Below are 72,089 nucleotides of genomic sequence, written 5' to 3'. Positions count from 1 at the left end.
CCCCCCCTTTTTTGGCGTTCTCCCTGTTCTTGTGTGCATTAGCATCATCAGGCGGAGGTACAGTGGCACCGAAGCACGAGGAAGCTGCATCCCACATGGGCATGGAGGCCCACACTACGGACTCTGAATACACCAGTGGGACAGAGGGCGAGGGGAGCACCACAGCGGTCACAGGATCTGCAACCAGCGACACGGACTCGTCCTCCGATGGGAGTTCCCTTGTGGTGGCGGCAACATCTGTGCCCCCCACTTCAACAGGAACAGCCGCCACCCCCCTACCAGCACCGCCCTCCCAGCAGCTCCTCAGCCTTCGCCCCGTGCCCGCTCACCCAGGAGGGTGGGCATCACCTTCGCCCCAGACACCTCAGCCCCTGTCCGGTCACCTCTGCTGCCCTCAGTGAGGAGGCCATTGACCTCTTCAGGTCACTCACTGTTGGGCAGTCTACCATTTTGAATGCCATCCAGGGTGTAGAAAGGGAGTTGCAACACACACATGCACTTCTGGAGGGCATTCATTCTGGTCAGGCTGCCCTTCATCGAACCCTTCAAACTCTGGCCTCAGCACTGATGGCAGCCATTGTCCCTGTGTCTAGTCTCCCACCTCCAACTTCCTCCACCCAGACCCAATCCCCTGTACCTCTGCCTATCCCAAGCACACCATCAGACCAGCCTGCACACACCTCACCACACAAGGGAAGCTCAGGCAAACATAAGCACCACACATCGCACAGGCACTCACGCAAGCATCACACACATGCAGACACACCAACATCCACTGCCTCCACTGTGTCCCCCTCCTCCTCGTCTCCCTCCTCCCTCCCAGTCTCATCTACACTCACACCTGCATGCTCTACCACTACAGCTACTACGTCCCGCACCAGCACACCCACCAACACACCCCGCTCATGTGCACTCACCACCCCCACTACCATTTGCACTTCCCCTGTGTCCTCTCCCAGTGTGTCTGTGACGCCCCCTCCGAAGATACACAAATGCAGGCACACACCCACCAAACAGCCATCCTCCTCACGACAGCCTCCAGCGCATGCACCTGCAACCAAATCCACAAAAGTTACACCTCCTACAACAACCACCTCTTCCTCCACTCCCAACCCCCTCCAGCTACCCGTCCCATTGTCTCCCAACAACTTTTCCTGTCCAACCTTAACCTATTTCCCACCACCCCCCCCCCCTCCAAATCATAGGTCCCGTACTAGCACCTCAGACAAAAAATCTTCGGGACCAGTGGTGCCTGTTGTTACAGGTATGTGGAGTACACCGGCCACCAGGCCAGCCAGTCTATCACAGAGCCACAGCACAGCCAGTCCCCCCCCTGTGAAGCACCAGAAGTTGGACAGTGCCCGGCGGGAGAGGGGGAAGACTCCAGCCAGCCAAGCCGCTCACAGGGGTCCCGGGGGGAGTGTGGACTCAGCTGTGACTCCTCCCAAGGTGGTGAAGGGGCAGAAGAAACCTGCAAAGTCTTTAAGGAGCAGCACGGCGGAGAAGACCGCCATCATCCCCGCTGGCCAGGAGGCCACCACCAGCCCCATCGTTGCTTCCCAGGAGGCCACCGCCAGCCCCACTGTCGCTGCCCAGGAGGGCCCCGCAAGCCACAGCCCAGCTGCTCAGGAGGGCCCCACAAGCCACAGCCCAGCTGCCCAGGAGGGCCCCGCAAGCCACCGCCCAGCTGCCCAGGAGGGCCCCGCAATCCACAGCCCAGCTGACCCATGAAGGACCACCAGCCACAGCCCAGCTGAGCAGTGACGGACTGCCCGGGCAAGGACCGCTGAACAGGGCAAAGACCGCCATGGCAAGCACCGCTGAACAGGGCAAAGACCGCTGAACAGGGCAAAGACCGCCATGGCAAGCACCGCTGAACAGGTCAGAGACTGCCAACTCAAGCACCGCTGAAAAGGACAAGCACCGCTGAACAGGGCAAGCACCGCTGAACAGGGCAAGACCGCCATGGCAAGCACTGCTGTACAGGGCAAGGACCGCTGAACAGGGCAAGCACCGATGAACAGGGCAAGCACCGCTGAACAGGGCAAAGACCGCCATGGCAAGCACCGCTGAACAGGGCAAGGACCGCTGAACAGGGCAAAGACTGCCATGGCAAGCACCGCTGAACAGGTCAGAGACTGCCAACTCAAGCACCGCTGAACAGGGCAAGCACCGCTGAACAGGGCAAAGACCGCCATGGCAAGCACCGCTTTTTGATATATTACAATAGTTACACTCATTTCCTTTTGTCTTTACATTCTTCCAGGGGGGTTGGTGGTGTTACTGTAATGTATAGATATGCATTGGTGTGTGTGTTGTAGTGGGTGAGGGTCGGGGTGGGGGTTGGGGTGTTGAGTGTGTGTGTCCCGGTTTTTTGCCTCCCCTACGTCGTAGGTGCAGTACTCACTGGTCTTCGCCACCGGCGTTGGTGCTCATTGTAGAAGAGCAGGAAGACTAGCGCTGGGAGAATATGAAGTTCTGGCTCCATGCTGTCCTCCTACCTCGTGGAGTGTGTAGAGGTGAGTGTTTTTCATTCGAAATGCCTGTTTCCGCCGTGTTTTTATCCGCGGTGAATCCGCCCCGGAAAAGGTGGCAGATTGGCCTGTCATAATAGTGTGGGCGGTACATTGTCTCCCACCTGTCTGTTGGCGGTGACCGCCGCGCTGTTTGTCTGTACCGCCGTGGCAGTCGAAGTATTAAAGTGGCTGTCTTTGTTGGTGGTTTCTGCCACGGTCGTAATTGCAAACTTTTTACCGCTGGCCTGTTGGCGGTCTTACCGCCACTTTAACACTGTCCGCCAGGGTTGTAATTACCCCCATAATCTGTAATCTTCTGGAGATACGCGGTCAGAATTTGATTTAAAAAGCGTTTTCCAGTTTTATCCTGTCCACTGATATACAAAAGATTTTGCTTAAAATTTGAACATTTGCATATTAATGTTTATCGTGAAGGAATCCATGCTCTATTTTTTCTTTGACTTACATGTATATTTCTTTCTGCTCATTATTGAGTTGCTTTACTAACTCTTCCAAATTAACATTTTCTTCTCTTGCTTGTTGCAATGCTGTCTCTACTTCATTCATCGCAATGGCAGCTTCATTTTCTCTGGCTGTCCAGGAGGATCTTGACTGAGAAGTGCAGAACTCTGTCTGCTTTGTGAACTTTGCTTTGCTATCTCAGTAGCAATTTGTTTATGGTAGTTAGGTAATATTGGACACTGAAAACTGTCTTTTACAGCATTGAAAAAGTCTTCATAGCAGTCATATCGTCCAAGTAACTCTTTTTCACAACGCCAAGGTTGAATAGCTGGAGAAGTGGTGAGTAGATTTTTTTTTTTTTCTCAGTAGTTTTTTATGGTGGATTAAGTTACCTTTTGCATGCCAAACTAAACGTCATAACTAGCTCCACCATATTTGTCTTGATCAATGTTTTCCAACAGATTATTTCTGTACCTATAGTATTAGAGAATTTCTTAAGGACACGTTTTTGATGTGTGGAGTTCTTCTTGAACAGTAAATACTCAGCATATTTGTTTTTACAATATACGCACTCTCTGGATCAAACTGCTGGGCCCTGTTTTTTTGGGTAAGATTTACATCACTGTTTCACATGTTGGCAAAGCCTAGACTAACCCAAACAATCCCTCTAGCCTTTGAGAACAGGTGAGCTGAACTCAACCTATCACAGCACTCAAATGAGCTTATCTCTCTATATGAGACGTTTTCAAGCTGAAACTGTATAATTTCTTTAATTGAGATTTTTCTGAAGAAATCTCCTCCCATGTTTCCTCCATCTCTGACTTGATGTATGAAGTGACATAGCGAGTGGCAGCAATGGAATTGTCAGCAACAACCTGTATGTCTATATTTGCATCCCATATTTTCAGAATGTCAGGATTATAACCATTTATATATTTGGCGACTTTTGTTTTTTCACATAATGTGTATTTTTTGGTGATTTTCTTGACAATGTGTGCCTCACTGCATATAACTAGCTGTTCACTCTTCCCTTAGAAATGATAGACCTTGGAAACCAAAACAATATATTGTATAAAACTTTCCTTTCCATCTGTATCTTCAGCAGCAATGCTGTTGTAGGGTTTTGTTATTATTCTCATCTAGGATGATGCATGTAACATACTGTTCTATGAAAGACAGTACATACTCATCAGTGCCACTACCAAATTTTGGTGCATCCTTTATACACAGGAGCATGTGTATCTAAGGAGCACCTCTTGCCTTGTATTCTTTTCTCTCGAAAAAATGTGTAACTTCTCCAAGAGGATGATCTGTTTTATTGCATATAAAACCCAGCATCACTTGAAACTTGTGATTGGAAAACCTACATACATTAGCAGAATCCAAAGAGCAAAGTTCACCCGCTGCCTATAAATGGATATCCTTAATTTTAGTTTGCCTATCTTAGAAATTCTAGTAAAGCACTAGTCACTCTCAAATAATAGATATAATATATAGGGAATACACTGTTGAAACCTAGGATCCTCTGACTATAGTATTGTTGACCTACATTCAGCTGCTGGTATTTACATATCTCTCAACGTAGCACCCACCTACTCCTGTGGGAGATAGCTGTGGACTACAACAAGCCTATAAACTTTTTTCCTACACACTCATTGGAGCTCCTCTAGCCTGTTTCATTTGAAACAGATCAATAGCATCCCCAACACCATCTTTTGAATGAAGTGGATGAATAACACAGTGTTCATATATTTCTTCTGAATTTTGCTTATCCGCTAGTTCTATTTGTCCACTAGATTGTAGCACTTTGTGATCAATAAACGTACATCTCCAATAATATCAACATTTTTGTAAAACACATTCATTTCTTTCATAGAAATTGCAGCTTCTTTTACTTTAGTCATATCCACTAATTCTTTTCAGATTTTTTTACTTTTGGTGGGAACTCCATTTGCTAGAATAATGAGTGGTTCATCTACATCTTTTTCAACACCCACAGTATCAACATTGTTTTTCAAATCTAGAGGTAAATACACAACTCTTTCTTTAAGTCCTTTCTGTAGTTCTGTTGGTGGCTGTTTTCCTGTTTTTGGCTCCATTCAAATGATTGCTTGAAATGGGTGCATAGTTAGTACTGGGACTGATCTGACACATTTAATTTATTCAGTTCTTCTGGAACTGGCACTAATTCTATTCTTTTCTGAATTGCTCTAGCTGGCATTCTAAAAATAGATATGCACCAAATTCCTTGCATTCATCATTGCTGTCTTGCTCACTGTTAGAAAATACAACTACACTACGAGTTTGGTTTTTGGAGTGAGTGTGGCGACAACAAATACAAACATACTCAGGTTTTTCGCAACACAGTACATTAAACCTTTCTACCTCCTATGCAAATTTTTCATTACTTATCTATGAATCCACTTCTTCTACAGCTCTCAACAGTTTCTATTATCCTTTTTAGGGCCAAGGAAACAGAACTGAATATCTTCAGAAAGTTTATCAACCTCTACCTTATTACCATGTAGTAGAGCTCTTTTTACATCTCCTAAACATAAAACTGGAGTTTCTACATAATGAAGACTCCTAACTAAATTGCCCATTTTTGAACGATGTACAGCTAACATTCCAAAGTGGTAAAATCGCTTTTGCACACTGTCTTTGAAAGACATGCCAATGAATGACCTTTAAATTAGTATATTTTCGAACTTTGAAAGGATCTAATTCTTGAAGCATCTTAATTTTCTGTTTGAGACTCCTCCATGAAAATTCTCTTAGGAAAATGTTCACTTTATCAGCTGATTTATGATATACAGTATAAATGCTGCTTCACTTCCACTTTTACATAGGACCTTATTTGTTCTATATTGTCCTTAGATACTGTTCCTAGGTTACCCTGGGACTCACCATTGTTTTGTTTGTCACCTGTAACACAAAAGACTGATTCCACTCTCTGTGTTCGCTTGGCCAACCTTTCTTCCATATTGTCACTTGTAATTGCACCTTAGATGACTATAAAACTATTAAAGCAATAATACAGTTTATTCACAAATTCATCCACTTTGTTGGGTATCACTTGTTGCATCCATGCCTCTTTATAGCAACTAATCCTGGGTAGATACTGAGGCCCTCTATTCCTCTTGCCTCTTAACCACCACTGGGAAGCAATCTTAATTCCAATTTGTTAATTTGCCCGAATTAATTTTGCATAAATTAGGTATGAATGCAGTGAAATTCTTTTTACAACAAAGGAGTATTCATTTTTTAAAACATTCTGAGATGTTACTAGAAATGACAGAATTATGTTAAAGGAATAACTATATTCAACCATCCGATCTACAAGCAGATCTGTTGGACAGCCATGGGAGTTTCATTTTCTCCAAGTTATGCGAACCTGATGATGGGTTGGTGGGAAACGTGCATAGCTTAGGGATATGAAAATAAGAAATACATGGAGAAAATAGTGATGTGGTTAGGGCATGTAGATGACTTATTTTTTATCTGGAATGGTACTGAAGAATTGTTTAAGGAACATTTCACTGGACTGAATACAAATAATGTTGGACTTCAGTTCACATGTAAAACAAGTAAGACCTCTATAGATTTTTTAGATGTGATGGTCTATATAGAAGACAATGTATTACAAACAACATTACATAGAAAACCCACTGCAACTAACAGTATCCTACATGGATCAAGCTTTCACCCCAAATCACTTATAAAAAATATTCCATATGGGGAATTTATATGGATTAAAAGAAACTGCTCAAATGAACAAGATATGGATACTAAATTTAGTGAAACTGAGCAGAGATTCTTGAGCAGAGGATATGGACTCAGAGAAGTGAGACAAGGTGAGGCCAAAGCAAGATCAAAAACACGAGCACCGGTACTGGCTAAAAGAAAGCAAGGTGAGAAAGAGATCAAATCTGACAAGAAAAGACTTATAATGGATTATAGCAAAGAGAACCAACTAATAATGAATATCTTAAATAGACATTGGCATGTGATTAAAAAGGATGGTGATATTGGATCACAAATTGGCACTCGTCCATCATACAGGAAAGTGCCATTGTTGAAAGATATGTTAGTGAAGAGTCATTTTGAGATCCCAGCAGCTTCCAATTGGTTAGCAGATGTAAACAAGGGTTTCTATTGTTGCAATAAGTGCAAAGCTTGTAAAATCGGTTGCAATAAGAAGGTGGTGACAGATTTTCGGGGTAAGGAGATCCTAATTAAAGATAGAATTACCTTTGAAACAACATTTGTAATATATGTCATAGAATGTCTGTGTGGTTTAAGATATGTGGGCAGTACTATTTGTCCCTTGAAGAAGCGTATTTTGGAGCATATTAGGGCGGTACAAAATGTTGATAATAATTATGCTATGAAGAAACACCTAAAAAGTCATCAAAAATCTTATTGTTAACATATGAGATATTATGGTATCGCAACAGTAAAGAAATGAGAGAAAGGAGGGGACAGAGTTCAGAAACTGAGACGTTTAGAGTCGAGATATATTATCAGACTAAAAACAAAGATCCCGTTTGGGATAAATGGCAATGAGGAATTGTACTGTCACCTGTAAATATGTATAGAAAAGAGTGTAATGACAAACTAAATACTTATAATAAGGATTAATTGCACTAACATTGTATAATAGGGTTAGGATACTACAACACAGGATACATTGATTTGTTATATTAGGTACCAGACCAAAATCTAAATTACTTAAATACAATATTGGAACAATGGGTTTGAAATAGATGTGTGATGCAACCAATGGAATAATTGCAGTATGGATAGATTTGTGTTGTAAGTATAAGTACCATTATATAAGTTGATGTGATGACTAGAAGAAGCAATAAGAAGTTATTCTCCTTTTTCTTTTAAATGTATATAATAGGTTGTCATTTATACTTAAGTTTAATTCCTTGAACTACATATCCCATAATGCCACATAAAGGCATGTAGGGATAAAGAGTAGGTATAGTTGTAAATGGATAAGTTAATCACTGTGTCTGTCAAAGATTCTCTCCACTTCACCTCAATGGATGAATGCAGTTTTTTTACAAAGGAATCAGACGGCATGAGGATGGCCGCCAACAGGAAGAGGAGGAAGCAACAAAGGAGACCAAGGGTACTCAGGTGCAACTGGAGGAATCAAGGAAACAACCACCCAAGGGAGGCCCATAAGACAAGCAAAAGAGAAATGAGTGGGGAGGACTCCCTCACAGTCATTAATCTATCTGAGCATCGATTAACTTCAGCAGAACGTTCACTCTTGGAACTTGGTTTATATTTTTGCCATACTGCTGATTTAGATTTTTGTAAAACCAGGATTGATTTGTTTCTCTTTGTACATAAACTGAAATTAAGTAAGTTATTTTTGCAGCAAGAGAGCAGAAAGGAAATTGGTGATGTGACCCCTTCTGTTGTCACTCCTGTTCCCATGGAACTATGTATATGTGATATTGATGGCTTATTTACTCTGGCCGACTTGGAGGAAATTGTAATTGTAATTGTAATAGTATTTATATAGCGCTTACTACCCCTGGCGAGGCGTCGAAGCACTTTTCGGCGAGTAGCACGCTACTCCGGAACCCAACAAGAATTAGTGATTGATTAGTGTCGGGAAATATGAGTACAGTTTTAGTATTATTATCAGTTTATTTTAGCCGCGGATATGAGAGTTTGTTAGTTAGATTGACTGGAGTAATGGAGGGGTGGTGGAGGAAAGAAATCCAGAAGTGTTAGTTGGGAGTATATCCCTCATTTACTCATCCCAAAGGCTTGGGATGAGTAAAGGGGGATGGAGGAGGGAAGAGTCGGTGGAAGGGTTAGGGAGATCATAGTAGCAGGGTGAAATAAATGAGGACAAATTTAGAAGGGTTGTTTGGGAGGTCATGGTAGTAGAGTGAGGTTTGGTGAGTTAGATGTGGAAGCGGAGGGAAGAGCTTAGGCAAAGTTATTTAGGATATGAAAGTAGTATAATGGATTTGGGATGAGTCAGAGTGGGAATGGAGGATAGATTGATAGAGAGTGAGGTTTGGTGAGTTAGATGTGGAAGCAGAGGGAAGAGCTTAGGCAAAGTTATTTAGGATATGAAAGTAGTATAATGGATTTGGGATGAGTCAGAGTGGGAATGGAGGATAGATTGATAGAGACATTACATATGAAGATGGGTAGATAAGTTTGATAAGATGAGAGCAGGGATTCATAGATATCTAGTATAAAAACCCACCCAGGAGCCATGCAATGACCCACGAACATGTCAAGCACAAACCAACATACACACATACATACATATATATATATATATACTCACACACACACACACACATGAATACACACACACATGCGCACATATATGTACATACAATACATAATTAGAACCATGAGTAAATATACTTAGTCAAACAGGTTGAAAGAGTGTGTGTGTATTTTATTGTTATGACATAGTAGCAATACCAAATGTTTAGATCCCAAAGAATGCATATGTTGGAGTATAGTGTAATAATGTTTGAGCATGTATCTAGAAAAGCATCTGGGAATGTGGAGTTGCTAGGTGGAGGTCTGTAAAGGAGGAGAAAGTTACAGGAGGAAGTTGGAGTAGGGCGGCATCTGGTGAGAAGGGCTTCACAACCTTGTATGGAAATGTTGTCTGTTTTACTGAGGTGTATTGCCTATTTGAATATAATAGCTAGTCCACCTCTCTTGCCTATACGGTTTTGTGTGATGGTTTGATAGCGTAGAGGAAGGGCTTCGTGCAACACTGAGGCCATGTCATCTCCCAACCAGGACTCAGTTATGAATAGTAAGTCAGGTTGTGTGTCTGTGAGCAGGTCGTAGATGTGGTGCTTGTTTTTTGAGAGTGATCGAGCATTTGTGAGCTGGCAGTTTAGAAAAGTTGTGTTAGTGTTAGTGTTGTTTTGTTTAGGAAAAGGGTAAGTAGTATAATATGAGCTTGAAGCAGGAGTGTTGTTAATTGTGATAAATATGTGAGGCTCACCATAGTCTTGCTTTTTAAAATAGTGTTCCTCTTCCAGCAGGTTTAAGGAGGCATTTTGTTGGGTCTGTGTGTGTGGGTGGTGGACTTGATGGCAGAAAGAGACATGAAGAGTGTACTGTTTTTTGTAGGGTAGTCCTAATATGTAATAGAGGTGATGAAAGGTTGTTCAGAGAGGCATGTTGTTTATTTTGTTTGCGTCTGTTTAGTGTGGATGGAGTATGGGTGAGGGGTGGTGGAGGAGCATGTGGATCATGATGTAAGGCTCTAAATTGTGCAATGGAGGAGAGGCAAGTGAATGAAAGTTGCTGGGTTGAGGTGCTTGTGGTACAGAGAAGCGAGTGTCATATACAACAAGAGTAGCAAAATCTTACGTTCGCAAAGAATCCAGGTGAGCCATGGTAAGTTCTATCAGTAGAGTAGCGGGGTGTGTCCCTTTAGTCAAGTCTTGACTCTCATTGTATTTGACACTCGCTTCTCGGGACACCGGAACCCCGTACCTGCTATACTGTTTATTAGGATTCACTCACAGCCCGTGAACTTACTTTGTCTCATCTGGTTGACTCTTGGTTTTCCAGTGAAAGTATTGCTTTGAAAAAGTCACTGTGTGACGAAACACGTGTTGGCTGTGCTTGTTTGGCTATACATATTGGTACACAACTCTTGATCCAATTAAACATCTCTCTGGAACACTAAGAAGAGGACTATACTACTCATTAACATATGTGTATTACCTAATTCTACTTTTTGTACTTCACTAACTCTATATGCTCCGTGTGCTGAAGTCATATGTATATAATTGTCCACTGTGTATACCAATATACACTCTATTTGTGTCTACAGGTAGTAGGGCACTAGACCACTAACACCATTGTTCGACCAATTCATTTACTTAACGTGGACACCTTGTGGAGGTGCATTAATGATTACCATTACTACCTGAATCAATCAGTACTTGGTCCACGGCCAGGAATGGAAATGATATGCCAGCCATGACCAACTGCAAGGCTGTAAGGAATAGTGCCACGGAATCTAACAAATGATAAGCAACAGGTGGGCTCAAAGCCTTTTTCTAAACACAGCAGTGCCTTGCAAGCAATTTGCATGTTCTAGCACATGCCATCGCAGGCTCTACCCTAAGAGCATGTTAGGCATCAACGTGGTGTTGTAGCAAGAGCAAGACTGAGCAGAAAGTGCACTGGGAAGGTGACGTTTATAAACAGGATGGACCTCTTCACAGCAGTGACAACACTAAAAACAAGTAAACAACATAACCAGTCTATCATGCAATGCTCTTGTGTCACTATAAGAAAAAGTTCATAAAAGATTATCAAATTGTGCTCAGTTTACTGATCGCCGAGGGAGAAAAGACTTTGGAGCGTGGCGGCCACAATTCATAGGGTCAAGCAGCGGGTGCATGGGTCCACTGAGCTGCCATACCAGCTTTGTGGTTATATTATGCTATGTGGTTCGGTGAAATGTAGGATGATGCCAGTCATATGTCTATTTTATATTGCCTTAGAAACATGCACGATGCACCAAATATTTAAAAAAATGATTTCTGGAAGTAATCTGGCACAGGAGAAACATGTTAAATTAGGCGTGAGAAGGGATACATAAACACTCGATAGGAAGGGTTGTTAAGGAAGAATGAGAGCGGAGACAGGTCACCACAGGCCTTTTCTCCAGTCCTGCAGTGATCGCGCTGAGGGCATGACAAAGCACTCAATCTGCAGATGGCATTTTCTAGTAATATGACAGCCTAGAATACAAAAACAATAATGGGCATTGGGGTCAAGCGGGGAAAGGGGGTGCTTGAAAAAAAGTATATGTTTGGTCCAGGGCTAGTTTGGTGACCTTGCTGCAGAGCCAGAAAAAAGAGATATTTCTCGAATGAATAAACATGATATTCTTGAATTTATGGATTTAGGATTGAATAGACCAGAAGTCACTCCCTTTAAATTGAAGCCAAGGTTTAATCCACCTGCCATGCATGATTCTATTGATGTTTTTCATGAAGTTGTTGTTCGAGAATTGTTGGAAGTATGGCGTAAATCTAAAAGAGGTGATTATATGTCGAATCTGAATCAGGAACAGAAATTAGCTTTAAAAAGCTTGATTGAGGATCGCAGCATTGTAATAAAACCCTCTGATAAGGGTGGGAATGTGGTTCTGTAGGATGTCAACAAATATTATATAGAAGCAAAAAGACAGCTTAATGATACTGGGAATTATGAAGTAACCATGATGCAGCACTATATTAGATTGATAGATCAATATCATAGTAAATTGTTTGACTGGAGAGACAGTGCGTTACTTAGTATGGATGAATATAAATTCTTGTTGGTTAAAAAGCCCACTGTACCATGCTTTTATATGTTACCAAATTAAAATTATGATAATCCACCTGGTAGGCCGATCATCTCAGCGAACAATAGTCTTATTGTAGGGATACCATGGATTTTATATCCAAGATTGAAGGAATTCCTTGGGAGCCACATTATTTGTTGGTTACATTAGATGTGGAATCCTTATATACTTGTATTCAACATGATCCGGGGATTCAGGCATGTAAGTATTTTTTCTGTGATATTCCGTTGAGCAGATATGATCATTCAATGACGTTACTGGACATGTTGGATTTCTGTTTGAATATTAACTTTTTCCTTTTCAAGGATACTTGGTATCATCAACTGGTCGGGACAGCAATGGGGAGTTGCTTTGCCCCAAGTTACGCTGGAGTCTTTATGGGTTGGTGGGAGGACACTCAGATATGGATAGAAGAGAATGAGAGATGGACCTGACATAGCTCAATGTGGACTAGGTAGATTGATGATCTTTTTATGATCTGGGAGGGAAGGCAACAAGACTTGGAGGAATTTTTAGATCATATTTCTGATAACAATTTGAATTTGAGATTTACCAGGAAGATACATCCATCAAAAATGGAATTTTTGGATGTATTGTTGGAAGTGCAGGATAATACACTACAGACGAGGTTATACCGCAAGGATTCAGCTGGCAATAGTATCCTGCATGGGAGCAGCCATCACACTACCAATCTGAAATGGAATACCCCATATTGTGAGTTACTTAGGGCAAGAAGGAATGGTAGTACCTTAGAATCCTATAAGGATGAGGAGAGTAGGATGATAAAAAGATTGCGAGCTAGGGGTTACCCAGATCGGGTGTTACGTATAGCTAGTGAGTAGGTAACAAAAATTAAGAGGGAAACCTTGTTGATAAAAATGTATAAACAGGAGAAGATCATCCCAGAGACGAGAATGATAACCACTTATAATAATGCGAGTCCGGCAATCAGGAAAGCAGTAATGAAGCATTGGTATCTAGTCAAAAATGATCCTGTAATGGGGAAGGTGTTGGCTTCTCACCCACAGTTTACATATTGCAAGACGAAATCCTTGTGTGATATTCTGATCCACAGTTATTTGAATACACAGACTCATCCATCAATTGGCTGGTTTGGTCAACAGAAGGGCTTGTATAAACGTGGCAGATGCAAAGCATGCAATAATAGCAAGAATATTACGTTGTACAAAATGGCCTTGGACAAAACTAGGAAGATTAATAAAGCTATCTCCTGTGGGTCAGATTATTGTATATATGTTTTACAATGCCCCAGTGGGTTGCAATTTGTTGGCAGTACAATTTGTCCTGTGAAAAAGAGGATTTTGGAACATTACAGAGCTATTAAAAATTATGATGTTTCATATCCAGTTGCTAGACACTGGTCAAAAATGCATAACCGTGATCCTAATAGTTAAAAATGTTATGGTCTTGATAAAATTGTGAGAAACATTTGTGGAGGGGATAGAGAAAGACATTTGAGGATAAGGGAGTCAAAATACATTATACTCCTTGGGACCAAGACACCAGGGGGATTGAACGAGGATGAGGAGCTTCATGTTCATGTAGGATTAATGTAGTAATGCAATGGGACACATTAGGTAAAATGGTGATTCTCTAATGTTTTTCCTTATTAGGTGCTACCACAGATTTTGATGTATAGGAATTTATAGATGGATGTAAAAAAAAATATATGTTTATGGTTTCATGGATTATTATTTATTATTATAGACATGATTTGATTGGGAAGGTTTTTTACCATCTGGTTATTTTGAAATTATGCAATGTGGATTGAATACTTGTCAGAGTTTATATATATTAATTGTTTTTCTTCCTTCCTTCCTTTTTTCTTTTTTTGCGTTTCTGTTTAAGAGTAGTCAATATGTTTAAATATAACAGTGAATGAAATAATGTGAAATGTGAGAGTAGGGTACTAAAAAGTATATTGTGGAACCATGAATTGTTATTTAGTGAGTAGAGTATTTTTTCTATGGTTATGCAATTTTTCAATCTGGCTGTGATGAAGACAAGTTAGTGTTGAAACACGTTGACATTAAGAAATGCTTGCTGAAATTATGATGCAATAAAGCCTTTATGTTTAAGAAGCTGACATGGTGGGTGCAACACCTTTTTCTGCTCTTAAATGCAGTAGCAGAAATAAATTCATTTAAATAAACAGTTGCACCAACCTTGTTCGGAGGAAGTAGCTGTTTTTTTCGTGGGACTATTATTTTAAAAAGTAAAAAAAAAATATATATATGTATATATATATATATGTATATATATATATATACACATATATAATGAAAACTAAATTTGTATGTTTAGGGACGTGATCCTTTGCAATGCCTACACACAGATTTATGAGCCTTCGCACCAGTGATGTGATTGACGGACCGTAACTGTGAAGAAAGTTGCAGCCACCATTTTCAAAACCGGAACTGTATCCAAGGGGATGAAAATCAATATTAGAAACTATAGAAGGGATCAGGGTAGGTGTACCCTGAGCCCATGAGTGTATTGTAGGAGTCTCTGAGGGACCCCTTATAACTTTTTTAAAAGGCCCAGAACTGATTTTGTTTTACATGTGTTGAGTTGCAACTCCGTCTCGACGCTCAGTGTGCCCCCATGTCGCAAACTGTGCAGAATGTTTTTTTTAAATACAGTCACACACTCACATACTAATGCACACAATCATACACCCCCTCATACACTTGCACACCCACTCACAGACCAACTCAGTGACTTATGCACCCACTCAGAGACCCGACTCAGACACTCATGCACCAACTCTCAGGCCCACTCAGACTCTCAGACACCCACTAACAGACCTACAGACACTCATACACCCACTCACAGACCCACTCAGTGACCGATGCACCCATTCACAGATCCAGACACTCACAGACCCACCCAGTGACTCCCACTCCCACTTAGAGACCCACTTAGACACTCATGCACCCTCTCACAGACCCACTCAGACTCTCACAACCTATTCACAGACCCACTTGCACTCTCACACACCAGTTCACAGACCGACACAGACAATCACACACCCACTCACAGAGACCCACTCTCACATCCTGAGACCCACTCTCACACCCAACAGATACTCTCACACCCACATAGACCCTCTCACTCCCACTTTCACACCCAGACAGACACTCTCACACACTCTCTAACCCATATAAACCCTCTCACACCCTGAGACACCCTATCACACCTATTATCACAACCAGAGAGACAGGACCTGTGGCCAACCCCCACTGTGCACAGATGCATGGCACAGGGTAGGATGGTTATAGCGAGGTTGGCCACATGGCCTGCCCACAGGGCAGGCTCTGCAGCCACCCCCCTTTGCATGAGGTTCAGTGGCTATAGGGAGGTTGGTTGCAGGGGCCCTGAGGACAAGCCCGCTGCACATGGCTGAGTGGTTAGATTAACGCATAATTAATTGAAATTACTTTACATAAAAAAGCATAGAAGTTCACCGAAAAAAACAAAGGTTACAGTTAGGTTCTGAATTTACTTACACAAAACCATAGAAATTCAGCAGTTATAGTTACAATTCTTTAAAACAACTATAACTCACGGCCTTAGGTAACTATAAAGCCCATCCTTGCCATCACTGCAAATTAGCCCACAAATAACAGCACTCGATATTTATATGATAACTTCATTGATAATATCAATGTAATATCTGCAGTAATTTTTTTCAAACAAAAACTGTACAAGGTGGATACAGGACTCTATGTCCAATTGAAATGCTTTGTAGTGAATGGCAGGTTTTGAGGATGACAAAGGAGAACATTAAAAGGATAATAACAGATTTTAGTTACAATTTAAATCATTTGTTGATTAGGCTCAGGCATGAACTCTGCTCCGGTGGTGGAGTTTGAAGAGTTTGGGCACGTTGCAGAATAGTGTGGAATTCTTGAATTCCGCACTCTAGCGCTGAACAGAGTTTGTTTGCGCTCTGGAGATTGGGTTTTGGTGCTCTCTCATGAGCGCCGCAACACTCCTGGTCTGCTAGCGAGTGCGTGCAAAACTTTGCATTCTCTTGCACTGCCTAAGACACGCCAGTGGCTAAAACTGACACTCATGATTGCAAACTCATTTCTGGAGTAGATTTTCTACTACAGATGCCACTACATCTAGTCAAAAGGGATTGTTGACTAGATTTTCTTCTACAATAGACCCTCCAATTTGTTTTTCAGATTGAGAAGTCCTTTTTTTTCAAACAGCAATGAAGTGCGTCAGAGTCTCAAATTTCCTGTTCCTGTCCAGCAGGCTCTTCCCAGTGCTTTGATCATCTTTGGTCACTTTTCACTTCAATTTCAAGTTGGAAGGATCACTCTCTTTGTCTCCTGGGTATACCTTTTAATTTAAGGACTTTTTTTGTTGAATCACACAAGTAAGTTAAACAACTTTTGCATTAGGGTGGTTGTTTATTTGCTTGGGCATGCACCAGTATTTCTTTGTACTTTGTTTAGTATAGGTCTAGTTATTACTTACGTTGCATTTCATAGATTTTTTACCTTTTGTAAATGAAAACTGTTGCACAGCACAATACTTTTTCTACATGTTTGTAACATTTACAATTGTATTTTAGTTTGTGGCCTAGATTTCTGAAGGGCCATCTAGCCAGTAGGAGCCAGCACTAGTAGTAATCAGTTTATAAAATAAATGTTTCAGTGGTATACGTTTTTAAAAACTTTATTTAGTGCAGGGATCACATTGGATTAATTAAAAATGTTGGCTATTGTTTGCATTTCATTTTTATTTTTGCAAAAAGTGTATACGTTCTCGGGTAATATTTGATGGTATAGGAAGATGTGTGTTGTTATGAAATTTTTATAGCTCAGTTAATTTTCATTTTTTGCATTGCTGAATTAATTTTGGTCACTTTTCTTCAGTGTTACCACCACCATGCCTCCTTATGGACAGTTTGTATGTGTGTGTGTTTGTCATCTTCCACCATTTCTCTTTGTTCTTCATGCAGTGTGGCCAGGGGATATTTTCTGCCCATAGGCTTGCATGTGTTCTTTGTTTTCCATGCCTCCTTGTTCACAGATGTTGTTTGACCATGTGGCTGGTGGCCATTTTGTCCATCCAGATCGTGTCTCTTTGTCATAGGCTTGCATGTGTTCTTCTTTGTTTTACTTGCTCCTTGTTGTTGTTATTGTTTGACCATGTGGCTGGCAGCCATTTTGTCTATCCAATCAGTGTCCCTTTGCCATAGGATTTCATGTGTTCTTTGTTCCCAATGCCTCCTTGTTTTCAGTTGCTGTTTGACCATGTGTCTGGTTGCCATTTTGTCCACCCAGCCCTTGTCTCTTTGCCATAGGCTCCTTCATGTGTTCTTCTGTGTTCTCCTTGCTCCTTGTTGTTGTTGTTTGACCATGTGGCTGGCAGCCATTTTGTGCATGCAGCCAGTGTCCCTTTGCCATAGGATTGCCTGTCTTTTTTATTCCCTATGCCTCCCTGCTTCTTCTTGTTGTTTGACTATGTGGCTGGTGGCTATTTTGTCCATCCAGCCAGTGTCCCTTGCCATAGGCTTGCAAGTGTACTTTGTCATAACTCCTTCCTCCTTGTTGCTGTTGTTTGACCAGGTGGCAGGTAGTCATTTTCTACATGCAGTTAGTGCCCCTTTGCCATAGGCTTGCATGTGTTCTTTGTTCTCCATGACTCCTTGCTCCTTGTTGTTTGACCATGTGGCTGGCCAGCAGCCATTGTGTGCATTCAGGCAGTGTGTCTTTACCACAGGCTTGCATATGCCCTCTGTTTGCTATGCCTCCTTGATCCTTGTTTTTTGACCATGTGACTAGCCGCCATTTTCTTCATCCAGCCAGTGTCCCTTTACCATAGCCTTGCATGTGTTCTTTGTTTGCCATGCCTCCTTGCTCCTTGTTGTTGTTTAAACATGTGGCTGGCTGGAAACCATTATGTGCATGCAGCCAGTGTGTCTTTGCCACAGGTGTACAGAGAAACATTGTTAAATATTGATCATTTGTATCTTTCATTTTATTTCTATTTTATGTTAGTAAATGTTCTATTTTAATTTTTTATATTTGATTTTCTTATTTTATTTTCCTTGTTTATTTTTTAATTTTGCCTTGATCAATCAATGGACATCCATTAATTCCTTAATCAATCCATCCATCCACCAAGGACACACAGCTGCACTACATCTTTGGGTGTGGTTCCATTTCCTCAGGACGCCTTGGCTGTGGAGCATGCAGACAAATTAAGAGCACAATTTGTTTTGTTAATGATTATTTCCATTTCCCCTTGCCCACCTTGCCGCAATAGGTTTTGTAAAGGATTACTCAATCTACCTATGCACCTCTCCCTGACTACCACACGTGTATCCTTTAAAAAAGATCAAAGTAAAGCAAAGAGCTTATTCTGCATGTTGTGCTGTCTAATAGGAAATGTAATTTTTTATGGTGTGGTTTGATTTTACACTGTTTGATTACATTGGTATTATTTACATAGGAGACCAACCACACTTAGATTATGTTTGTCTGTACTATTTCAACATGCAAAAATGCCACATTTCACTAACTACACGTTTTACTTGCTTGGTTGTTTTTAGGTGCACAAGAGATGAGACCCAACATCACCCACAGTACTGCCAAAGAGAAGGCCTTACAGTTACTTCAGTCTTCCAAACTCTTTCGCTTGCACATCTTTGTGCCACTGCCAACCTAGCGCTTAAGATGGCCCCAAGAAAAGTTTTTCTCATGAAAGTGGCCAGTGAGAAGAAGATGCAGCTTTCCACAAGTGGTGTGCCAACCGCAACCTTTTTTGGGAGACCTGTGCTTGGCACACCAGCCTTGGGGTGGAACGTGGGAGCAGCACTGCCGCATCAACAGCACCACCCCAAATTAAGCCCAAGACCATGTCTGTCAGTGAGGCAGACATTGCAATCATGGTGATGCCCACAAGCAGTGATGTTGAATTGGATTTGTCCCTTTCACAAACGTAGTACCCAATTGTTTCAGGAAAGAGAGAAAGGGACATCAGCTGCAGACAGCAATTTATGTCTTGCCAAAGTTAGAGTAAAACAGGAGGTCAAGCTTCCTGCCAAGCAAGAACTTCTTATTTTAGAATCAATGGCTCCCAGATACCCAGGAAAAAAAGGAAGGGTACTACTCTGCCATCTTCTCCAAGCACCACTTCTGATGACGATGATAGGGATATGAAGTGGACCCCAGCAGAGTCTTGGAGATGCCAGGAGAGGTAAGGCAAAAGAAAAGTTCCAGAAAGCCTCAAAATCATGGAAAAGGGTGATGACGAGGAGGATGATAACAATGAGCCAGTCATTGTGGGAGCTGGGACAGAGGAGTCTGACATTACTATCCAACCTGCTTCGAAGGATGTGGCACAGGCAGGACCACCAGTTCCCATAGTTATGCGTACCAGCAGAGACCTACAACAACCCATACTAGAGTAGAATTATGTACTGCAGAGAGGCAATCAACATACCCACCTACCTCCACTTCTTCTTCAGGCATTGTCAGTGGCTCAATAAGAAAGTGTCCTCCCTGGTCTGGGACTTTTTTGCTATTAGCAAACACAAGGAGAACATTGTCATATGCTCCATTTGCCACTTGAGTATTCATCGAGGTAAGCCTGGTTCACATCATGGTGTTGGAGGCCAGGCGACCCACATGATGGGCAGGAGTCCTATGAACACAACCACCAAATGGCATGTTTGTATAATGGGAAGCTGTCAAAACGTTTAGTGCTCGGCCGCCTTCCCTTTTCTTTTGTGGAAGGAGAGGGATTCTTAGAGATTGTGGCAGCCTTCTGCCTGAAATGGAAGGTTCAAAGATAGATCTATTTTACCAGAGTTTCTGCTCCAGCACTGCATCACGATGTGATGTAATTGTTAGGGCAAGGTTTGCAGCACAATGTTGTCAACACTATTCACCTGACAACAGGTATGTGGATAAGTTTTCAGGTGACTGATTAAATGTGCCTCACTGCACGCTGGCCCTCTTTTGTGGAGGTAAAGCATAAGGTATCTACTGGTCTTGGCCCTGAAGGAACTTTAAAGAGTATTTGGCAGCATGCAACAGTAGCCGTGTTAGCCATGGAGAAATCACACACCGCTGCAAACATCTTGGACAAATTTAATAGCAAGGAGGTGCCTGAATGGCTGTGACCCTGAGGTCTTCGAATTCGATTTGTTGCCACGGACAATGGCAGTAAAATAGTCGAGGCCATGGCAGACGGTGGCTATTTTTATGTCCTGTGTTTCTGCACTGCATCAACTTGGTTGTACGAGACTTTCTTTAAAAAAAAGACATAGACAGCAAATTACTGATCACCTGCAGATGCATCTGCAATTATTTCAGCCATTGTTTTGAAGCCTGGAAACAGTTGCAGATTGTTCAGCATGGTAACAGAGAACCAGTTAAAGCCCTGATACAGGAGGTGCAACATATTGGAACTCAACTTATAATATGTTGCAACGTCTGTTTGAGCAGTACACACAGTGCCTTTGTCAGTCAAAGGGGAGGGGATGCAATTGGGAAAGCTATAACCATGGATGCGGACAAATGGGGCCTAGTCAAATGCCTCACACAGATGCTGCTCCCTTTTGAGGTTTACATGTAGGAAAATAGCAAGAAGGACAGTACAATAAACCAAGCTATCCTGTTATTTCATATGCTACAGGAGCAGCTAAAGAAGGTGTCTGAAAGATTTGCATTCAGTTGTGCAAATGAAAACCCAGAAGTGCATGCCTTGGTTGAGAGACTAAGCTATTGCTTGACTTGCACTGCAAGGCTGCAAAATGGCATTATCTCTTCCAACGAGTACATCTGTGCCACCCTACTTGATCCATGCTACAAAAAATATTTTCCACTTTCATTACTTATTCTGAAGGGGATGTTTCATAATACAAGATGTGAATTGTTGAGGTAGCAGGAGAACTGGAATAAGAATGGCCGGAACTCTGCAGTTCTGGGGTGTTGCTTTCAGGATCTACAGATGGTGGTCTTGTATCACATCTGCCAACCCCAGCAACAAGAGAACTAGAAACAATAGCACCAGAAGAGTCCGACCCCAACCTCTGCATTGGCTTGATTTCAAGTGGCAGGTCTTAAGTCCAGTTCAAAGGGCAAAGGAAAAAGCAGTTGTGCAAGTGGCAGCACCAATTACCATTCAAAGGATGTTCCAGGAGTATCTAGACGACACAAAAGAGGTGTATGTGGATCAAAACCCATTTGTGTATTGGTACGGGAAGATGCACCAGAAGGTCAGAGCACAGCAGGATGGCAATAACGTTTCTGGCTTGTCCTATAGCCACAGTATGTGCTGAACGTGTGTTCAGTGCAGCTGGTAAAGTTATCACAGTGGGAATGACCAGTCCCTTACCTCAAAACATAGAGAGACTTACCATGATCAAAATGAATCAACATTTTATATCACCTGATTACACTGTTCCTGAAACACCACAGGAGGAGAAAGAGGATGATTGATACAAATCAAATATGTTAGCTTACAATTTTCTGAGAGAACCACCAGAGTTCAATTACAAGCTCTACTTCCCAAATAGAGTACGCCAGCGCTACCAAAGAACTTCTTAATTATTTCTCACTGAACTTCCTTTTTCTTTCTAAAAACAAAATGCTTGTGGAACATTATGTTTTGTTCAATTTTATGCTGACCTTATCATTTTATAGTCATATATAAGCACGGATTGGAGCTGATCCAGTGTACAGTGACAAAACCCCACATGCCATTCAGGACATTGAAGATGATGCCTTTGTCCCTTACATGGCATTGCCTATTTCATTTTTTACATCAGGTAGCAGGGCTGACCTAGAAGATCATTGATTAGGAGACTGCCAGTGCCAAATTCCAATGTGTTGAATCCATCAAAGAGGAGATATTTTGTTCAACCACCATGCTTGGATTGGAAGAGGTAACTACCAAGTAACTGTTGCACCAATGAGTGGTGATATATTTCATGATTGTGAATTTGTGAGTGATGACTGATGTATGTGGTGGCTGACAGTGAGTGAGGAATTTCAACAAATGTGTAAACTTGTTTCTGATGATTTTCAATGTTTGGGTGATCATGGGTTATCAATTTGTCCTCAAACTTAGTGAAATCTACCTGCATGGTCTACTTCTTTCTTTCTAGTTCTTCAAAACAGACCAGCCACTTTCGTTACCAAACACAAATCTACACAAAATACTCCAGTTCAGTTTCTCTATTTCTTCTTAAACAGCAGAGCACTTCACAAGTCTATCTTGCTCGGTTTGGGACTGGAACAAAGTTACTGAGAATCTGGAGGCGGAAGATGGAAGGACTCAGGGTGGGATGACCTTAAAAGCTTGAAGGAGAAAATTATCACCTTCAAAGAAAAACCATGATGATGGTGAAGAATTTGAGGCCTAATACACACTCAGCTCTCTACTGTTTTTTCAATACACAGGCATTCTCCTAGTCTTCCCCTGTATGAAGCAAAAAATTGGAGAAAGCTCAAGACTCCAGCTTACCTTCCAGAAAGGTTTAAGAAATTCACCCAAGAGTGACTGAGATTCCAAGGAGAATGGAGATGCATTGCCTGATTTGGCAATACAGTATCATTTTTGTTTTAATAATCAATTTTTATAACTACGTGGGTTACATTTTATCTTCCATAATTTGTATATTTCAAAACTAGAAAAGATAACATTTAAGATATATGATCTGCGATCTCGCTGGGGCAGAAGGACAATTTGTAATGCATTCAACAGAACTGTGTCATACTTATGCCTTTGTTTCCTCCCACAACATATTGATGATGGTGTGCTGCTCCATGCTTCAATGAAGTTGTTTTGGTTTCTTTTGTGTAGTCTTTGTCACACCTTTCCCCAAATTCCTTTTCTCATCCATTCATCAAGCACCTAACCCTCTTCCCCAGGGCTGTGTGATTTATTGAGGTGTAACCTAATTGTACACCATAAATGAATCACACACATGCTGGGGCGGATGTGGTGAAAGTGACACCAACTCACTGCATTACCTTATAAGTATGCAACACATCAACATCATCATTCATGCCTTGGGTGTGTGTTCTGTAATCGCTTAACCTGGACTAACTACTCTTGAGTCAGAGCCCACTTCTCCTGACTCCATGATTGCATTTCCTACATTTAGTTTTATGGCTCCCCACCAATACTCAGAAGAAATTGATATTGCTAGATGTTATTATCATATCAGGTCTTCTTTGCTGTATGTCTAATGCTGTCATTGTGGTAGTTTGGTCTCAGTCTTCCTACAGTTATGATATATGCCCCACTAACTCTCTTTTTTTGTTTCAATCTACTTACGAGTGATGGTTAACCCTTTTGTGAGAAAACAGGGCTGATAACAGAGTCCCCCTGACTTATTGCCCCCCTTTTTCTTTTTTTTGCTGGTGTTTTTCTGACTCTGAGGGTGCCCTGGGTTCAGCTAACCAGTCCCAGGACCTGTGCTCTGTATAAAAAGAGTATGCAAATTTGGCTAATTATAATTGGCTAAGTCAACCTACTTATAATTCCATAGTATGTGGTAGGGCATGTAGGTTTAGGGACCCCAACATAAGTAGAGCACCGATAGGTGCACAGATGAGGTGCCCAGTGTCATTTTAAAGGCAGTCCCGCCTTGCTTGCTGCTTTTAAATTAAAGTTACGTGAAAATTCGATTTTGGAATTAAAAGTAATTCCAAAGTTTTAAACTACCTTATTTTTACATATAAGTCACTCCTAAAGTGTGTTCTATGTGCCCCTAGGGCTGGGTGTCATTTAACTATAAACAGGGACCTTATACAAATAGTTTTATAAGCCCTGGTGAGGTAAAGCAGCCAAATTAGTTTTTCCATCATTGTAGTGAATGGCCTCCGTAGGCTAGAATGAGGAAACTTTATTTTAATTTCTATAGTCCCCTTAAGTAACAGATACCTAAACTTTGGTATCAAACGAATTTTTATAATAAATCCCACAACCTAAAATTGTTGGATTTAATATAACTTGTTCAGGTAAAGATTTTTAAACTTTACCTGATAGGTTGCCAACTTCAGTCCTGCAGTGTTTTGCTGCTTTACTCTGATTGGCCAGCCTCTGGTAGCCTGGCCAGGCTGCCTTGATGAGGTGTGAAGTGGCCTGACTCGACACAAAGAGATGTACCTCAGGGAGGAGATATTCCCTCAGCAGATAGGGAAGCAGGAAGGGGGAAGGGCTACCAAACTGGTCTTCAAAGGCAGGGAAGGACATTTGGAGCAACCCAGCACTTCCCTCACATCCTGCAAACCTAGACAATTAGGTGCCCCCCGGATTAGATTAGGAGAGGGCAGGAGAAGGGTGTGTTTAAGATTTTTAGCCACACCAGTGGGTGGGCTCAGGCAGATGTAACCTCCAAAAATCTGTTTCAGCCCTGATAGATTTTTATGGACTGTTGTTCCCTGGGACTGATTTTTGCCACACTTGCCAGGAAGTGGTCATCACAGGGGGAAGGACGCTGCACCTGATTGGAGAACCAGGACCCCCCTGTTTTTCATCCAGGAGCAAGAATAAAACTGGCAGACCTGCACCCACACCTTAGATCCATACCAGATTCCAACAAGGAAGAACTACAGAAGATGAAGTACTGCTCTGTTGGACCCCTGACCTGCACCTGGACACTGCACTCTGGAGGACTGCACCAGCTGCACATTTGGGCTTCACCACAACAAAGACTTTGCCTGGCTTCAACTGCTTCAAGGAGGGACTCCCTGTTTGCTACAGGTAAACAATTGCTAACCAGAGTTCCCTGCACCAACTCCTGAAGAAACTGACCAGCTGACCACTGTCAAGTGGCCAAAAAGTAGTTTGCACCAGGTGCATTTTGGGAGTTGTAGTTCGCACCCTCAAGGAGCATCGCACAGCTTCTGGAAACTTGAGGTGAGCCGTGGACCTCAAAAGAACCTTAAAAGAACATCTGGGAGATGATCCACAACTTTGGGGCATGAAACTCGGACAGGCAGGATAAAGGTGGCAGGGACAGATGGCAGCCATCTGACCATGTCAGACAGGTGAGAGGGGCAGTGGCAGGTTCATGGAAAATAGTGGGCAAAAAGGAGGGAGCAGGGGCATGTACATAGAGGTCAGAGGGCGGGGGAAGGAGGGTTGGGGCAGCAAGTTAAGGACAGAGATTAAACAGGAGATCAATGAATGGGTAAAGAATTGGGCAATGGAGGGCAGGACATTACACTAAATAGAGGGCAGTAGCAGCACACAGGACCATGCAGGGCAGGAGGTTGGGGGCTGGTGCATGGACTTGGACAACAGAGGGTAGGGAGGAGGTGGATAGGGCAGCAAGGTAACTGATCAGTACAGGGAGGAAGGGCAGTGACAGAACAAAGGCCACACAGGGCTATAATTAAGAAGCAGGGGCATGGTCTTGGACAATAGATGGTGATTATGAGGGGGGGCAGGAGCAGCAAGCCTGGGTAGGGACAGCAAAATGTCATGCCAGGCCCTGCATACAACCCTTCCATCATGCATTGTGATGGACATCCTCCACCGTGCAGTTTTTTGTCAAAAGTGTTACTGGAAATATTACAGAAATATTATCAGTGATGTTATCCAAGATGTCATGAGTGACGTAATTTGTGGGGTAATTAGCAGTGCATGGCATGGGCGGGAGTTATAGTTACTTTAGAGCAAGAGTTATAGTTATTTGAGGTAACTCTAACTTTAACTGTTGAATTTCTATGGTTTTGTACATTTAAAATGTGAGCCTAACTGTAACGTTTGTGTATCCTTTGGGTTTTTCAGTGAATTTCTATGGTTTTTAAAATTCTATTTCCTAAATATAACGCCCCTATAACCTTTCTTTTTTTCAGTGAATTTTGATTTTTTTTTACGTAAGGTAATTTTCATTACTATACGTTAATACAACCAGTGTTGTACCTGGTCCTGAGGCCAACCTCCTATAAGCCCCCAACTTTGCACGATGCCCGGGCTTCATCCTTGTGCAGCAGGGGTTGCCTGCAAGACCTGGCCTGTAGCCAACCACCCAACCCCACGCGTCACATGACCCTTTAGCAGTGTGCAGCAGGGGTTGGCCGCGACCTTTCTGGGTGTGTGAATAGGTGTGAGAGGGTGTATCTGGGCATGAAAGTTGCTGTGAAAGTGTCTGTCAGGGTATGAGAGTACATACACCAGTGTTTTAGTGGGTGCAGCAGTGTGTGCGCTGGTCTGTGAATGAGTACATGAGGGTGTCAGCGGGTCTGTGAGTGGAGTGTGTGAGTAGGTCTGTGAGAGGGTGCATAAGTGTCTGAGTGGGTGTTTGAGTGAAAGCAAGATATTGAAAGAGAGAGAAAAAGAGAGTGAGAGGGAGAGAGGGAGAGAGAAAGAAGGGAAATGAGTACCCCTGGAGTCAAACCCTGAACTCTCAGTGTGAAGATCTGCGACCTTCACTGTTACACTTTTTTTTACTTTGCCATTTGTTTAGCCCCTTATGGGCTATCTGGGACTGCTGAGGGAGCCTCAAGGCCTCCCCCGTGGGCACTGCTGATTCTTATTTTTTCCTATTTTTGACCCTTTATGGGCTATCTGGACCCGCGGGGCAGGCTTTTGATAGCAGCTCCCGTCTTGCTGTAGCAATGTTTTTACCTGTTGTTGCAATATTGTTGTATTAATGATATGAACATATGTAATATAGTATGTTGTCCTAGTTATATAACACCACTTTTATTATTTACTTAACCCAATTATCACAAGACTATTTCCTTATAATTACATGTGTGTTATTCTTACTAGTAAAATGGTGCACTTCTTTCCTCTCCTTTGGAATGTTGGCTAATGGTACAACCGGGAGTGCACCTTAGAATGTTGATGAAGAGAGTGGACAGTAGGATAGAAGCTGTAAGCAGTGGAGGTGTTATGCAAGGAGTCTATTCAATAAACTGGCCGTTAATTCTACTGGTCTCTACTGATAGCAAGTTATTACAGAGGAACTTTTGGTGACAAGGATGGGATACTGCGCAGGGGCGGTGAAGACTCCTTGCCCCTGATATATTCAGCACCTCAGTGTGATGTATCTGCTGCTCGTGTAGAACCAAGAAGGTATGGTCAAGTTGCGCTTTCATTGACTGCTATCGTGTCACAAGCCTGGAAGGTTCATCAGTGCGGACCTTATGTGCGTGAAAAGCGCAACATAGCAGCAGAGGACGTTGCCTATTTTTATATTGAGATCCTCACCGGTGAGGGCTGTCTGGCACTTCATGGATAGAGACAATTGGCAGTGTGTGTTGCACTTCATAGTGTAAAGGAACTCTGTGGTGAAAAAGTCAGGGAAACCCCCTTCTTCAGCACGTCATCAAGGAGTGTGCTGTGTGAAGAGTATAGTGGCTAGATTGTACGTGTTGTCCAAGTCGGATCAACGCGGCTTGAACGATTCACTCAGCGCGGCGTGTGAGAGTTCCAGTGCGGCGCGCTAAGCGGGTGAAGCGCTGAGAGGAGCTTTTACTCCGAGCGTCCTTGCCTGCACTGCGGGTGAAGAATATAGTGCCTAAATCATTCGTGTTGGTCAAGTCGGAACAACGCGGTTTGAACGATTCACTCAGCGCGGCGTGTGAGAGTTCCAGTGCGGCGCGCTAAACGCGTGAAGCGATGAAGGACATTTTTTCTCCGAGCGTCCTTGCCTACACAACCCCGGGAGATATCTGCGCAGCCAACATCATCAAGCGCTCGGAGCCTACCTGTAAAGAGTTTAGGATCCAGTGGCAAGGCGAAGCAGCGGTGCTCATCGCGCGGACACAAACTGGTGGCGGAGCATTGATTCCTCATAGCTCAAGCAAACGTAAGGCAGCAGACGGACGCTTTTCAAAATAAAAGCCATTTGCTTAAACCAAGACCGTTTTTCAAAATATGAGTCCAAAAGCGTGCAATTGATCGCTATTCACGGAATGACTGCATTAAAGGGGGGGGTTAAAACGTCATTCACAAGTGCAACCTTATTGTATGTAAATTATTATAAGCCTGAGGATATCTTATGATTGATGATATCTGGAACTTGTTGTGCATATTTTAATTCTAGCATATTCTGTAATGTGTCGTGTGAAATTGAGTTATTAATGTAAAACTGCACATTATAGGTGGAATATTTTACCAAGGTTGCATATTTAGAAGGGGTTGGGAAAGAGTGCAGAACACACTCAAGCAAGTTACTATAAATTAAGTGAGAACGAAATGGCTGCAGCGGGAATGCCCCAACCTCAACCGTTCCTGACCGAAATAGGTGAACCGTTGTTACCCTGGAAAGAATGGTCTAAATTGTTTGAATCTTATTTAATTGCAATTGGAGGAGAAAAGTTTACGGCATTAAGGAAACAACATATACTATTACATAATCTAGGAATACAGGGAAGAAAGGTGTATGAGAGCCTGACTGTTGCTGAAGATGAAGGAGAGGATGATGGAGAAAATGTAGATGTTTTCCAACAAACGCTTTACAAGTTGGAGAGTCATTTTGGTCATAAAGTTAATATCATCTTAGAAAGACATAGATTTTTTAGTAGAGTACAGGCCAAGGATGAAAAGGTAGCCACCTACATAGCTTCCTTGTGTGGGCTTGCCCAAACATGTGAATTTGGGGATTTAGAAGATTCATTGATCCGTGACCAGCTAGTTAGATGTACAAATAGCCCAAGGGTGCAGGACAGCTCCTTACACACAACCCTTCTCTTAAAGAAGCTTTGGACATAGCAAGGAGTATCGAGCATACAGTCGAATGTATGAGAGAGATTAAAAACACACCTGAGGTAGAAGGAGTGAAAGAGATAAAAGGTTGTAATGCACACGGTGAGGGGGTGGATAATAAGGAAGAAGATTCAGTGTTGTTAGCCACTACAGTAAGGAGAAATCCGACCGAGGATGTAACAAAAGGAAAATGTTTCAGATGCGGGAACCCCAGACATCTAGCCAATAGTCCCTTTTGTCCGGCGCGTGGCTGCCTGTGTAAGAAGTGTGGTGCAAAAGAGCACTATGCGCGTGTATGTAAAAATGATAAGAACACTAAGAAAAAGGTAAATAGGGTGGAAGAAGTCACAGATTTAGATACTAAGTTTATTCTGCAAGTTAAGGGCAGTCATGGGACGGAACCCCCCAGTAACACTTATCCTTTGTGTGACATCAAACTTGACCACATTGAGGTGAAGGTTTACGCCGATTCTTGCTCACCTTATACCTTCTTGAATTACCGAACCTTTGTTGACGAGTTCCAAACACGGGGTTACAAATTGTACCCAGCCAATATAAAACCGGGAGGGTACAAGAACGATCCTATACCTCTTAAGGGAATGCTAGAACTAGACATTACATTCAAGGATAGACACACTAAAGGAATGGTGTACATTACTGAGAAGGGATCCAACTTACTGGGATGGGGACACCAGAGGGATCTTGGAATCAAACTGGATCCCAATAGCAATGAACAAGTATTATTAGTGGATTTGCAGAAATTTTGTGAAAGCGTATGTGAGGAATTTCCAAAGTTGTTTGAAGATAGACTGGGGTTGTTGAAAATCTTTCAACACAAAATTAAACTCAAGGAGTGAGCAACACCAGTGGTACATAAAGTTAGAACTGTACTGTATCTAATGAGGGAACCTCTGAAGGAAGAGTTGGACAAATTGGTTAAATCGGGAGTCATAGAACCGATTAAAAGTTCCTTATGGCTAGCACCTATAGTGGTCACTAAGAAACCCAACTGAAGGGGCATTCGTCTATGTGTGGATTTGAGGGACTTAAATGCTAATATATGGGTACACAGGTTTCCCTTACCCAAGATAAACGAAATGATGAGCATGTTAGGGTCCGCTAAATATTTTAGGATATCGACCTATCTTCTGCATACCACCAAGTGGAATTGCACCCTACATCATGCTCGTTCACGTCCTTTATGACTCCATTTGGGGCATTTAGATATCGCAGGATACCATTCGGCCTTGCATCAGCAGCTGCGGTATTTAAAAGAATTATGCAGAAAGTATTGCAGGGAATCAAGCAAGTTATGTGCTTCCAGGATGACATACTAGTCTATGGAAGTACGGAATGTGAGCATATTTCTATCTTAAGAGAGGTGTTCCAAGCCTTGGATGATACTGGCATGACCATTAGGAAAGAAAAGTGTCAACTGGGAGTTGAATCAGGGGAATACCTGGGACATAAAAGATGTAAGGATGGCGTAGAACCCAAGTGTGATCTGGTATTGGCCGTGAAGGAAGCTCCAGCCCCTGCTAATAAAGATGAATTGAGATCGTTTTGGGGTTTAGCTGAGTTTACGTCAAAGTTTGTTCATAACTTCGCTGTAGTCACCGCTCCCATGAGAGCATTATTGAAGAAAGACGTACCTTTCGAGTGGAATGAGGAGTGTCAAATTGCATTTGAAGAAGTCAAAGAGGCCATTGTCCATTGCCCCATGTTAGGAAATTTTGACACCACCAGGAAAACTTGGCTCACTACAGATGCTAGTGGAAGAGGTTTAGGTGCCACCTTGTCTCAGTGCTTAAATGGGCAGGAGAGGATTGTGGCATTTGCGTCCAAGTCATTAAAGGAGGCAGAACTCAATTATTCCACGATAGAGAGAGAGGCTTTAGCCTGTTTTTGGGCCATCAACCATTTCATATTCTTCCTGTGGGGATTGCCGTTCATTGTCAGAACGGACCACAAACCCCTCATTTCCCTATTTACTGTTAAGGGTAAAGACCAGGCTACCCCTCGTATCGCGAAATGGATCATGGGGCTGGAAGGCTTCAATTTTGACATGCAATATGTTCCAGGTAAAAGAAACATAGTGGCTGACTGTCTTTCAAGACTACCCAGGAAGGGAGGGATGGAAGAAACCAATGAGATTCTTGATCCTGTGCTCCAGGTTGAGTTGTCAGGCATCACTAAGGAAGAATGGGTAACAGCTACAACATTGGATCGGACTATACAAACTTTGAAAGATAAGATTTTGAATGGTTGGCCTGATAGACGTCAACAGTCCGAAGAAGACTTAAGGGGGTATTGGGGGGTACGTTCTGAGCTGCATTTAACCAAGGACCTATTAATGAGAGGTGAGAGAATAGTTCCCCCCAAAGCGCTGTGGGAAAAACTTATAGGGTTAGCACACGAAGGACATCTAGGAAGAACTTTGACTAAAAACAGGCTTCAAGCTTCCTACTGGTTTCCCACCATGGATAGGTTAGTAGAGAATACTGTGCGCGATTGTGTCCATTGTGCATTGAGTGACAAAACTAAAAGTACGCACAAGTCCCCTTTATCTCCTGTCGAGGTCCCCACCAAACCATGGGACAAGCTAGGGTTGGACATCCTAGGACCTCTTACATGCTCAGGATCGAGAGCAAGGTTCATTTTTGTGTTAGTTGATTACCACACACACTGGGTGATGACAAAAGCTGTGCATAATGTACCACACAAGATGTAATAGAATTCCTTAAAGAAGCCTTTACCAGAGAAGGTATTCCAAGCACTATTGTGACAGACAATGGGGTGCAGTTCACTTTAGGTGCCATGGTGGAGTTCTTGAGAAACAGTGGGATCCAACATTTTCGGACAGCGTTATACAACCCAAGGGCTAATGGTCTTGTAGAGAGGGTTAACAGGATGGTCAAGGAGTGTTTGCAGTTATTTAGTATATCTCGAGAGTCAGGAGAAGGTGCAATTGAGAGTATGTTATGGTCATACAGGAGTATCTCCCTTCGTATCCCTCAAAGGTAGGCAACCAGGAACCAAGTTAAACCCGAATTGGTTAAGAGGAGAGGAGCCCGTTAAAGTTCATCGTGAAGAAGTAATGACAAGAGTATGGAAGAACCAGAGGAAGTACAAGGATTGGTATAATAACAAATTTGGTACTAAGAACAAACAATGGACGGTGGGACAATGGGTCAGACTAAAACTTCCAGAGCCTACTCGGAAGGAAGGAAGCCGGTTTTCTAAACCCTTACGAATTACTAAAGTACATAAGAATGTAGTAACCTTGGAGGATGGCCGTGTATGGAGTATGGACTGCATATCTGCCAGCCAGGACAACCAGTCAATGAGGATCAAGAGAATGGTATAGAACAGAGCAATACTGTTCCTAGGATAAAGCAGACTGATTGTCCCAGGAGGAAGACTTCTCGATTATGGTAAAAAAGACTATATTCTACTCTAATAAATGATGTTGTGATGTCCATTCTCCCTTATGCATTGGTGGGGAAGGGGAAGTGTTGTAATATTGTTGTATTAATGATATGAACATATGTAATATAGTATGTTGTCGTAGTTATATAACACCACTTTTATTATTTACTTAACCCAATTATCACAAGACTATTTCCTTATAATTACATGTGTGTTATTCTTACTAGTAAAATGGTGCACTCCTTTTCTCTCCTTTGGAATGTTGGCTAATGGGGCAACCGGGAGTGCACCTTAGAATGCTGATGAAGAGAGTGGACAGTAGGATAGAAGCTGTAAGCAGTGGAGGTGTTATGCAAGGAGTCTATTCAATAAACTGGTCGTTAATTCTACTGGTCTCTACTGATAGCAAGTTATTACACCTGTCTTCCCTGCACACATTGCTGCATGCAGGGAACACAGATGAAAATGTTGCTTTCTAGAAAGTGGAGTGTTTGCAGTGACTTGGCTGTGGCTGCCAAAGCTGCAGCCAAGCCACAGCAAACAGCTCTATCATGGAGTGAGACATAACAAGAGCCGGCCCTGTGTGGTGGTGGTCACCAGTGCCATCAGTGGCTCCTCAAGGGGGGGGTCATGTGGCCCCCTGCCAACGTGGAAGAAGCCCCTGGTTGGTGGTGGTTGCAACCTGTGTTTCAATTGTTTAAAGCCCCAGGTACGTGGTGGTCCCAGGGGTGTGGGGGGCCGGTTGGCCCTGCATTATTCTTGTTTTAAGCTCCGGGGAGGTGGTGGTCCCTGGGGCTACAGGTGGCCTGTGCTTTTTTTTTTGTTTTTTATTTATGGCAGATCTGTGGATCCACCAAGACTCTTGCTGTAAAAAAATGCTTTTAGCTCTGGGGGGATCACTTTGGGACCCACACCACCAAAGCTAAAGGGCCAGGGCCCCATTTCTTTTTTTTTTAGTCTCAACAAGGCTGTTAACACTAATTTGTTGAAGTGTTGGCAGCCAATCAAATCTCAGCATAAGTTTGGAAGGAGTTGTGAACCCTTTATGTACCTATATCTAAAATTTGGTTTTTCTTTGATTTCTCAAAACTACTGAATGGATTTACACCATGTAACAACAAGGGTTATTTCTGGACCAAGAGCTATCTTTTTGCCAAATTTGGAATAATTTCATCCAGTGGTTTTGGCATTATCGATATTCAATTTTTCCTATTGGAATTAACATTGGAAATGCTCTATTTCCAGACAGCAGCTCACATGAAGGTTGAAGCTTTTTGGAAATGTTTGTGAAGATTCTTGAAGCAGCGCCAAAGATATAGGAATATAGATAGAGAGATAGATAGATAGATAGATAGATAGATAGATAGATAGATAGATAGATAGATAGATAGATTGAAATAGATTCACGTAGACAAACAAAGGTGACTGGGACATTATAGTTAGCCTCACATTTTAAGAGTGCAAAACCATTGCAATTCAGCAGTTACAGCTAGAGTTATTTCAAGTAACTATAACTCGTGTCCTAAGGTAATTATAACTCAAACCCCCCTAAGTATGGCTCCAGGAGTGGTGACGCGCGGCACCCTTTCTAAATAATTCTATAGTCCAGGGTAGATGTTGGTCCTTGGGGCACAGGAGGGTCCCTTTAGTTAGTAGCTTGCCCTAGGGAACGGGGGGTCATGCACTCCCTCCACATACTTTATATTCGTAGCCCTGAGAGCTGACATTCCCCAGGGCCCAGGGGGTCCGAAGAACCACCCCCCTTATATTTATTTTAAAGTTTTCCCTTGGGAGATGGTGTCCCCAGTGATTGGGCGGCCACCTCAGCCGTCCCACATACTTTATATTCATAGTCCTGGGAAGGTGGCAGTCCCCAAGACTTTAGTAAGCCCTAAGAGGGAAGTCCCATGGGCTCTGTCCCTGAAGTAATATTCCCCCAGGACCTAGCCCAACCAGGGTCAAAAATAAAGCAAGAATAAGAGACAGTGCTGCTTCTTATTTTTAAAATCACAGTGAAAATCACAAAATGTTGTGATTTTCCCCGTGAATTAAAAAAATGCTTTTTAGCATGCATAGTTACCTGGGGGACCCCTGGGCCAAAGTTAGGGGGTTAGGGTAACCGGACCCTGCCCACTTTGGTTTTTTTCCATTTTTGTTTTACACTTTGTTGAAACCAAGTCTCAAAATGTCAGCCAACCCTTCCTGGTTGAAGTGTTGGCAGTTAATCAGATCTCCGCATGGGATCAGCAGTATTTACAAATTCATCATGACTCTATATATATATATATATATATATATATATATATACAAATTTGGATTTCCTAAACTACTGAATGTATTTATACCAAATAAAAAAAAATAGGCTCATCTGGGACCAATAGCTACCTTTCTGCCAAATTTAATGTAATTTTGTTCAGTGATTCGGGCTGCAGGCTAGATTAAACTAAAACATCTTCTCACGGAATAGTTTTGGCTCATACTGACATCAGTGCTAATGTGTTAATTCCCCAATAATAATAAAATTGGACATCTTTGCCAATGAATGTAATGAAATGCAGACCACAATGTATTGTCTGCCAACAAATAAACATTCAACTGCAGTAAGACAAGCACCTGCTTCCCTCAAGAATTCCAACAAACCATTCAGCATTGTGTTCATTGACGATACCAGTTCTATACTGATAGTCAATCCACATAAGTACATTTGGCTGTAGTTGATTCCTACTCTAAGTTCCTTTCGGATTGGCCACAAAAGACGACCACTGTTTTAACTGTCATAGAAGATTAGCAGTGTTTAGTAGTAATGAGAGCATGTCATGCATTACATTTAGAAAATAGACTTGCATGTGCCGCTAAGATGTTAATGGATGTTGTGTGTGTTCCGTGGGTATGACTGCTACACTGTCACCCTCTCCATCAAACATCAAACAGAGTAGTTGAGTGAATCAATTGTACATTTAAGCAAGCTATGACTCCTAGGGTATTCAATACAGGATTGGGCTTGTAGCCTGTATAGGGCTGGGAGAGCACTAAATATTTTGCTTGGACTTTTATTAAGTAGCCAAACACTGTACAGATGTTATTCGACATCCTGATATATGTTGCATATCTTGATCTCCCTAGAGGGGAAGAACAAATTTATCTGACCCTGTTTTAGTTGAAGATGTTCAAGAACGCAAAATGACTGTGTCACTACTACTGAAGATAGTGGTCCTGATTCACAAAGGTAAACTTCGACCAAACGTCTCAGTTTAGACCTAAAGTCTAACTGTACTAGTAGTAAAGTTAGACTTTTGGTCTAAGTTTCGAACAAAGGTCTAAAGTTAGATAGAAAGTACATCTTTAATTGTAATAAAGTTAGACTTTTGGTCTAAAGTTAGACCAAAAGTCTAAACTTAGACCAAAAATCTAACTTTACTACAAGTAAAGTTAGACTTTAGGTCTAAACTTAGACTTTTGGCCTAAACCTGGACTTTTGGTCTAAGTTTACCTTTGTGAATCAGGCCCAAATAAACTGATGGATGGCTCCCAAGAGTGGGAGAGCTAGTTCAGGATGGATCCCTGACAAGCAACTCTGCAGACCTTTTCACAGAGACCTGTACCAGTTCTTGGGATGGAATCCATACACAATGAATTCCTGCTACCACATCTGAGTGAAAAGAAAAGCAGAAAAGTATAAATTAATCACATTAAAAAACATTATGTGGCTGATTCTGCTCTGTTGAGCCCCGGAAGCCACTGTATATCCAGATCTATCCAGGATGTATTTTCCCTATTCTGGAATTGTCCAGAAGATAACAACCACATAAATATCATTGGTCCCATTCTAGAGACTGATGAGCCTGTTGGGCAGCCAGCTTATCACATGGTACCAATTACATCATGAAATTATCTGAATGTGGTGCATGCATCATCTTTTACACATTTGAAACTGCTGCTACCATCTTTGATTCATATGTATGCAAATACAATCCAATGTACACCACCTAAAGATTCTATATCAATTGAAATGGTATTGATGCAAGAAATTGTACTGTCTGAAAAAGAGTCTGATCCAGATCCTGAACCTGAAGACGTTCTTCCTTCATCTCTTCAGGAAATACAAGAAAGAGAAGTGATGATTTTAAGAAAATTAGTTATTGGTTGAGGAGGGTGGAAACCCCACTCAGGCAACAACAACAATCCTTGTTATGGTGAACCACAATCTTCACTAAATTAACCTGTGCTTAACCCTCTGGTAGCTTGGCACAAAGCAGAGTGGCTTAACTTAGAGCAATGTGTGAAGTATGCAGCACACAAACCGTAAGAAAGTGAAAACACAGCACAAGAAAACTCTAGATCCAGAAAAAATTCCTCGACCAATTTAGAAAAATGAAGTACATTCTAATAAATAAAATGATATCAGAACAACAAAACTCCAATCAGTAGAACCGGAGATATGCATTTAATTTTTTTTAGTGAAAATAATTCCTAAGAGCACAAAGCACCCATTGTGGTCATCTTGTCATGCTAAACTAGGGGAAAGTCAAAAGTTCAAGCCGACAACGATAGAGCATGGGTCGGATACAGTGACCTGGTTAGTCCCACTGAAAAATTACCTTCTAAGTCCCTCATGAAGAGTTTGGATTGAATTGGAGAAGACCATGAGGTTGAGGCTGAGCATTGCTGACAGTCAATGCTGAATCACAAAGAGCAGGTCCATTGTCACCGATGGTCACCGCTGCAGCACAAAAAGCTGGCAGATGGTCATTATTGTAGCTTTGTGTTTGTGGTCATTGTGGGATGTTGCTGCTATGGAATGAAGTACGAGTCTCCTATTGCCAGTCATCGCTTGTAGCCCCCATTGACCCAAAGTGCAGGTATCACAGGAGCATTGCACTGGCAGTCATTCCAGAGTCTTGGAGTGTACGCACCTATTTGTGGCTGTGAGAAGCCTAAACCTCAAGATTTCTACCTTTTCTTGAGGGGACGTACACTCTGATGCCAGCCAAGGGTTTGGAACCTGGGCAGGAACTACTTAGGGAGAAGGGACTCACTCCAGCAGAGGCCAGCATGGTTCTGGCAGGTCCAGGCAGGTCCTGTTGCAGCAGGTCATGTGGGCTGGTGTAGGAAGGCCTCCAGAGCTTATGTGTGTCCCTGTAGCTCAGAAAAAGGCTCAGCCAACTGACCCTTGGAGTCATGCTGATGAGTTGGGAGTGAAGGCAAGCAGGTCCAGTCTTCATGCTCAGACAGCTTCAAGCAGCAGGGCAGTCCTCTGCCTGCAGGGCTGTCAATCTTCTGTAACTTCTCCAGGTCCAGGTGTGTTTTGATGAGTTGCTCTGGCGGTTCAATAGTTATACCTGGTGCTTGCCTTTGTATGGGTGGAACTCCCTGTCTTACCTCTATATCTGGTTCTAGAAAGGTCTTCCCCTTCACTGTCAAAGATGCAAACTGTCTGCGGAGTTGCAAAAGGCAGAGCAGGCCTGGTGCCAGGATATGTTGTGTGTGCAAAAGACAAAGCCCTTTGTAGTAGGTGCGGATGGATATATCTGTTTCCCAGTCATGGTGCTGGGCTGGCTTATCCCCTCCACACCTAAGCCCACTTTGTGGTACTGTCTGGAAATAATATACAAACAAGCGCTATTAACAGTGATGTGACCCGACATACTGGCAGAAGGAAGGGAATAATGATTGGGAGAAGAAAATGCCAACTTTCTAAAGGGGGCATTTTCAGAATTGTAACTTAAAATCTTACTTTGCCATTAAAGAGGATTTTAAATTGCAATTCATGTGATAGCAAAGAGTATATTTCTACCTGCACCCAATTTAAAGTTATCACTTATTAATAAGGTGGCCCAGTGTGGAGAGATAGGCCTTACACCAGTAAAAAACAACTTTAGGCTTAGAGTTTTTCCGTGCCAGGACATGTAAACCTAATTACACATGTCCTACTTTTTAAATGCAAGGCACCCTGCCCTCTTGGTGGTCAGGGTATACCTTAGGGGTGACTTACATGTATTAATAAGAAATGTTTAGGCCTGACAAAATTGTTTATTTTGCCAGGTTGAAATGGCATTTTAAAAACTGTAGTAAAAGCTGCAGTTGGATGCCTAAGGCATGTTTTAAAATTACACGTAGTAGGTGGCACAATGAATGCCACAGTCTCACTTGTAGCATTTCAATTAACAGACCCTGGTTACATATAGTACAATTTACTAGAGACATAAAAATAAATAAATAGGCTAATTACTTGTAAGAACAATTTACCATGTTTCAAGGAGAGCACACAAACTCTGTAGCACTAGTAGGCAAAGTCCTAAGTCCAACAAAAACAAATTCAGCAAAGTAGGAGTGAAGGCAAAATGTTTGGAGCAATACTATACTTAGAATTTCATGCCTGACATCTATATCTTTATGTAGCCAATGCTACAAATGGCTTCTTGGCTGCAGCAGTTTCTGTGACGATATAGCTTTCCTTCATGGTTGTACATTTGGATTGCTCTTGCTGCACCATTGCTTCTTTTATGGACGCATTAATGGTTCTCATTTTAATGCTGGTGCTAGCTTCCTAAAAGTTTAATGCCATTGGTAATTTGGGATAAGGTTCCCTATCACATTTTCAGCCCTTTAGAAATTATCCAGATGCCTTTTTTTGTAAAAATATCTTTGAATAACAATGTCACGCTAGGTCCCTTAGCAAATTCATGGGGCATTAATGCCAGTAAACAAGAGATAATTGGCTTTGGCTTGTAAGCTTTATTAGACAATGAAGATCCATTTCTCGAAACAGAAAACAGAAAGTCATCAGAAGCTGTTTCGATTTATCATTGCAGGCATTGATCAAGCTAGCAGACCAAGTGAAGTATACAACTTTACACAGTTTAGCAGTGCAGCTTCCCTGCTCCCCCTTCCCTAACCCCAGTTAATCGTCCTAAAAGGTTCCATTGAAAGTTTCCTTATTTTAACAGTGATGATTGATTTGCCCCATCAGAATTCTATTTCTTTCAAGAGTCTTGAGAAACTGAAAAAGATTTTGATTACTAGTCACAGATTTATCTATTCACCCAGACCCATTGATTCATGTTTAGAACAGAGGTACCCTTGTTGAAAAGAAACTAGTAATTGATAACGTATTTGGGGAAGTACAGTTTGGCAGTATGGTGAATTGATACCTTGATCAGAGCATGTCTGATTTTTAGAGAAATTTTATTTTCGAAGGCGTTTGTGAAGGAAACAACTTCCATGGGCTTTGAGCTTCTGAATATTAAACAACCTCATCGGTGAAATAAATCAATTTGACACACTTTGCATATTTGAGATGAAAAGAAGACACTGATAATGATTTATGTTAAATCAAATGTAATATACTATAGCATAATATAACATCATATAATGTAAAATAACATAACATACAACACAACGTATAATATAATATAAAATAATATAATATAATATAATATAATACAATATAATATAATATTTACAATTTTTGGTTCATATGGTATTGTCATATGGCCAACAGATTCAGATACAAATATCACTGTGCCAGTTCTAAGTGGGTTTTCACAAAAGAACACGTACCCTGCATACATTATAAACTGCTTGGCACAGCCAGTTCCATCATATGTATTTTTTTATGCAGTCCATAAAAGACTGATCCATTGGGCCCAGGGAGTCATTTTATAAGTTTAAGCCAACATGGAGCAGTGAATGTGCCACCAATGCATCAAAAGAATGATGCAGCAGCGGTGCAAGCTCCTTGTAAATTAACGCCTTAGTGAAGATATAGATTTAGGTGATTTCCATTTAGGATCGCATCCACAGGAAAATAAAAGATTTGTATCTAAACTGATTTTTTCTGCTACAAAAGGAGAACATATATTTTTGAAGAAAGTAAGGCACAGAAAGAATTTGGTAAATTGATATGGAAATGCAAAATACTTTCAAAGTTTTCAGGCACTTTCTAGATGCATATAAACTGTTTGTAGTATCACTGCCTCTTCTTTATTTCTTTTTTCAGGAAGTTTTAAAATCCTTTGCTCAAGCTCAAGTGTGTGTGCTGTGCACTAAAGTGCCATGACAGCTCATAACAAGTCCGCCCCTTTTCTCCCTCACAACCTTACTTCAGGGCAGATAACAATCACCAAAATGGGGGCAGCATACAATCTTCTCCCAATCAAACAGAGAACACTCCGTTTTTTGCTCTTGAAGATCTACAGATTATGTGGCTCACACATGGAGTAACTAGCTTATTTCCTTGCCTATTAGTGCCTTTCATTTCTATGACTGTCAGAAACATAAATCTGTTAGATAGTAAGAAAGCATGCATATCACATATGCATATGCAAGAAGCATGGAGATTCCCTTTTGGGTACCAGTTTTTAATGGAACATAATTCTGCTTTCAGTTGCACATCTTTGTGCCCTACTCTAGGGGTGGGCCTAACTCTGGTCATTTACATTAGTGTAATTACACAACATTACAGCAAACGTACGTGAAATTATGAAGAATTACCCTGCATTTAGCTCATTTTTCTTAGCACAATATTAACCCTCATGTCCAAAATGAACTTCAGGATGCATTTTGCACTTCACAAATAGCACTAAATGCAAAAGAATAGGAATAGCAGCCACTTGCATTCTGTTTCTATGCTCTTGGGTTGGCGTTTTTGACCCAAGATACCCCAAATTACACAAAGGGGAGCAATCACATAATGTTGGGTAATTTTGCTTCACTGGAGAAAGACAAACTTACCAAAATTAGTACAATTACTCCAGCACAATTCATTTTCACCCAGACCTACACTAATTCTCTAGGACACTCACTCCTTCATACTGCTAATAATATTCATGGCACTTGCAATCATCTGAAGCCTTCCCTTTCTTGTTAAATCCTCAGAATACCCAGCTCCTTCATTCCTTCTTATCAAACACTTTTAAGAAATGGCTTCTACTCCAAAAAGCTTATTTGGAGCCCATATATTGCTTTGTTTTTTTAATTCCAGAATGAACCAAGCCCCTATGCCTCCTTCTTGGGCTGTTGTTAAGATTAGTACAGACTTTAAAAGCGGGTTACGGGATCTTCCATCCAATTACAGACCTATCAGCCTGATTGACAGCACATAGAAAGTCTTTAGTCGGATTATACTTGAAAGTCTACAGGACCGGGTAGCAGTTGTGGTTTTGCTGACCTCATTGCTAACAAGGTTTAGGGATGGCATCAGTTTGATAGACCAGGTGCTTCTCCTCCAGCTGATCTATTGGAAACAATAACCTTGGTGGGGGGCGACTTTGTGTGTTGCTTGTGGATCTCCGGTCAGCTTTTGACCTGGTACCCAGGGCTTTCCTCTGGAGGGTCATGACAGATTTGGGTGTCCCGAAATATCTCCTTGATATCATCATCAGACTATACTCCAAGTATTTTGCCCAGGTTAGATATGGCCTCCAGGGTTCACTAACACCAGCCGTACCAGGCACAAGGGGTGATAGGTAAGGGTGTGTGCTTCTATACTTCAACGATTTAATATCCAAGCTTTCCTCATGTGAAAACAACTTTCCACATTTCACCGGTAGGAAGGTCACCACCCTCTTGTTTGCAGACAACATGCTTCTAACTTCCAAATCTCCAATGGGGATCCTGAGCCTGTTTGATCAATTTGGAATTCTCTGCAAATTGAGAGGCTTGAAGTTTAATCTAGGCAAGATCAAGTATTTGGTCTCCAATCCTTGTCCGTCTTCTGCCTCCCCTCCATCTCTCAATGGAGTCCAATTGGAGAGAATTATTTGAATATCTAGGGATCATAGTCACTGAACATTTTGACTGGTCACCACACATTTAGAAACGTAAACTCAAGTTAAAGCAAAATATAGGGGGTATTACAAAGTACCATCATAGTTCTCTTTTTCGCCAATACCCCCACACCAAATCTATAATCTTTAAACACTAGGAGCTATGCCCTATGGTGCGTACCTTTGGGGTAATAAGGACACTGGGAGCTTGGAACAGGTAGAGAACAGATTCTTGCATCTCCTCACTAGTCTTCCTGCTAGCACTCCCATTAATTCCCTTGCAGCTTGGTGTGGGTCACAGACTGCTCTCTAAAAAAGTGGGCTTTAGATCAATACTGCATTGGTGTAGGATCTGGGCTTCATCACCACTGACACTATATTGACAAGACCTGGAGGATGTTTTGGGGCTGTCTGTGGCCCCCAGATTTTCCTGGTTAAGAGATGTTCAACAGCTGTTGAATGAGATTGGTTGTTGGAACCTGTGGCTTATTCCCAAGGACGTTCTAGGATTGTAAATAAATGTTTAAGCACCTATATTGGCAACACATTGATAACTTAACTTTCAGGCTCTGTTAGTATGGGTTTCCTCACCATTGCCTTCCCAGTGCACAAAGATAGCTACTTTGCAGAGTTTTATATTGATTGGATCAAACCCTCCCAAGCTAAAATTATTTACATGAAATTTTAGGTTGGAAGCCTGCCTCTATGGTCAGTCATGGCCAAATAGCTGCACACTTCCGTTTTATCAGACAGGAACTGTTCCTTTTGCCCTGAGGTATCTGAAACCATTTTCTACGTTTTGATCATTTGTCCAACTTAAGGTGGGTTTAGAAGGACATGAATTGTACCACTCTGTCACAATCTGGGGCTCAAAAGCTGTGGTACAGCAATCTGTGTCTTTAGAAGTGACATAAGACCTTTTATCGTTTTCGCTGTCTCTCGTTTTTTACTGATTATGTGGAGGCTCAGGAACAAAAAGCTAACTTCCTGATCACCATATCATTGAGTATTGATGATCCCTAATCCTACCTATGCCTCAAAATCACAGACCGGATAATGTCAATGGGTGAAGATTTTTTTTTGTGATAGGATCCAATATTTCTATTATGTGTTTCATATGGTTCAGGCAAGGATCGTTCTTCACACTATTTATCTGTTGTTTACTTGTAGTTTATATCTTTTATGACCATACCTTATAAAATAAACATGATGATTTATGTGTTTTTTTTTTAAAATCATGAACTGCATAGATTGCTATGTAGTTTTATAGATTTGTATTCTGAATATAGGATTTGATGATGATGAAATTGGCTTCTACATAATTTGAACAAATTAATCCCATTGTGAGTTGCCCCAGGTCTTTGCCTATTTGTTAACTGTTCAGAAATTAGTAATACATTTTTTCCTGCCCAACAAATGTTTTAGAAAGTGCTTCATGACAAAAAGTAGACATGATAAGTACACACACTGATAAATTATACAAGCTGATTGCAGTTGTATCTCAGAAAGAGGTAGATTTTACCAGTGCAGCTGAAAGGTTTGTCCTTCAAAAACAATTTTTTGCATCCAAGATTCAGCAATTCTTACAAACCCATTTTCCAGCACAATTTGTTTATCTGCTGCACACTGTGTTCCATATATCGAACACAACTGACATAATGTATGTGCTTCAAATCATCGGATCTGGCTTGATGACTGACATTTAAACTATTTTTTAGAATCACCTCTTCCTATTTTGGTTCTTTGTTTGTGATATTGCTTCCTGGAATCTCAACTACTCTTGCCATTGTTTTCTTGCTGAGGAACAAAAGTCAAAATGAAGAAAAATAAAAGTCAACATAAATAGGAACCCACCCAACTGAATATCAATGCCATAAAGTTATTATTTTCTATCTGAGAGGGAAAATGCTTGCTAGGATACGTGGACTCTGGGTTTTATCTTTTTGTAAACTTCAACCTCCTTGAGTGAGACCGGTATTTCAGTGCTTGAGCTGCTTTCAAAGTGTCATCTTAAAAATTCCTTTCAAACAACAAGCTTTCATGTTTCCGACTTTTACGGTTAGGAAGTGGGACCTGAGAAACACAATTGTTTCCGTTTGTGTATTTCCTACTTGGTTTTCCAAGTTTGAAATTTACCATCTGTTTTTTAAATGATGCAAACTCAGTAAAACAAGAGAAAGACAACCAGAAACCTTTGGCCCTCATTACAACCCTGGCGGTCACAGACCACCAGGGCTGTTTTGGAGGTTGCACTGCCAACAGGCTGGCGGTGCAAACTCGGGTATTACGACCACGGCGGAAGCGCCGCGGTTGCACCGCCGGGACCGGCGGTTTTCCGCCACACTGGTCCCGGTGGATTTAATCCACCAGGGCAGCGCCCAGGGGATTACGAGTCCCCTTTCCGCCAGCCTTTTCATGGCGGTAGAAACTGCCGTGGAAAGGCTGGCGGAAAGGGGAGCCGCGGGCCCCTGGGGGCCCCTGCACTGCCCATGCCTTTGTCATGGGGCAGTGCAGGGGCCCCCTGGCGCAGCCCCACACAGCTTTTCCCTGTCTGCACAGCAGACAGTGAAAAGCACGACAGGTGCAACTGCCGCACGGCTGCAACACCGCCGGCTCCATTTGGAGCCGGCTCCCATGTTGCGGCTGACATCCCTGCTGGGCCAGCTGGCGGAAACTCGGTTTCCACCCGCCGGGCCAACGGGGATGTCAAAATGGCTACCGCATTGGCAGCCTCATGGCGGTTACAACTTGTTGGGCGGCGTTTGCCGCTGCCAAAGTTGTAATGAGGGCCTTTGTTTTTTTGTATAGCTGTCCTAGGCCAGCGTTTTACTTTTGATATATTTTGGATTATTTTGGGGATTTTTACATCAAGCTGCATAGCAGCAATAATAATATGTTAATTCTTGCAATTGGCATCATTCAATTTGAGACCTGCCCTTTTCAAACAAATTTGAAAAGTGCATATAAGTTTGGGTACAGACAAGGGAAAGAGGAATCTTCGACTTCCCTAGACACTGAGATTGAGAAACCAAAAGCTGTAAACACTTTTTTGAAGGCCACAGCTATACATCTTGGAGCCACCCTGGCCTTATTGGCATGCTGGGATGATAAAGTTACTGAGCACAAAGATAGGCAGTGACTTTCTTCATACAGAACAAAGCTTTTGTTGTTCCACTAAGGTATATTTGTGAGAGCCCACCTTAAAAACTCATACAGGTCCTTTTGGCGCTAAGAAAATAGAAATAGTACACTGTTCCAAAATATGTATATATATACACACACATGCAGGGAGAGGGAGAGTCAGTATTTGTCAGGAGAGCCCTCAAGCATCCACTAGAATGCTGAGCATCATCATCGGGCTAACTCCTCATCAGACCGGCACTGCAATGTCTGGCGGACCACCAACCACACGGTGGTGGCACACAACCGAAAATAATCTAGCAGAAGGGATGGGTCTACGGAAGATACTGACAATAAAAAAGGAGAGACAAGTGAATTAAAATTGGCTCTGAGCCTTAGGCATCATGATTTAATAACTCAGAAACAGGATCAGGCCAAGATTAAAAAAGAAACAAGAGGAGTTAATACGCGGAGTAATGTCCCACTGTACTCCATGAAAGGGAGGAAAAGGTGATGGACCTAGTCCTAACACAATGTGGTCAACATGTTTCGCGCCTCTATGGTCAAGAAGTGATCCCTTGGCGCTTCGTCAGGACCATGATAACTACTTCTCCTAATTATGTGCAAACAAGGGGGGAATAAGTGCTGAAAAGTCACTTACTAGACGAAGACTATTTGTCACCGTCAATCAGTCAGTAGGTCGCCCTGCATGGAAATAAAAATTAGACATAAAATGGTGTCTATACAATAAAGTAAACATGATAATCCTGAAACCAAGTGTGACATAATAAAACATAAACAGCTTACCATCCCATGGTAGAGAAAAGGCATCCTAGAAACACGCATGCCTCAAACCAAAGGAAATGTACTAGGTGTAGAAAAATATATATAATATAATATTATAGTACATAGACATGGTACACATTGGTCCATGGTTCAACATGAATATATAAGGATGACATGTGCAAAAAGGTTGTTAAGTAACACTCACAAACAAGTGTCCTATACAAGGATATGAATCTGGCTGTAATCACAAATATAAACATAAGTAGCATGCCCCAGTATTGGACTGAGCTCTATATGAACACACCAGGTAACTAGCAGCATCCTCTAGATACAAAAAATAAAAAAAAATAAAAAATGCACAAAGGTCACGAAATCCTCAGTGAAACGCTATAAACCCGTATTGGAATGTGGTAATCATTAGCCTTAATAAGTCAAAATCAGTCGCTATACAATAATGTAGAATAGTCGGGAACGTGAACATCAACTTGATTTAACTCAGCCATCTTAGGGTCATAGAAGGGAATACCAAGGCTATCTAAGCCTTAAAAAGTGTTGTGATCATTACTGCGATAGAGAGAGACTTACTTGGAATCCTCCTCTGATCCGGCGGTAAACCTACCCAAGGACGGGTGCCTGAAATCAGTAGCACTGCGTCCCGGGAGGGGTTTTTAACACTCGAGACTGCGAGCGCAGTCATTTCCGTCCAACCCGGAACTTGGGCATCGACCAGGGAAGGTTATGGAAACCGAGGAAGGACTAAGAATAGGGAAAAACGGCAGCCATCTTAGTAGTAGTGCTCGTCATAACGGACCTAATTGGATACATGAAAAACCATAATAAACACAAAGGATCCTAGAAAGCAAAGTTGTTGGACACTATCCACTGATAGCAAAGAGGAAAATTGTAAAATTCAGACCCGCACTAAATTGATGTGGCTGAAAAAATGTCAAGGGAAGGTGTCAGTAATCTGTCTGATAGTTTGACCACAAGAAAACTGCCTGTCAAAGTCTTGGGGGAAGGAAAGAGGTTTTTCTCTAGCAGACCTAAATGAGTCAAAAAGTGACACCAACATATATAAGTCAGTATGAAAAGAAAAAGGTGTTCTATCATTACAGCAGCAGTCAACAAGTACAGAGTTGGTAAAAAGACACAAATGTCGTAACTGTCTTAAGGTGTCAGAGTGTACCATGGAATTTTATCGTTTAGGCCCTCACTGGATCTCTTAAGTCTGAAAATCCAGCATTGCTCAATGCGGAATAAATATTTGGGATCATTGTCATTACGTCTAGGTACCTGTAAAACTATCCACCATAAGTCATCAGGGCCGTGGTGTGCTTCCAGGAAATGTGAACTTAATTTGGTGGTAATACGGGAACACCTGATATTACTTCGGTGTTCATTGATTCTCTGTTTGACAGGTCTGGTCGTCATACCAACATATTGTAAGTTACAGGGGCACATAATCAAGTAGATACATTGTTGAGTGTTACAATTCGTATGTCTGTTCAGATGCCAGGTGCCTACATATTTCAAACTTAGTTGGTCGACCCGTTTAGTCAAACAACAGACATTGCAACAGCCACACGGGTAGTGTCCAGTCACCGGTGGTAGATTCCACAAGGTAGCCTGTTTAGACGTTTCTCCTTGTGTACATGGACGTGTATGTACAACTAAGTCTTTAATGTTAGGTGATTTCTTGAAAGCAAACAGCGTTCTCGGAATCTGGGTACCCCCACATTGTGAAATGCTCCAACGTTTATTAATGAGCTTTTTTACAGTGTTGGACAAAGGGGTGTATGTGGAAACACAAGTTATTCGGGCTTCTGTTTCCCTCATCACAGGTGCTAATAAAGTCTCCCTGTGATTGTTCCGCGCCCTCTTGTAGGCCGGGTTGATAATCTTATTTGGATAATGACGATCATGTAGTTTATGGCTTTAGCTTTTGGTGCTCAGACAGCAGAATTGGAACACTGATGCTAACGCCAACTTTATTGCAGAGAAATTCAGAAAATACTGCAGTTCTTTTCAATAATTTGACTATTAATTGTTTACATTTTTATAGCTACAGTTGTACACACTGTATGCACTTGGACAACGCTGATTTAAAAAGAATAATAAAACATATTTCTAGTGTGTATTCATATTCTTAGTGTATATTTTTGAGTGTGTCTGTCAATTCATGGATGGTGAAAAAGGGTTTGGAACTCAAAAACAATAAATAGACTTGTGATTCTTACATGACTGACTGTTACACAGTGTGCACCATTTTCATATAATGCTCAGGTGGTTTGTGAACTACAGTCAAAGCAGCTTTTCTGTCTCTATCTGGCAAGTTGGCTTTGAGCCTGTAATTTAGCCAGAGGGCCTGGAAAATCCACTTATGTGCAGTATTTTGCTCAGAATAGCAACAAGTGTATTACACTTGATGTGTCAGTTTGTCCTGGTGTGGATTCACTATGGAAATGGTTATGTGGTATTGGGAGGAATGGAAACCTTGCTAAATGAAGTGTGACAAGGATTGTGATTGTGTGATAGAACATTAAAGGTAGAAAATGTCCAGAGAAACCCAGTGGAGTAACATAAAATATTAATGCAGAATGTGCCAAAGATGGCAGTAGATGGAGCTGAATTATTGTGCACTGCTTCACTGGAAGATCATTAGAGCATATTGTAAGCATTGCAACCTTTTATTTTAATCTTTTATGTTGTGTTTTATGGTTATTTTGGCTTGTTCTGGGGGACTTCGGGGGCTGATTTAGCAGTATCATGCACATGTTTGCTAAAAAAAAGGGAGACTGATTTGAATTTGAACATTTGTGGGCGATAGTGGCTAGAGAGCAGCACCGTCTTTGCCACTGTTATTGTCTCCACCTATTCTAGTAGCAGAGGGTGAGTGGGAAGTTTTCTCATCCTCCAATCCTTGTGTTCATTATTGAAGAGGGATGCAAGGATGGACATGCAGCGTATTGTTATTTTAATTTTTCTATTTATTGTTCTGTTGTGGTTTTAGCTTGTCCTTGGGGCTGGATTTTATCAGCATCTGCACTTTTTGCAAACAGTTGCTCAAAAAATAAGGGAGACTGTTTGATTTTAATTTGAACTGCTGGCTGATTAGTGTCACTGCCTTTGATGCTGTGAGCACCAACACCCACTCTAGTTGCAGATAGTGGGAAAGGCATTTCACCAACCTCTATTCCTTGTGCTTATTATTTAAGAGGGATGCAAGTGCAGATGTGGAGGATGTTGTAAGCAGGACAGCTTGTTATATTCATCTTTTATTTTATGTTCCGTAGTGGTGAAGGCATACCAAAGGCAAGCCTCTCTGTGCTTGTCTGCATTCAGATCACGGCCAGAGCTAGCCACACTATTCAGTTTTCCCTAAAACCAATTAGAAGATTGGTATATAATAAGTCTTCCTTCCTCTAACGTCAACCACTTAAATGTAACTTTCAGCTTGCCTGCATTCATTAAAGCAATATCCTGTTTTTTGCCTTAACTGTGCTTTTCAATTACACATGAATTTCCATGGCACTAACTCTACCAAATCCATTCCCAGGAAGACTGTAAAAGATTTATGCACATGACATATAGGAAATCACTTCAATTGGGAAGTGACAGTTTGACTTTAGACAACCCTTTAACTCAAAATCCGATTTCACATAGAGGCAAGGCTGTAAAGGAATGCCTGATTAATGTCCATTCTCTCACCAAAGATAAAATTGAGCTTTGGAACATGTTAGATGATAACATCTGGGACCTTATCTTTCCCACTGAAACATAGCTGGATAAAAGTTCCATTCCAGGTCCTTAATCAGCCATCACAGATGATACACTATCTCACAGCTAGACAGAACTGGAGCAGTGGGTGGTGGGGTTGCCATCATATAAAGTTCCAATTTCCTGTGCTTTAGTTTGCAGATAGATTTACAAGATATAGCTGAGGCCCTTGTTTTTACCGTAAAGATCTTGGAAAATTTCTCTCTCTCTTTAGAAATCTTGTATGTTGTCCAATATAGTGGACATACAGTTCTAAGTGTTCTTAGCCAATGCCATTAGGCCTTTATGTTCAATGTTATTGTCCTTGGTGACTGCAGCATTCATGTTGATAATCTGTCATGTGAAGCTGGTGAGCATTTGATTGAAGCAATGTCTGGCTTTAATTTAGTTTTAAAAAGTTGTGGGCCACACACATGTTAGTGGCCATACACCCTAGATGTTATTTTCTCTCAATTGTCCTCTCTTCTAATGGTTTACATTGTATCTTTAGCCTGGTCAGATCACTATTTAATTTCCTTTTACTTCAAACTTCCTTTTCTGCAGGCCATAAAAGTGAATAAGACAGAGCTGTTTCACCCATGACATGAAGTCTCGGACACAGTTCGAATTCACTTTGTTCTCAAATCAAGGTTGACCAGTCTCGTAACATTGACATGGACATGACTGCTTTTGAGTCAGATTTAGAAACATATTTTGATATAATTCCACCTCTAAAACCAAATATTAGAAAAAAGGCAATACCTTTTGTGCCTTGGTTCGCTTCAGAACTGAGATGAAGTGGCAACATAATTTTTCTAAGGGGCATAAGCTTATTTGCAAGTCCACATTGAAACAGTTCAGAAAAAACATTAGAAAAGCTAGATCCTGTATGTTTGCTAAACAGATTGGAGAAGCGGGCAATGTTGCCAGGATCATTTTCAAAATTGTTCACTCCTTCCTGAATAGGAAATCTGGCAAACAATCAACTCCCACCTCTCAACAATTTCCTTATTTTGTGTTTCACTTCTTTCATGATAAAGGTTCTCATTCTGAGCTTTGCGGTCCGAACACAAGTCCGCCATAGTGGTGGCCGCCAAAAGGCCACCATGTTGGCAGTAATACAGACCACTGTATTGCAATTTACACAGGCAGGGCCGCCAGAACTGAGGTAAAAATCTTATATTGCCAGAACTCTGGAAGGTGGGAAAGAGATGGACCCACCACCCTCACTGCCAGCCTGTTAAACAACCACCAAACCTATTGTGACTCACAAATCACAATGGCAGTTCTTCCATGGCGGGCCACCAATGGCTGTGTGAACCACAGTGGTCACCACAGCATTACACAACACAAAATTCAAATTCCCCACAGCTGACACACATACATGCACCTGACACACCTACAAACGGCACTATAAAACACACCCTTTCACACACCACAATCCTTTGCAACAAGAATGCCACGCATAAAAGCAAGAGCTGAAAAGCAGAGACACACAGGCCTTTATTATGACCCTGGTGGTCTGTGATAAAGTGGTGGTAATACCGCCAACAGGTCGGCGGTAACTACCGCCAAATTATGACCATGGCAGATAGATCTCTGATAGACAGCCAATGTACCACACCGACTGCCAGGGAAGAAACAACAGCCACCATGGCAGTAGCCGCTTACAGCCACGTGGAAGTCAAAAATCCAACCCACCATATTAAGACACAGCAACTGAACACAGAAGGGAAAGGACTCACCATTGGAGACACAGGGAAGAACCACTCCACCATGGAACCTGAACTGCATGTCTTCCCGATGATATTCTACGTTCTGCTCCACCATGAAGACCAACACCAGCGAAGACGACAATGGTGAGTACAGCTGCCTAGCACACAAGGGAGGGGGGAGGAAAACGACAGTGACACACACACGCATGACACACATCCCATAAACACACCCCATACATACAACCAGATGCATTTAAAAAAAACTTTACCCCGTAACTCAGCTGAATAATGCAAGGACAAAACGATTTGGTAAAAGTTAATGTAATGAGGGCAACACAGTATGAAAAATAAGTTAGGCAAGATAATAGATATATACATATGTACTGAAAAAAAGGGACACAGGCCAGTCCTCAATTTGCATAGGCCACATGGCCACAGGCCAAAGTCCAAGGCCACACATGTCACCTGCTTCAACACAGAGAGAACACTGCAGGGGCATCAGTTGGTAAATAGGCAGGCACCTCAGGAGTACGGGGCACCTCAGCCGGGAGATGTAACAAGACCACTGGTTCTGGAGGGGGGCAACATGCCCTGTGCTTGATCCTAGGGAGTGATGGGCCACAGTCTCTCAAGTGGGTGTCATACCCACTGGTTCTGGAGGGGGCAACCTGCTCTGTGCTTGATCCTGGGGAGCAACGGGCCACAGTCTCTAAGGTGGGCGTCATACCCACTGGTTCTGGAGAGGGCAACCTGCCCTGTGCTTGATCCTGGGGAGTGATGGGCCACAGTCTCTCATGTTCTGATTCTGAAGGGATTGCACAGCAGCCCATGGATGCAGGATTGCATACCATCCGCGGGTAGTGACGGCTGCACAGTGGTGGTGTTGTTGGTGGGGGGAGGCTCCTGCCCATCCCCTGCAAACTCGGAGGGCTGCACAGTTGTGGTGCTGCTGGTGGTGGGAGGCCCATGCCCATCCCCTTCAACATCGGACGGCTGCACAGTGGTGGTGCTGCTGGTGGGGGGACTGCTGCACATCCCCTGCAACCTCAGACGCCTACAAAGTGGTGGTGCTTCTGGTGGGGGGAGGCTCCTGCACATCCCCTGCAACCTCGAACTGCTGCACAGTGGTGGTGCTGCTGGTGGGGGGATGCTCCTGCACATCCCCTGCAACCTCGGATGGCTGCACAACCATGGGTGGTGGTGGGGGCTCCATCACAGTTTCTGGTCCAGGCCCCTTGCTCTTCCTGCCTGCTAGTGCAGGATCCTTGCTCTTCCTGTCTGCTGGTGCAGGCTCCTTGGCCTTTCCGGGTGCAGATGCAGGCTCCTTGGCCTTCCTGCCTGCTGGGGCAGCCTCCTTCCCCTTTAGGCTGGCTGGTGCAGGCTCCTTTCCCTTCAGGACATGTGGCCTGGATCCCTTTCCACCACAAGTGGGTGCGGTGAATACTGGGCCATGTGGACTGTGTGGCTGAGGTGCTTGGCTGGGTTTTTCCTACCCTGGCCATACGTGCAGAACGGGGGAGGGGTAGGGAAGGTGTCAATGGTGGATAGCAAAAGTTTTTTAGGGACATTGGGGTGGGAACAGGGAAAAGGAATGGAAGTGGAGGATGAGAGAGTGGTTGTTTGAGGTGTCTGTCTGCTGGATTTGGGTGCAGGTGCATGGGCTGTATGCTATTGTGAGGTGGATGGCTGTTGGGTGTCTGAGTGCTTGCGCTTGTGTATTTTAGAAGGGGAGACAGACACACTGGGAGAGAACACAGGGGATGTGTGGAGGTGTCTGCCAGTGAGGTGTGTGTTCTGCTTGGTGTGGTGATGCTGGTAGCGGATGATGATGTAGTGCATGCAGGTGTGAGTGTGGAAGTAACTAGGTGGGAGGTGGAGGAGGAGGAGGGAACAGTGAAAACAATGGATGTTGTTGTGTCTGCAACTGGAGGGTGTTTGTGTGAGTGCCTGTGGGATGAAGTTTGGTTCTTGTGTTTGCCTGAGACATATTTGGGTGTTGTCTTGTGTGCATGCTCGTCTGTAAATGTGCTTGGGATAGGATGGGGTTGAAGGGAATGGGACTGAGTAGTGGAGGTTGGAGGGGGTGGTAGAAACAGGGACAATGGCTGCCATCAGAGAGGAGGCAAGAGCCTAAATCGATCTCTGTTGGGCAGCCAAGCCAGTGTGAATGCCCTCCAGAAATGCATTGAATTGTTGCATCTGGGCTGCTAGCCCCTGGATGGCATTCACAATGGTTGATTGCCCTACAGAGATGGATCTTAGGAGGTCAATAACCTCCTCACTCAGGGCAGCAGGGCTAACTGGGGCAAGGCCTGAGGTGTCTGGGGCAAAGGAGATGCTCACCTTACTGGGTGAGTGGGCACAGGCAACTCGATGAGGGGCTGCTGGGAGGGCAGTTCTGGTACGGGGGTGGCGGCTGTACCTATAGCTGAGGTGGTCACAAAAGGGTCCGTCACCTCCAGGGAGCTTCCATCAGAGGAGGTATCTGTGTCAGAACTGTCCCCTCCAGTCTCTGCTGTGGTGCTCCCCTCACCCTCCATCCCACTGGTGCCCTCACCGTCAGTGGACTCCGCTTCCTGGGTCCTGTGGGATGCAGCTCCCTCTGTCACCGGTGCCTCTGCTCCTCTGCCAGATGATGCTAATGCACATAAGGACAGGATGACAAAACAAAAACGGGGGGAAGAGACAAACGATACACTTGGTCAATTACTGTACCAACACCACTGTTGGTGTACACAGCACCCTCACACACAGGGAACAGGCCTACACAATATGCATTGCCCTACCAGAGAAATTGTTAGTGGGCAAGGCATTGGGAGGGGCACACACCGCCAAATGCAGCACACATGGGACCCACGCAGCCCTGACCAGTAGGGGATGGCTACGAGCTGGGTTGCAAGATTTTCCCTTCTGAACCCTAACGACCAGAAGACCTACGCTGCAATATCAGGCCTGGCCTAGGGGCACCCACTGACACACATCCCCCACCCGGATACCACCCTACCTAGCATAAGTTGAAATGATGGGGACTGTACTCACCCCCTTGTGGCTGCTGTGATGCCCTCAAGCCCCCATCCAGCTCTGGGTAAGCCACCACGAGAATGCGGGCCATCAGGGGGGTCAGGGTTCCACAGGCACCCCTTCCTCGTTGGGAGGTCATCCCCAGCTGGGCCTCTGCCGTCTTCCGTGCCAAACATCTCAAGTCCTCCCACTGTTTGCGACAGTGGGTGCTATGCCTGCCATAGACCCTCAGGGTCCGCATCTCCTTGGCGATGGCACGCCATATACCCTTCTTTTGATGGGCGCTGACCTGCAGAGACAATAGAGACAGGAAAATAGATTTAGACAAACAGTCCTGCCTGTTACACATATGGCCCACCATACCCGTTTCCATCACCATTTACACACACATGGCCTAGCACACAACCTGTACGCCACCCAAAGGACACCCACCCCCCTTACACGAGGCCTTTACACACACAACTTCATGCATTCATGCCACATGCATCATGCTCACAGTATACTCACCTGTTGGTCTGGTGGCCTATACAGCAATCCGTACTGGGGTAGGACCCCATACACCAGTCTCTCCAACTCCTCCAAAGTGAAGGCTGGGGCCCTTTCCCTTGTCACACAGGCCATGGTAGGTCACAACAGCACATGCAGTGTAGATCCTCTCCTATGGATAGTCAGGTAGCAAGTGAGGAATATGATAGAAAATGGTGGTCACGTCTGTGGTGGAGGATACCATCACCGCCGGTGTAGATCACCATTGACCACTGTACCTCATAGGGCCCAATGTTAAGCAATGAGGAGTTGCACAGCGGTTCCTGACAGCCTCCCGCAATGGCACACAATGTCAGAGGAATTACCTCACCTCTACCTATCCCTCCACACAGGACAGGCGGATGCCATTTCAGGGGGGAGGGACCAGGCCCTGGAATAATGCTACATCACATGATATATTAGAACATACTGGACACATCACAATGACCCATTACACGTTTATAGGATGCAAAGTTCTCTTATAGCTCCATTGTTCAGTTTGTGACAGTCTCCTCACTCGTGTCCCTTAGATTGCTACAGCTGTGGATGAATAGGAGATGGAGGCATATCCCCATGTACAGACCCCTTGTGGACTTGGCAATACTGGAGGACAGACACATTATTCTCACCTATAGACTTGACAGGGCCACAATCACAGAGCTGTGTGCCCAATTTGAGCCTGACCTCATATCTGCTATCTGTCCCCCCACTGGGATCCCCCCTCTTGTGCAAGTGCTATCTGTACTCCATTTCCTGGCAACTGGTTCTTTCCAAGTGACAGTGGGCTTGGCAGCAGGAATGCCACAGCCAATGTTCTCAATAGTGCTGAAAAGAGTGTTGTCTGCCCTGATTAAACACATGTGCAACTAAAGAGTTTTCCCCCAGGTTGAAGATTTAGCCACAGTGAAGGCCGAGTTCAATGCAATGGGACATATCCCCAACATAATTGGGGCGATTGATGGAACACATATTACATTTGTCCCCCCGCCAGAATGAACAGGTGTTCAGGAATCTAAAGAGTTTCCACTCTATGACTGTTCAGATGGTGTGCCTTGCGGACCAGTACATCTCCCACGTCAATGCTAAGTATCCTGGTTTGGTGCATGATGCCTTTGTCCTGAGGAACAGCAGCATCCAAAATGTGATGGCCTAACTACAGAGGCACAGGGTGTGGCTAATAGGTGAGCCCTGGTTCCCACCCAGTATATGTTGGTGTATGGGTATGGTGTGGGCAATATGGGATAGTGTGTGGCTAAATGGTGTTCCTCAATATTTGCAGGTGACTCTGGTTACCGAAACCTATCATGGCTGCTGACACCTGTGAGGAATTCCAGGACAAGGGCAGAAGAACTTTATAATGAGGCCCATGAGCGAACCAGAAGGATAATTGAAAGGACCTTTGTCCTCCTGAAGGCCAGGTTTCGGTGCCTCCATCTTACAGGTGGATCCCTGTGCTACTCACCCAGGAAGGTCTGCCAGATAGCGGTGGCATGCTGCATAATCTGGCCCTCAGATGCCATGTCCCATTCCTGCAGAGGGAGGAGGCTGGAGATTCCCATGTGGCAGCAGTAGATCCTGTGGACGGTGAGGATGATGAGGCAGAGGATGAGGATGAGGACAACAGAACATCTGTGATCTGACAACACTTCCAATGAAACACAGGTAGGACAGTGTTACTTCACATTTCAATGACATTTGTTTGAATTTATGTGGCAATGGCATGCTGATATTTCCCACTTCTATGACCACTTACTGTTCCCTCTAGCAATTCATTTTGCAGATGTTGGTGACCTGACATATGTTCCTGGTATGATCACTGCAGCCAGCAAATTAATCTGTGATCATTTTCTGTATAATTGATTTGCAATATTTGTACCTGTTTCAATTAATACATATTTGATGTACATGACATACTCCAAAATTCTTTTTATCCAAGGGTGTCTATTGAAGTGCTAAAACATGGAGGGGCAAGTGCAATGGGATGGGGTGATGATGGAGGAAAGTCAAGGGTATTGTTCCAGTGTGTTTGTAGCACAGGTGCATTGTCCATGGGGACATAGGAAGGGGAGCAATGGCAGTTCAAGGTGGAGAGGGTGACAGGGTGGGACACAAGGGTGACAATCAGGAGAGTCTCATTTCCTGGCAGGGGTCTTGGCAAGTGTGTCTGGCTTCTGTCTGGATCGCAGGGAACGTTTGCGTGGTGGTTCACCTTCTGCAGAGGGAGGGGTGCTGGTGGCCTGTGAGTCCTGTGGCAAGGCCTCCTGGCCATTAGTAGCAGCAAAAGTAGAAGGCTGTTCTGATGTCTGACTAGCGGCAGGGGCCCGCTGGTGTTAGACTGCCTCCCTCATAATGTTGGCCATGTCTGCGAGCACCCCTGCTGTGGAGATCAGGGTGTTGTTGATGGGCTGCAAGTCCTCCCTGATCCCTCCCGCAGCCGCCTGCTCTCCTGCACGTTGTCCAGGATCTGGGCCATCATGTCCTGGGAATGTTGATAAGCTCCCAGGATTTCTGCAAATGCCTTGTGGAGAGTTGGGTTCCTGGTCCTATCTTCCCCCTGGCACACAGAACTCCTCCCAGTTTCCCTGTTGGACTGTGCCTCTGTCCCCTGAACTGTGTGCCCACTGCCACTGACCCCAGGTCCCTGATTGTCTTGGGTATGAGGTCTGCCCTGGGGACCCTCTAGAGGTGGACACACTGCTGATTGACATGTCCTTTGGACAGAGGTGTGGGTATGCTAGGTGGGTGCTGCGGTGGTGTTTCCTGATGAGGGAGGCTCTGTGGTGGTGTGTGATTGGGCCTGGGTAACCTGCTGTCCAGTGGTCCCTGATGGGCCAGGTAGGTCATCCAAATCCTGAAGATAAGAGTTGCTGTCATCACTGTGGGCCTCTTCGGTTGGGGGACTGGATAGTGCTGGCACCTCCTCACCAGTGACATTGGCTGAGGTACCTGTGGAAATGTAAATGATGTGTTATGGTTTCTGTGTCTGACATATTGTGCATTTGCTGCATGCCTTCTTTTGTTATATTTGCCCTAGCAGCCCTCTTTTGTTAGATTTGCCCTGGCAGCTTTCACTGTGGAATAGTTAGTTCTCTGTAGTGTGCTTGCTTTAGTGATGAGTGCCCATGAAGGGCTGTGTGTGGTGACCATGCATCGGTAGTGCATGCAGGGCTTGCCATTGGTACGAGTGAGATGTGATGGTGGTGTGTGTGGGAAGTGGTGGAGTTATGGGAGTGAGGGTGAGGGTGGAGGTATGTGATGCATGTAGGTAGGGGGTAGTAGTAGTATAGAGTTGACTTATCAGAGTGCAGTCCTCCTCCTACTCCAGCCAGGCCCTCAGGATGGAGGATTGCCAAGACTTGCTATATCCATGCTGTTAGTTGTGGGGGAGGAGGTGAAGGTCCACCACCAGTCCTCTGTACAGCGAGCTGGTGTCTTGCTGCAATGGAACGTACCTTCCCCCGTAGGCCGTTGCACCTGTTCATGATGTTATCCCTAGTTCTTGGGTGCTGTCACATGGCGTTGACCCTGTCCATGATTCTCCGTCATAGCTTCATCTTCCTAGCTATCGATATCTGCTGCACCTGTGCTCCAAATAACTGTGGCTCTATCAACACCACCCTAAGCAGGATTTGTCTACAACACCAAGCCCCTTCCGTTGGCCAACTAACACCTGCCCCTTCAACATGTGTGGCAGCCAGTGGAATAGAGGTTCTGCCAGAGTTAGGACATGCCTGGGACACCTCTACCTCTGTAGTTGAGTAACCTCCCCTTCTTACACAAGGATGTACGTCCACCCAAACAACCAGGGGGTGCAAATGTAAGACTATAACCACTGGCAGGAAATTATCCTCTAATGGCTGGTTCCCTTTGTGTGCCATAAATGCACCCTGTTGACTCCCACTATCTAATTTACAGGGATAACAGGACGCTGGACTTGGGACCTCAAATGACTTCAATGACTCAAACCTTCACTGTTTTAACCTTTATGTTTTTTACTCACAATCATCCTAATGTCCTGTGTGGGTGTAAAGAAACACTGCTAAAACACAAACTATGTTTGAGAGTCATTTGTCATCTATGTTGAACAATCACCTCTCAAATAATTTGCATGCGCATGAATGGCTCATATGCAGGAAATGTGAAAAGGACATGTCACCGGTGCTGTCATGCCTGGGTTCAATACAAACACAATAACACAAGTGGAGAATCATCAATCCTATTAATTACACAGTGCTGCACATAGGCTGACCAAATATAAGGGATCTCATTAGTAAAGTAAATCTTTACACCTTTTTGCATCTGCACAGGTGTCAGTAACTAGCATCCCATAAGCCACTGAAGTAAGGCATATGTCAGACTTTGTCCACCAGAATAAGCAGACAGATTAGTGGAAATTGTCATCAGCGAAAACCTTATCAAATAACAATACCATGCCTACCAAATGAACATATCCTGTAATACAGACAGAGGTCAGTACAACTATACCCAGTCAGGGAACCTTCCACTTACCATGGTCAGGTATCTGTAGGCATACTACTTACCCATGTCAGTCTTGCTACACTTGCACAGTGGCCTGCAACGAGGTAACTCAGTGACATCTACATAGGTGTCAAATAGTATCATTACCAAAACAATGAGAAGGGTGAGTGAATGGATTGCACAGGAAGATATGTTACAAAGAAAATGATCACACACATGACACCATTAGACCTAGATAACATGTAAAAAATGTCTATTGTGTAGAACATAACACTGACATCCCACTGTCCTGCTAGCCTGGGCATGTGACTCACACCACCAAAATTACATCAAACAGTACCTAGATCAATCCATGTCCACTTCACAGCTATACTCACCTGCCAGTGACACAATTTAGAAATGTCCATATGAGGATGGCATTGCAAAGAGATATGGAAGGAAATATGGTGTACAAGGGGTTTATGCAGGCAAAAGCAAACATGACCTGGAAATGAATGTTCCACATAAAATGGATTCTCATATGTGAATTTTAACTGGTTCTAACAATGGAGATTATTACATGAATCACAACTCCATGTCCTAATTTGTCAGAAAAGCTTATCTCTATACTGCTAAACAACAAATAATCTGTCTGATGGTCACACAAATACCCTTCTCAAACATCCCTGAACCCCACAATACCCCACAGAGTCAGTCACATAACAGACCATCACATACCTACACTCAGGTGAAATACTGATTGTTGAGATCTGTCCGCATGTCTCCACCTTCATTCTCATCATTGTCATCCTCACTTGGTATTTCTGCATTCTCACTCAGTGGAACTGCTGGCTCCCCCTCATCTGGGATGTATGGAATCTGATACCTAAGGGTGAGGTTGTAGAGCATGCAGCAGGACACAATCATCTTACACACTTTGGCAGGTGAGTAGAGGAGGGCTCTACAAAATCCATTGATGCTATGAAATCTTGCCTTCAGGGGCCCAAAAGTCTGCTCTATGGCACACTGTATCCTTTCATGGGCCTCGTTGAAGCAGACGTCCCCTGACGTAGTTGGGTACCTCGCTGGTGTCAACAACCACAGTTGGTTTCGGTAGCCAGTGACCTCTGTAAGTAATTGTTACATGTGTGCAACCATTAGCCAAGGGCATCATTACATTTGGCAGCAGACATAGCACACTAACACAAATGACATATGTGATGTACCAAATAACTAGGCCCTCTCTAAGTACAGTCGTTTTATCAGCTGTGGGATGGCACTGTTCTGCATGATGAAGGAATCATGTACTGAACCTGGGTACCGAGCACATACTTGGGAAATGTAGAGGTCCACCAAACAGACTAATTAGACATTAATGGAGTGGAAGTTCTTCCTGTTCCAACAGACCTGTTCATTGCCAAGTGGGGGAACCAAGGCTACATTGGTACGATCAATGGCTCCCACTACATGTGGGATGTGTGCCAAACCATGAAAATCAGCCTTCACATGGGCCAAATCCTCATGTTGTGGAAATCGGATGTAGCTGTCCAGGTGTTTTAACAATGCAGACAGTACAGCCTTCACAACCAGACTGAACATAGGCTGGGACACCCCTTCAGTTAGGGCCACTGTATTTTGGAAGGAGCCTGTGGCCAGCAAGTTTGGCACTGGCATGACTTGTACAATGGTTGGTATGCCAGTAGGATGACAAATGGCAGGCATCAGATCTGGCTCCAAATGACGACAGAGATCCATGACTGTCTGCCTATCCAGGTGGTAGATTTGGAACACATCGATCCCCCATGGCCATCAGGTCTGCTAGTGGACAGTACACTGGAGGTTGCCTGACCATTCTCATTACAGGGTAACTATGTGATAGAGAATAGGTAGGTGCGAGAAGCTGGCCTGGTTTCTAGTGGGTAAGAGAGGTACTTAGGGGCATATTTATACTCCGTTTGCGCCGAATTTGCGTCGTTTTTTTCGACGCAAATTCGACTCAAAACTAACTCCATATTTATACTTTGCCGTTAGACGCGTCTAGCGCCAAAGTTCATGGAGTTAGCGTCATTTTTTTGCGTGAACACCTTCCTTGCGTTAATGATATGCAAGGTAGGCGTTCCCGTCTTAAAAAATGACTCCGATGCATATGCGTCGTATTTATACTCCCGGGCAAAAATGACGCCCGGGAGAGGGCGGGTCTAAAAAACCTGCATTAGCGCCGGATTTTTGCGCCTGGGTCAGGGCAGGCGTTAAGGGACCTGTGGGCTCAGAATGAGCCCAGAGGTGCCCTCCCCTGCCCCCAGGGACACCCCCTGCCACCCTTGCCCACCCCAGGAGGACACCCAAGGATGGAGGGACCCACCCCAGGGACATTAAGGTAAGTTCAGGTAAGTATTTTTTTTAAAAAAAATTTGTGGCATAGGGGGGCCTGATTTGTGCCCCCCTACATGCCACTATGCCCAATGACCATGCCCAGGGGACAGAAGTCCCCTGGGCATGGCCATTGGGCACGGGGGCATGACTCCTGTCTTTGCTAAGACAGGAGTCATTTCAATGGGGGTTGGGCGTCGTAAAAAAATGGCGCAAATTGGGTTGAGGCGATATTTTTGCCTCAGCCTGACTTGCACCATTTGTGGACACCCATACGCCATTTTCCCCCTACGCCGGCGCTGCCTGGTGTACGTCGTTTTTTTTAACGCACACCAGACAGCGCCGGCGGCTAACGCCGGCTAACGCCGGCTAACGTCATTGAATAAATACGGCGCCCGCATGGCGCTTCAGAATGGCGTTAGCCGGCGCTAAATTTTTTGGCGCAAAACTGCGTTAGCGCAGTTTTGCGTCAAAAAGTATAAATATGGCCCTTAATATGTAGGCAGTGTCTAGCAACTGAGGCTGTCTAGGGAAGCTGTAGCAGAGCAGCCAAGGCTGGTATAACTATAGTTACACAGTACTAATACACAAGAAAGGTGATACTCAGTTTTACCAAAATTAAAGGTACCTTATTTTAGTGACAAAAAGCCAAAAATATCTTAAAGGCAACATGTAGGAAAGGTACCATCTCCCTTGGCATGTTACCCCCATTTTTGCATGTATGTCAGTATGTTTTTGCCTGTTTCACTGGGATCCTGCTGGTGAGGACCCCAGTGCTCATAGTTTATGGCCTAATGTGTGTGTCTGTATAGTGCTTGACTGTGTCACTGAGGCTTTGCTAATCAGAACCTCAGTGCTTATGCTCACTCTGCTTTTAAGTTTGTTACTGTAGGCTAGTGACCTCATTTACCAATTTCAATTGGCACACTGGACTCCCCTTCCACCCTTCTAAGTCCCTAGTATATGGTACCTAGGTAACCAGGGCATTGGGGCTCCAGGAGATCCATATGGGCTGCAGCATTTATCTTGCCACTCATAGGGAGCTCAGACAAACCCTTACACAGGACTGTCATTGCAGCCTGCATGAAATAGTGCACGTACTATTTCACAGACATTTTCACTGCACTTAAGTAACTTATAAGTCACCTAAATGTCTAACCTTCACTTGCTGAAGATTAGGTGCAAAGTTACTATGTGTGAGGGCACCCTTGCACTACCAAAGGTGCCCCCAACATAGTACAGGGCCATTTCCCCGGACTTTGTGAGTGCAGGGACGGCATTATACGGGTCAATACCTATATGTAGCTTTACAATGGTAACTCCGAATATGGCCATGTAACATGTCTAAGATCATGGAATTGTCCCCCCCCCATTCCAAATCTGGTATTCGGGAGCCAATTCCATGCATCCTGGGGGCTCCACTATGGACCCCCAGTACTGCCAAACCAGCTCTCTGAGGCTTGCACTGCAGCTACAGCTGCTGCCACCTCACAGACAGGGTTCTGCACTCCTGTGGTCTGGGCAGCCCAGTCCCAGTAAGACATAAAAAAGCATTTCCTCTGAGAGCAGGGAGTTACAGACTGGGGAGGGGTAGCCTCCCCCAGCCTCTGGATATGCTTTGAGGGGCACAGATGGTGCCCTCTTTGCATAAACCAGTCTACACTTGTTCAGGGACCTCTTTCCCGGGCTCTGGCATGAAACTGGACAAGGGAAAGGGGAGTGACCACTCCGCTCTCCATCATGACCATAGGGGTGGTGCCCAGAGTTCCTCCGGTGCGTCCCAGACTTCATCCATCTTGCTTTGCAAGGTGTGGGGGCACTCTGGAGGGCTCTGAGTGGCCAGTGCCATCAGGTGACGTCAGAGACACCTCCTGATAGGTCCTTACCTGATAAGGTAGCCAATCCCCCTCTCAGGGCTATTTAGGGTCTCTCCTGTGGGTTCTCTTCAGATTCTGTTTGCAAGTTTCCTTCAGGAATCCTCTGCAACTACTATTTCATCCTCTGACCTTGGATCAACCTCAGCCTGCTCCTGGAACTGCTGTGACAGCAACAAAGTATCCACAAGGGATACTTTTCCTCTGCAACTTCAGCTCCAGCCAGTAACTGTAACAGTTTCCACTGTCTGCACGGTGCACGCTCTGAGGACTCCCTATCTTCATCCTACACCAGAAGGGCCAAAGAAATCTCCTGTGGGGTGACGGAGTCACTCCCTTGCTCAGCAGGCACCTTCCAAGACGACAACCAGTACCCTTGGACTCACAGCAACAAGATTGCTCCTAAGGACACAGAGGGTGGACATCATCAACATAGACTGTCCTGAGGTCCTGTTGATGCAATTTGGAGGAGGTAACACCTTGCCTTCCCAGAGAGCGATGGTACCACTGTGAACTGTGTCTTCTCCACCTCCTGAGGCCTCTGTGCACTATTTGCAAGATTCCTTCATTCCCTAACCTAGCCCAGCTCCCCAGCACTCCGTCCTGTGATGCTCAACTCACTGAGTTTTTGTTTGGCGATGTGCGACCTTCCTTTGGTGTGCTGCACCAACTGCATTTTGCACCTCCTTTTTCCCCATGTCCTGGGACTCCTGTGGGTGCTGCCTGGCATCCTGAGTTCTCTCTAAAATGCTGAGATCCCCCTCTTCCTCCTCAAATAGAGTTGAGGCCCCCAGGTCTGTCCTGGGTTCAGCAAGCCTAATTTGGACGCAAAATGCCCCTTTGACGTAACCAAGGCTTGTTGGCGACTTCCAACACAAAATCACATCTGCATCCATCTCCACATCGTGGGACATCCTTTGCATTATGCAGGAACCCGCTGACATCTTCCTAGGGTGCATTCCTGCAGTCTTTGACTAACAAGGGATTCTTCTTTTGCACCCTCTTCTGGGTTGGCAGGGGCTAATGCACTTCTTGGAACTTTTTTTGACTTCTGGACTTGGGCCCCTTCTTTTGCAGGTCGTCAGGATCCAGGAATCCAGCAGTTGTTGTTTGCAGACTTGGTTGGTTAATGCAAAATCCCAATGACAAGGTGTAGTGTGTCCTAAGGAAACTTTCAGTACTTTACTCCTGCTTTTCTGGGTTCTGGGGTGGGGTAATTTACTTACCTTTACTGCATTCTTACTCTCTCAGCGATTCTGCAGACACTACACTTGTCTAAGGTGGAATTTGTGATTCGCATTCCAATTTCTTAGTATATGGTTTGTGTTGCCCCTAGACCTATTTTCTCCCATTGCATTCTATCACATTTCCTATTGTTTGCATTGTCCTATGACTATTTACTTGTCTAATTTTGGTGTCTAGTGTATATATTGTGTTTCATACTTATCTCCAGAAGGAGTATTGTCTCTAAGATATTTTTGGTACTTTATCACCCAAATAAATACCTTTATTATTGGTAACACTGAGTATTGTCTTTACTTGTGTATAAGTACTGTGTAACTATAAGTGGTATTGCAGGACCTTTGCATGTCTCCTAGTTCAGCCTAAGCTGCTCAGGTATAGCTACCTCTATCAGCCTAAGCTACTAGAACACTACTACATTTCACTAATAAGGGATAACTGGATCTGGTATAAGGTGTAAGTACCCAGGGTACCCACTACAAACCAGGCCAGCCTCCCACACAACACTCCTTCTGGAGGTAAGTGTTATACATAATATACCAAAATCAGGTAGGTACACAGTCAGAAAATAGTGCAAACCGTGAAAAACACAATAGATTGCAATGGGCCTAGGGCAACACAAACCATATACTAAAAATGCGAATGTCGGTTTCCCACCTAGATAGATGTAGTGTGTAGAGGGGCTCTGGGAGTGTAAGAAAACACCAAAGGTAAATAAAATACCCCACCCCAGAGCCCAGGAAAACAGGAGTAAAGTACAACAAGTTTCCTCAGAACACACTCTGAATCGTGGTAAAGGATTATGCAAAAACCAAGCAAGACTGAAAGACACCAATGATGGGTTCCTGGACGTTAAGACCTGTGGAGAGAGGACATCAAGTCCAGAAGTTGATGAAGAGTCCAGGAAGAACAGTAGCCCCTGCTAACCCGGATGAAGGTGCAAAAGTGGATCCTCCGGTTGAAAGAAGAAATCAAAAATGCACCAAAGAAGACAGCTTGGTGCAATAGATGTCCCACGTTGAGTAGTTGGATGAAGGCTGGTTTTCGTCATTGGATTCCGCCAACAAGCCTTGGCTCACGCAAATGTCACAGTAGGCAGAAAAGGTGCTACCTGGGCCCAAGATGGACCTGGGTACCTCAACTCAGACTGAGGAGATAGAGGGGTCTCTCAGCACTTTAGAGAGCCCTCAGAAGACCAGGCAGCACTCACAGGAGTCCCAAAACATGGGGACAAAGGTGTTTTAGAAAGTGGTCATCGCAGCACTACAGAAAAGGATCCCCTGCTGCCAGAGAACAACTCAGGGAGCTGAACATCGTGGGATAGAATGCTGGGGACCTGGGCTGCGCTGTGCACAAAGGATTTCTAGAAGAAGTGCACAGAAGCCCAAGGAGCTGCATAACACGCTGTGGACAGGGGTATTGTCTGGCATGAGGGGCAAGCCCTTACCTCCACCAAATTTGAATAGCTGGACCTTTGGACAGTCAGGATCACTTTGGTCCACCACTTGTGTTCCAGGGATGATGCTCGTCGACAGGATAGGAGTCCCAAAGTACTGGTTGTCATTGCAGAGAGGTGACTGCTGAAGCAGGGAAGGGACTCTGTCACTCCACAGGAGATTCCTTAGGTCCTTCTGGTGCAGAATGAAGACAGGCAGTCCTCAGAGCATGCACAACCTGGAAACAGTTGCAGTTGCTGGCTGGAGCTGAAGTTGCAGTGTCACAGTAGCATTCTTGGATACTTTGTTGCAGTTACAGTGTTCCTGGAGCAGTGTGCGGTTGATCCGATGGTCAGAGGTTGAAGCAGAGGATGCAGAGGAGTCCTGGTGGAGTTTTGCAAACCAAATCCGAGGAAACACCCAGAGGACAGACCCTAAATAGCCCTTAGAGGGGGATTAGCTACCTAACCAGGTATGCACCTATAAGGAGGGGTCTCTGATGTCACCTGCTGGCACTGGCCACTCAGATGCTCCCAGAGGGTCCCCGCACCTTGGAATCCAAGATGGCTAACACCAGGGACACTCTGGAGGAGCTCTGAGCCCCACTCTGTGGTGGTGATGGACAGGGGAGTGGTCACTCCCCTTTCCTTTGTCCAGTTTCGTGCCAGAGCAGGGACTGGGAGTCCATGAACTGGTGTAGACTGGATTATGCAAGGAGGGCACCATTTGTGCCTTCAAAGCATTTCTCTGGGTAGATACCCCTCCCATGCTTGTAATACCTGTTTCCAATGATATAGGGTGTAACACCCCTTTCCTAAAGGAAATGCATTGTTCCGCCTTCCTGAGATTGAGCTGCTCAATCCCCAAGGAGGGCAGAAACCTGTCTGTGAGGTTGCGGCAGCTGGGGCTGTAGTGGAAACCTCAGAGAGCTGGCTTGGCATTATTGGGGGTCCATGGTGGAGCCCCCAGGGTGCATGGAATTGGTCCACTGATACCAGAATTGGATTAGACACTTCACATGGCCATATTTGGGGTTACCATTGTGAGGCTACATATATTGACATATATGTAGCGCACGCTTATAATGGTGTCTCCACACTCATGAAGTCCGGGATATTGGTCCAGACAATGGGGGGGGCCCATTTGCTAGTAGAAGTGTCCCCTCACACATAGTATCTTTGCACCTAGCCTTCAGTAACTGAAAGTTACACATATAGGTGACTCATAAGTTACCTGGTGCACTGAAAATGGCTGTGAAATAGAGTGTGTACGAGTGTTTGTATGAGCTCCTTATGAGGATCCATAAGGATCTCCTGGAACCCCAATGCCCTGGGTATCCAGGTACCATATACTAGGGACTTATAAGGGTGGGTCCAGTGTGCCAATCTGAATTGGAATATGGAATCATAAGACTATAGTGATACATTTGGTAAACAGAGAGAGCATAAGCACTGGAGTTCTGGTTAGCAGAACTCCAGTGACACAGTCAAGCATACTGACAACGCAATAAAACACACTGACATATAGGGCACAAACTATGAGCACTGGGGTCCTGACTAGCAGAATCCCAGTGAGACAGTAAAAATACACCGACAAACAGGTAGAAATTGAGGGTAACATGCCAAGAAGGATGGTACTTTCCTAATGGAGGTATGTCTATCACTCATTGTGTCCATTGTCAGTGTCAATACAAATGTCTCATGATGTCACATGCAATATGACACAGTTGAAACATAGTACACAACACATACCAATGGTACTAATTGCATATCAGTAATATGTCGCCCCCAATAATGACATGAAAAATGTAAATGGATGCCTCAGCAAGTGTCTGTGACACTGATGTCTAACTGGGCATTTCGTTAAGCAGCCACAAAAACTATCTTGCACATTGCCAAGAGGGTGCTGACTGTGCCTCCAAAGAGTCCTGATTTTTAGATTTACAACATAACAACATGGCCCCTAATTCTGGACATTCATACATGTTTGGTCAATGCCTCTGGGAATCCACCACAGACAGATGCTAGGTTTGCCATGTCTGATATGTGGGTAGTTGTGTTGCTTCTCAAACTGTGACAAAAAGGTTTATTCATGTTGGTGTTAGCAAGGTATGTTTCTCTCCTTTCTGTACAGCACAGTAATCTATTTTGATACATTCACAATATATTTAACTGCTAATTATGTGTGTGTGACATTGTTGTGTGCTTACTTGGTCCTTACATGACCAATATTGTTTGTCTCTTGGAGACATATTTCATACATTGCTTGCCCTTGAGTCCATTGTCACTCCTTGATACATCACAATTGGTGTATGTGTGTGTGACATGTGTACTACCTCCTTGACCAACATTTGACAGGTGTGCCATGTTGCTATGCCATATGATGATATGTGTCCACTGTGATCTGGTTAAATCTGTGTCAGTTGATGTAGGTGTGGTTTGTTTCAACCAGGCATGCCTGCCTTTAATTGGCAACAAATGTTTTTGCCTGGTATATGACATCTGGGTGATGTATTTATGTAGTAAGGATTGGGTATGTATAATTGTTAAGCTATCTTACAATGGGAATCCATTTCTTGTCTACTGCTTGAGGTTGTTATTGTGATTAGTGCACCTGTATTAAGTGGAATAATCACCCAGTCATGGTATGGTCAGTGTGATTTGTCTACTTCAATCATGGTATTGTAGGTTGCAGTTACCTTGCTTTGCTGGTGTGTGACAGTTGATAAATTGAGGGGCATGCATAGTATTGTGTTGTTACATGATGTTGACACTTTAGTGGATATCCCTGTGTGCAGCCAGTGGACATGATTGTATGTGATTTCTGTCTGATTTGTAATGGAAGGGTTATCATGTGTATGTGATGACCCTACTTCACCATCTATTTACAGCATCAGGACTAATAGGTGAAGGAGACGGGGCACAGCTGAATGGTGAAGTTTCTGGCCATGGGAAATCCAGTCACAACACCACAGACACCGAGGGACCCAGTGGCCCAGAGGTCAAGGGAAATGCCACAGGGGAGTCCGAATCTGCTCCATCTTCATTTGAGTCCTCCTTCAGTGGACCCATCGGGAACCACTCCTGTACCATCTTTGTCAATCACCCTGTAGGAAAGTACCATCTTGCCTGGCATGTTACCTCCATTGTTTTTACTAGTATGTATGTTTGTTTTTGCCTGTGTCACTGGGATCCTGCTAGCCAGGACCCCAGTGCTCATAAAGTATGCCCTGTATGTGTTCCCTGTGTGGTGCCTAACTGTATCACTGAGGCTCTGCTAACCAGAACCCCAGTGTTTATGCTCTATCTGCTTTTAAATTTGTCACTGCAGGAAAGTGACTAATTTGACCAATTCTGATTGGCACACTGGAACACCCTTATAATTCCCTAGTATATGGTACCTAGGTACCCAGGGTATTGGGGTTCCAGGAGATCCCTATGGGCTGCAGCATTTCTTTGGCCACCCATAGGGAGCTCAGACAATTCTAACAAAGGACTGCCACCGCAGCCTGAGTGAAATAACGTCCACGTTATTTCACAGCCATTTTACACTGCACTTAAGTAACTTATAAGTCACCTATATGTCTAACCCTCACTTAGTGAAGGTTAGGTGCAAAGTTACTTAGAGTGAGGGCACCCTGGCACTAGACAAGGTGCCCCCACATTCTTCAGGGCAATTTCCCAGGACTTTGTGAATGCGGGGACACCATTATATGTGTGCACTACATATAGGTCAACACCTATATGTAGCGTCACCATGGTAACTCCGAACATGGCCATGTAACATGTCTAGGATCATGGAATTGGCACCCCAGTACCATTCTGGTATTTGGGGGACAATTCCATGCATCCCCGGGGCTCCAGCATAGAGCTCGCGTCCTGCCAAACTAACTTTCCAGTGTTTTCTCTGTAGCTACCACTGCTGCCAACCCTCAGACAGGTTTCTGCCCCCCTGGGGCCTGGGCAGCCCGGTCCCAGGAAGGCAGAATAAAGGATTTCCTCTGAGAGAGGGTGTTACACCCTCTCCCTATTGAAATTGGTGTGAAGGGCCTGGGAGGAGTAGCCTCTCCTGACCTCTGGAAATGCTTTGAAGGGCACAGATGGTGCCCTCCTTGCATAAGCCAGTCTACACCGGTTCAGGGATCCCCCAGCCCTGCTCTGGCATGAAACTGGACAAAGGAAAGGGGAGTGACCACTCCCTTGACCAACACCTCCCAGGGGAGGTGCCCAGAGCTCCTCCAGTGTATCCCAGACATCTGCCATCTTGGATGCAGAGGTGTGAGGGCACAATGGACAGCTTTGAAAGGCCAGTGCCAGCAGGTGACATCAGAGACCCCTCCTGATAGGTGCTTACCTTTCGCTGTAGCCAATCTTCCTCTGAGGGCTGTTTAGGGTCTCTCCTGTGGGTATTTCATCAGATAACGAATGCAAGAGCTCACCAGAGTTCTTCTGCACTTCCCTCTTTCACTTGTGCCAAGGATCGACCACTGACTGCTCCAGGACACCTGCAAAACCACAACAAAGTAGCAAAAAGACTACCAGCAACATTGTAGTGCCTCATCCTGGTGGCTTTCTCGACTGTTTCTTGGTGGTGCATGCTCTGAGGGCTGTCTGCCTTCACCCTGCACTGGAAGCCAAGAAGAAATCTCTCACGGGTCGACAGAATCTTTCCCCTGCCAACGCAGGCACCAAACTTCTGCATCACCGGTCCTCTGGGTACCATCTCCTCCTGATGAGCGTGGTCCACGACAGTCCAGTGGCCCTTCTGTTCAAATTTGGTGGAGGTAAGTCCTTGCCTCCCCACGCCAGATAGTAATCCTGTGTACTGCGTGAACTGCAGCTGCTAGTGCTTCTGTGCACTTTTGCAAGACTTCCTTTGTGCACAGCCTAGCCCAAGTCCCCAGCACTCCATCCTGCATTGTCCAACTCGCTGAGTCGGACCCCGACTTTTTGGGACCCCCTTTTGTTGTGCTGAGTCGACCGTCATGCTCAGATATTCTGAATGCCTGTTCAGGTGTTTCTGCAGGGGCTGCTTGCTTCTGCATGGACTCTCTATTTTGCTGAGTGCCCCCTCTGTCTCCTCCTCCAAGGGGCGACCACCTGGTCCTTCCTGGGTCCTGGCAGCACCCAAAACCTTCAACCGAGACTCTTGCAGCTAGCAAGGCTTGTTTGTGGTCTTTCTGCATGGAAACAACTCTGCCTCCTCCAGCACGCCGTGGGACATCTTCTGATCAAAGGAAAAGTTCCTGGCACCTTCCGCTGTTGCAGAATCTTCAGCTTCTTCCACCCAGAGGCAGCCCTTTTGCACCTTCATCTGGGGTTTAATGGGCTCCTGCCCCCCTGGACACTTGTGTGACTCTTGGACTTGGTCCCCTTCCTTTACAGGTCCTCAGGTCCAGGAATCCATCTTCAGTGCTTTGCAGTCGGTTGTTGTCCTTGCAGAATCCCCTATCTCAACTTTACTGTCTTTCTGGGGTAGTAGGGTAACTTTAGTCCTACTTTTCAGGGT

Source organism: Pleurodeles waltl, chromosome 1_1 (genome assembly GCF_031143425.1).
Source record: "Pleurodeles waltl isolate 20211129_DDA chromosome 1_1, aPleWal1.hap1.20221129, whole genome shotgun sequence".
NCBI classification, from domain to species: domain Eukaryota; kingdom Metazoa; phylum Chordata; class Amphibia; order Caudata; family Salamandridae; genus Pleurodeles; species Pleurodeles waltl.
Note: the sequence above shows the minus strand (reverse complement) of the source record.